The sequence below is a fragment of the Phragmites australis genome, chromosome 7 (genome assembly GCF_958298935.1).
Source record: "Phragmites australis chromosome 7, lpPhrAust1.1, whole genome shotgun sequence".
NCBI classification, from domain to species: Eukaryota; Viridiplantae; Streptophyta; class Magnoliopsida; order Poales; family Poaceae; genus Phragmites; species Phragmites australis.
The window spans coordinates 25971017-26039744 of NC_084927.1; the positions used below are offsets into that span (position 1 = coordinate 25971017).

Below are 68728 nucleotides of genomic sequence, written 5' to 3' on the forward strand. Positions count from 1 at the left end.
TATTGCTCTCATTTATTATCATTAATTGCAAGAAGAAATAAGATTGGTATTGAGAATAAAATTACTTAATGGTGCGGTAATATTAGAAAACTTAAACTAAAGTTAACTCGAAATTATTAAACATTATATATTTTAAATATTATAAAAAAAATATTAAAACACCACCTATTTTAAGACGGAAAGAGTAATTGCGTACCGCTCTGCTCGGAGACTTAGGCTGTGTTTGTTTCTGCTTCTGAAACTGCTTCTGCTACTGGCAGAAGCCAGAAGCCAGAAGCCAGAACAAACGAGGTTCTGGAGAAGTGGCTTCTGGAGAAGTGGCTTCTGGAGAAGCCAGAAGCCTGTTTCTGAGGAAAATGAACTAAAGCTGAGAAGCTCGCTGAGATGTGCTTCTCTGAGAAGCTATGTGCTGAGAAGCCAAAAATTTATTGCAGAAGCCAACAACCTATTTCCAAAAGCAGCTTTTCAGAAAAGCTAAAAGCACTGCTTTTTAGAGAAGCTCAAAAGCAGAAGCTCAAACAAACACGGCCTTAAGCCCGATAGCAGCCTAAGGCATGAAAGGGGAAGTCGAATCCTAAAAATATTATCCACATTTTCTCATCAATTATTTAACTTTTTAGGTACACATATATAACTCAGTTCTCATCAGCCTCAAGATTCAGCCAAGCACAAAGCAACACGTGGAACACCTGCATCACAGTCAGCAAGGACGACGTACCGTCCGCGTGCGGACCTACTTTGCTAGGTGTCCGGCCGGCCGCCAGCTAAATTTCTCCGCGTGAGGAAAAGTTACTCCCTCTGTGACGCATGGTCATTCACAGTGTCTGCTCCCCACTCCCTCTGCGATGATGATTTGCTACCCTCGCCACAGTCAGGTCAAACTACACTAGACGTACCCGTACGGCCGGACCCAAAAGTTAGCGGCGCGCGCGTGCCCGCACACTGAATCAGGGGAACGGAATTCTATAAGAATCAGATTTTTCGAAAGATTTATTTCTTAGGATGATACTATTCTTTTATTCTCTTTTCTTTACAGATCGATCGTTAGACTAGAAGAAACATAATATAGATAAGGATTTAAAGAAAATCTATGTATAAAAAGTCATATAAAATTTCTTTCCAAATTCAAGCCACGTGGTCGAGGCCAGTGACCATAGATGGCAGCAAAACACCATGATCTCAAGCTCTCTGCGTGCAATTTCAGCAATGTTAGGATGCATTGACTAATCGCTATGCATGATTCCAGCATCACGGGAAATATTTGTGACTAGTGATTGCTAGGAACCAATCACTAGTCAAAAATAATTAACATCGATAACTGCTCATGTCTCTTTAAAGTAGTCACCAATGATGAACATCGATAATTGCTCATGTCTCCTTGAGTAGTCACCAATGACGAACATCGATAACTGCTCATGTCTATTTGGAGGAGATTTTTTAAGAAGAGATGTCTATACATTCAAAAAGATATCTTTTAAATAGGTATTATCATATTTATCTATTTTATACAAATACATGATTCAATGAAATATAACCTAACGAATTCAATCTCGAGATAGTATGTCTACAATTTCTATTACTTTGAACATGTTATTAGCACGAAATCCATCAATGGGTTATCTTCATAATAATGGCTGATTAGTTTGCTAAGAGTATTTCCAAGAGTCACGCTATCACACCTTCTATCGTTAAAATAGCATATGCAGCGTAAAAAAACTTCCTCTAGCAAAAACGTTATCTCACACGCCATTTCTAAAGGCCCTTCAAATCATCTTCCTCACACGCCAAATATGGCATGTCCTCACGCACCGCCATCTGTCGGTGTATCAGGAACCGGGGGTCTCTGAATCCCGAGGCCAGGTCAGCAATCCGCCACATGGCGTCATCCCGCGGAGTCTCTCCCGCAAGGTGAAAAAGATCGAGTCCCGAGAGAGGGTGCTCGGAGCCACAGTCAGTGGCCCCCGAAGTACCCCAGTTCCCCGATGATCCACGAAATCTAAGTACCGGGAAGAAAATGCTCGGGAAGGTGTACGGTGATCTCCGAGCACCTAAGTCCCCCGACGACCAAAAAAGCTAAGTATCGGGAGAAACGTGCTCGGGGTCGCTAGCGGTGGCCCCCTGGGCACCCAAGTATCCCGAGAACCCACCGAAGGAAGTTCCGGGAGAGAGTGCTCGAGGCTGCGCGCAGCAACCCCGAGCACTCGGTTCCCCGAGGATCCGTACAAGTGTGCCCGGGAGAGAGCGCTCGGGGAGGTGAACAGTGGCCCCGAGCACTCGGTAACCCGACAACAAGAAAGAGCATTCTCGGGAGAGTGCTCGGGGAGGCGAACAGCGACCCCCGAGCACTCGGTACCCCGACGACCCAGGGAGCCCCCTGGCAGTGACCCCCAAGGGGCCCACCGATGAGGTGTCAGCCAGTCAAAGGCCCAAGGCCGCATTTAAAGAGCGTGCGTGGTCTGTCACCTCAAACTGCTCCCACCGCGCTCAGCGTCAGTTCCTACCACGTTCTGACAGAGGGGCGTGGGGTTATTAATTGCACGGGTCCCATCCCGTGCCATTCGGCCCATCTCGGGATAACGTCGTAAGGGCCGAGGCGTTCCGTCTGTCGCGCTACTGTGACAGGGGAACAAGACAGGGTGGGCACGCCAGGCCGCTCTGCGGCTGCCCGGTGGGCCCTTTCCACGGCGCCCGTTGCCAGTGCATTTATGGTGACGGATGACCGGGCGTGCGACGTATTTTTCACCCCCGGTCACTTCGCCCAGAGGAAATGATGACGCCCCTTCCATTTATGGTGTCTCGGAACTCGTGCTCCCCCTCCCGTTCGGGGCACGCTGCTGCCGACGGGTATTTAAAGCCGCCGGCGGCACAAAAGAAAGGAGAGCGTAGTAGTGTGGGAAAACACAGCACAAGAGAAACAACGGCTGAGAAGTGAACAACACGAGACAAGCCGAAGAACAAAGAGCCTCAGGCTCTAAGATAGACCAACATTCTTGTAACCAGCAACAACCTTGTGGGACTTCCTCGGGGCATTTATAGTATCCATACAGAAGTAGGGTGTTACGCCCCCGTGCGGTCCGAACCTGTCTAAACACCAGTGCATTTACTCCTTTCCGCATTAGATCATTCCGCACCGCCGGCCATCGCATTCATACCCATTTATTTCTCAGGCGAACATATTCAGAATCATCCCCCGGTCGAATCTCTAAAAAAGGGATCCCCCAGGATCCCTGCGACATGAGTTCACCCTCCAACACCATCGAACAACCGCCAGCTTCCCTCCCACCTTCCTCCACTTCACTATCGATCAGCTGCCCGCGGGGTCCCGATTTAACGCCGGGGACGAGCTCCATGAGGACAACTTCCTCTTCTCGTCACTGGACGCGCCGCCGCATCCCGACAGGCCACCAATCCATCTACCAATCGGTCCTCTCTTCTCCTACATCTAGCTGAGCCTCATCCTCATCCACCTGCCTCTGCTGATCTTCTTGAAGCCGTGCTCTGCCTCTCTGTCTATAAGTCTAAGCCTATCCACCCCCAAGTCGGATGGATCTTCAACGGATTCTCGTGTATCTCTTCGAGAAAAGATGATAAGATTTGGATTTCATTTGGATCCGTGAGGGATTAGGTCTCTATCTCTTTGATTCATCTCTATCTCAGGATAGCGCCGGCTCGCTGGGACGCGAACGAGCTCTGCCTCGCGTCGTTCCACCACTCGCTGCAGTAGGGGAGGAGCAGGAGGCAGCGGTAGGGTGCTGGTGCGAACAAGCTGTCGGAGAAGGTGGCTGTGTGGGCGACGCTGATAGTGTGGAGGAGGCAGAAGCAAGACCTCACGGAGGCGGTGGCAGGCCACCTCGACGTGCTCTGGGACATGGTCGGCCGAAGCATCGCACTCGAGCTCATCAGCACCAAGATCCACCCCAATAAGCAGAGCAGCCTTGCCCCTTGATCCTCTTCTGGTTCGCTGTGATGCCCTCCCTTTTCCTGGGACCAGTACTCCTCGTTGACTTGCTGACAAGCATCAACCTTTTGAGCTGTTAGATTTTTGTCTTTCTTTCGATCGTAGCTAGAGCTATTGGGAGCTGGATATGCAAAGTTCTTGCCTTTTGGGGCTACTCCGCTTGTTTTTGACCGTTGAGATGTGTATGCTCCGGTGTGCACCTTTGCTTCCCGCCGCCGTTGAGATTTGTGTGCTCCGGTTGAATATATGTTCATCGCCGTTTAGATTTGTGTGCTCCGGCTGAGTATGTGTTCATCGCCATTGAGGTGTTTATGTCTTGCAGTCTCTCTTTGTTCGCCGTTGTACGTTCCGAGATACAACCAACAATACATATCACACAAATATATAGTTAGTTAAAAAAGTAGTAAAACATAGGAGAATAGAATATAGATATAAAATACGGATGATCTATTAGAGTGGAAAGAGAAATAGTAAGAGAATTTTTTAGATGATCTTCTATACGGAGATATGAAATGTGTAATTTGGCTAGGGAGATGCTTAAGAGCTAGCTAGCGATTGCCCGGTCGTGCATGCTGGCAGGGTGGAGAAGCTTTGCTGATACTATGATTGAGCAGCAGCGCTTTTTGAGTTTTGACCAAGCTAGTGTAGCCGGTGAGATCGAGGCGCGCGCACCAACCTCGAGCCGCGCACGCGCTGCGCGCATCGCCGACGGCCACGGCTTTTACGGTGCAAGACTACCCCAGCTAGCCTAGGCAGGCGGCGATGCCGATGCATACCAGGATTCATGCACGCGTGCATGCATCGCTTTTTGATCGATCCGCTGTTCCAGCGGCGCGCGTCGCTGTGGCGCACGTAGCTGCTGCCTGCGCGGCGCGATTGATTTGATCGGCGATCCTTCGTGCGACGATGAGTTACTGCAGGCAGGCGCCGGTGAACAGCAACGATGCACGTGTTAGCAACCCTTCCTAGGAAACGGAGCTAGAGAAGGTTCTAAAAGGAGGAAGAGAAGATCTAGAGGTAGAAGAAGGTGAACAGTAGAAGGGGATACACAGAAAGAAGAAGCTAGAAGAAGAAGGCCAGTTCTGTATTTTCTTCCTTGATGCCCTTCTCGGCTTGTGTCGTTGCCTTTTGTATCTCTTTGGCCAGCCCAGTCCAGGAGCGCCAGCCACGCGTCAGCCCAACACCTAATATTTACCTCTCCTTGAATTGCGGCTTGCCTCCAAGCCATTGTCGTCGTGCCTCCCGGATCCCAGGGCATTTGGATTTTCTGCTCGCCCAAGCTACGACCCATGACCTTGTTGTAGCAGTGCACGCTGGAGAGGGTGCTGGCCGGCGCGGTGACCATGATCTCGGTCTCCACGGAGAAGATGATCCTGCTCATCCTTGTACAGAGTTCGTCGTAGTACGGGGGCACTACCGGGGCAGGAAGGCATTGCGTAGGGAGTTGAGCACGACTAGTCCGCCCCCAAGCTTGCCGCACGGTTTGAGAAGCGCGGCGATGTCAGCGTCGGCACATTTCATCGAGCGGCTGGTGGGCGCCTTCGTGTTCACCGCCCTCAATTCATCTGTTGCGTCCTTGCATGCATCGCTCCTCTCGATGACGCGAAACTTGCCGTTGCTGGTGTGCACACTGCCGACCGCCGGAAACACGTTGAGATGCCGCGCGAAGATGGTCGCGTCCATTGTCGCCTGACGCGTTTCACCCTCTTCCTGCTGCTCGAACAACACCGCCTCCACCTGTAGCTCGGCCTCCATGGTCGCCACCGTCGTGGCGGTGCACTGCCACCAGCTGGTGAGGAAGAGGAACACGACTAGTAGACCGACGTTCGGCTCCTCGGTGAACCACTTCGGGAAGGCTATGGACAGGTTGCCGAGGGCCATGGCCTCCTGCCCTTCCTTTGCCTCGGAATCTCATCGGCAGAGAAGAGCACGTAGACGGTGCGACGGATGTAGTCCGCTGCGAAGGAATCATTGCTGAGGCTGACCTTGATGACGTCGAGGAGGAAGACAGGCACGTGCGGGTTCGCCGCGTACACTGCCTCCGCGCCGCGCTGCATGTACTCGATGAAGAGAAATTTGCCGATGAGCTTGTACACTTTCCCCTATCGCTCAGCAGCTCCAGCTCCTTGAGGATGAGCTTGTACACGTTCGCCCGATGAGCTTGTACACGTTCGTCGCGGTGCGTCCACGGATCCACGCCTAGGCCTTCATGACGTTGCACTGCATGTAGGTGAGCACGGCAAACACTCCAGCGAGGAGCCCCGTTCGATAGGCGCCCGTCAGCTCCAGCGCCGTGAAGACGAAGCTGTGCACGCCGAGCATGGTGTCGACGCTGGGATCCCTGTTCATAATCCACGGGTACTACTCCATGGCTCGCCTGACGTAGAGCCTTCCCATGTCGGGCACTCGGCAGTCGAGGATGACGAAGCCAAAGTGATAATTATGCTTCATGACTATTGAGTATTGTCAGTATTCAACCCACTTTTCTCTTAATACGTACACTCGTCAAGGATAATCAGGTACAAACACTTCACGTCGTACTCTCTTTTACTCGACTTCATAACCTTCAACTGCATTCGAAAAGACAGCGATCAGAATTTAACTGTATTAATAACAGACTCCTTAAGTAGGGTACATAACACCCTGAAACATCTCGTTCTCATAATACTCCAACGGTGTCCGATTAACTTCACTGACCACTAGCTTCGAAAATTCTTGATTCCTCAACTCTACAGGAACATGAGTATTTTCCTCCTCGTCGGATGAATCCTCATCAGCAACGGCTTCCTCCAGCTATTGATCCTTTATCTACATCTCTTCAATTATGCTAGAGATGTGCTCTTGTTCATCGGCTACACCTCTCAGTTGCATCTCACGAATATCTCCAACATCTTGCTTGTCCCCGACATTTATCGGGTCTGATTCATCTACCATTGTCTGACTTGTTCCCGCTACTGCTTCCGCAGAGTTTATCTCTATTAGATCCTTCTAATACGCCTCATCTAACAAAACCAGAGGAGCTCATGGTCATATGATATATCTACATACTGCCTCCAAGTACATGTTGTATTGATCAGGACGAGCTCGCAAAAGTAGCCCTGATTAGCATAGCTTAGCACAGCTCTCAGCTTAAGATCATGTTGCTTGGGATCCAGTTGAAAATGACGCATTAGCCACCTGCACACGCCCACTATGGTCCTCTAGTCTACTCTACTAAGTTCACAACGACACGTTGAAACCCAGAGAAATCTACACCGTTATGACCATAACTAATTTGACTTTCACCATAATATATCCGAAAATATAATTTATCTGACATCCCTAAAAACATCCGAAAATATAATCAATGTTAAGACCGAAAAACTATATTTCTAATTATCAAAATTATAACCAAATTACCGACACCGATTATCACCTAACAATAGGTTTCTTTAATATTGCCCCTAAGCAAACTAACATAATTAAACTAATTAAACATACGTCTACTTAATAAAATTTCTAATTAACTATAATTATTACCTACATCATTATTCTGTACAATTAGATATTCGAAACTACCATACTATAAATACTACTATACATCTAATGACTATCCTACCATATCGTAATTAATATTTATAATATACTACAAAATATAATATTTTCTACATTTATAAACCCTAGGTTATATCTAATATAACTATTATTATACCACTAAACCCTAGATCTAGTGGTACTTACTAATAAAAACATGAGTATAAAAAAATTACCAAAAAAAGTGCTTCAAAATCAGCAGATCGAAAACAGTACGGCTTTACCGCGTTGTCTCCCTCTCCTCTCCTCTTCTTTTCTCTTTTTTTAGAATAAAATAAGTATTTTTCCTTATTTTTTAGGTTTATATAGAGGAGTGGGGTGGGGCCGACTCCCTAACCGCCTCATAAGAGGGCAGCAAGGGACTTAACCGTCCTCTCAGAGAGCGGTAAGGGTGGCGGACGCGGAGATCCTCACTACCCGCCCTCTGAGAGAGCGGTTAACCGCACACGACCTGTCAGAGAGCGGTAAGGGGTGGTCCTACCGTTGTGATCATCCTTACAGCCCTCTGAAAGGGACATTGCCCTTTCAGAGAGCGATAGATGTTTATTTTTTAAATCTTATCACCGAAAGTCTATTTATTTAAATATTTAATAATTTTTTTTTTAAAAAAAACTCATAGAAGAAGGCTGGTTCTGTATTTTGTTCGTCGATGCCCTTCTCGGCTTGTGTCGTTGCCTTGTGCATCCGGTGGTCTATTTATTTATGAATACTTGACAACTTAAAATTTTACTATTCACATTTTGACTAATTCTAATTTTTTAAATATTTAGTAGATTGATATAACATAAGTATCAATTGATATGCTATCAAAAATATTTTATAATATCATACACTTATAAATGTGTACTCATATATTTATAAAAAATTTGATGATGAAATTTTAAATAATAAAATTAAAGTTATCAATTATTTGTAAACGGAGGGAGGAGTAAACAAAACAATCGAGCTTGATTATCTAACGCGGGCCACGAACGACTAGCTGAGCTGTAACGTAGTTTTTCATCTCCGCTAATTCAACGCCGTGTCACGGGGTCGGGTAAGGCCGGGCCGACGGCGAACGGCGTGGTGGTGCGCAGCGGCAGAACGCGGGCGGCGCGGGGCCGTGCGCAACCAGGTGTCAGCCGTGAAAAGGGGCGGGGAGACCCAGCGACCGAACGGAGGCAGGCCTGCACGGCTCATCCGCGTGCCAGCCCCTGCTCAGGCCTTGCGGGCAAGGGCCGAGAGGCCGAATGGAGCCAGGCCTGCACGGCGATCGGCGTAGTAGCCCATGAGATTTCTCTCCACGAGGCCGCACGAGTCGTGTCTTCTTGCGGACCGGAAGGCAACACGAGGTTGTTGCCGGCCCATTCTGTTTGGGCTAAATGTTCTGCGGATAATGAGGACAACGATGGTCCATTTGTCTTTCGAGTGACTATTTTCCATCGATCAAATTTGTGACCACCGGGTTTGTTTTGAGATTTAGGCCCCTTTGTAACACTCTAAATGCAACAACCAAACATATGTAGTATTTAGGGACATAATATAATAAGTTTATACATATTAGTGCGAAGAGGTGAATTTTTTTTTTAGTGAGTTGTTTAGTGAGTTTGACACACTTGCTAACCTACATCCTAAGCATTTTCAGGCTACTTCGTTAAGCTAAGCTCTGAAGTCATGCCGTAAGAAAACATTGAAATAATATTCTAATTAATCATTAAATCGATCATTTACTTAACCACGATTTCAATTATTAATTAGAATACCACTCCAATAGTCCCGACACGTGTTTTATGTCTAAGATTAGAACATATGACTTTCCAACATATAACATCACAAAAAACCTTAACAAAGAGCGAGTGATTTAATTATATTACAAGTTCTTAAGCATCCAAAATTTCTTATAATTTATAGCAAAAGAGATCTACGAGGAGACTAAAAGTAACCAACTTCTAAACAAAAGAGAACTATCCAGCGGAAGCTAAAACTATAAACAAAAAAGGAGGATGGAGCCATATGCCCTTAAGCTCTATCAAAAAACACAACCTCCGAATAGTTACTTACTCATGCCCGTTACCACTTCTAGCGGGCGTGAAGTAGCCAAAGACCAGCTCCTCCTGGGCGGTAGCACCTGAAAAAGTAGCGTGTGTAGGAATTTACTCGTAGGACTTAATTTATATTAGGTATTTATAGATAACCCGACTTCAAGGATTATGAATTGGGATGTTAGCAAGAATACGATCACATGGTTAAGTAAATTTATATGCGAAAGCATCCTTTCTTCACGCTCACCATCTCTGCAGAGCTTAACAAGATAATCCACGCCAACAACCAAAGCCAACAAGCCTTCGGATTCTTGAACCTCTTTCACGCTCATGTCACGTCGAGGTACTGCAGAAAAAAGAACTGCAAAATCCGATCCAATTTTTCGTAATCGATTAGTTAACATGGTGGTTAACCGTATTATGAAAGACAGAAAAAAAAATCATTGGCTTATCAAATACATAATCTCGAATGTTATCAGTTCCGGTACGTAGACCAAATAATACAATACAAGAATTTGACAAAAAATATATGTGAGCATCTAGACTTAACCAATACAACTATCTAACCAATAACCATCAACTGAACATATATGTAGAAGGAATCATAGTAATAACATCTGTAAAGAATCATCTTAACCTAACAATCACCTCAAACCAAACTCGTAACTCTATGACTGTTGCAAATGGATAAAAGCATGCTCATGATCGAGAGCGCAACATTCCAAAATAATTTTACACCATGCATGAGGATACAACTTTACCCACAATACTCGAGGACCATACGGCTTAAGTGATCACACAGGTCCACCCAAGGGTACTCGTATCAACCTTTTTCAATAACCCTCAACTATTTAAATCAGATATCGCTCGGTGCGAAGCCTACTTAGATTAACTCCCGGAGCAATCTTAAGTGTCTCTTACAAGCCCGTCTACTCACACCGTCGATATGCGAGCTTAAATAATCATAGCTACAGAGGTATTCATCTTATCTTACCATTAGATCGATATGTGGTAAATACGGTAAGTGCTAGAGTTAACTGCAATAATGATCGATACTTAAGCGACACAAGTGGTTTACGGTGTCCGAGTTCCTCTCCTGACCTACCCTAGAGAACTCCACATCAGGGCAGGAGAAACACCCCTAACACAGCCCATATCTTGCCTCATCCTCACTACTCAACCAACCAACACCATCAACCTAACATTGTTATCAATGTGACAATAATTAAAGCCTATAGCTCGCAAACGGGGTTGAACCACCGCTCGACTTCTACCGAAGAATCAATGCATGGCTAAACATTCCGGTTAACTTTTAAACTAGACCATCATCAAGTTAAACTCCGGTTATAAGGAGATGGATCACCGATAACTTAAGATGGGGTGTAATGCATCAACATAGGTCCTACCTATACAAGACCCAACGTCGACTCAATAATATGCATAACGTACATAAAGCATATTTTATCACATTAGACACATATGATCCAAATTAATGGGAGAAACATGTGTTAGCTGCTTAGATGGCTACCTGATGCTACCCACATAGAATTTACAGAATCCGTGTGGCTCGGTGTCACCTTCAATCACACCCGCATCACGCTCTGGTTCCTCATTCACTAAAGAAGAATTCATGCAATGATGAGCATTAATAATATGCAACAATGTATGCTATAATATGCATAACAATAAGCTAAAAGTGTAAGATATGCGAAATAATAATAAACTTCGCGATCTAAATGACTTCGAAAAGCTAACAAGAGGTCGAAGACTCCGGGAGAACTCGAAACATCTGGGTTTCGGAGCCTCCAGGTTGTACTCTGGACAGGGTTTCTCGGTTAGCTATTTTTAAATTAACTCGAAAGGTCCGAGCTGAGTCTGGAACCCCTGGGTTAGGCTAGAATATCCGGGTGAGGCTCTGAGCGAGAGTGTTCGGTTAGCACCATGAATTACCTGGATCCTCTGGGTTTGACCTAGACTATCTGGGTTAGGCAGACTTGCATTCCTCGATGATCTTCCTCGGCCGATTCGACTTGCATGTTAAATCTATCCTACATAAACATACATATACACTATACAAAGGGTTCTAGACTCAACTTGCACCCTAAACCCTAACGATTTTTTAGCATAAATCATCGGGGTTTTCACTGGGCTACCCGGACTATTCAGATCCACCTAGACTATCCAGGTTGTCCAGAGAAGTTGCTTTGAGGGGGAAAACTCAGCCAATTTGATTTACGAGTCTGTCCAAACCAAAGGAAAACATGTTTGAGATAGTTCATAGAGTCTAGAACTCACTCACCAACCTAGCAGCATGATTCCTAGCACTAATCTCATCTGAATCATCTCTTTTTGCTCCGAAGCTCAAGAACTCAAGAATCCCGCAAACTTAGTTTCAAACTCGAAATCGACCCACCAATTCACGCATTCTTGCTGAGGGAAGCCTAAGGGACTTATCCACGGTACTTGTGGAGGTTGGTGACCACCGGGTGATGAAGGAAATGAAAAAATTGTTCGGGAAAAGGAATCGAGAGAGAGAGAGAGAGAGAGAGAGAGAGAGAGAGAGAGAGAGAGAGAGAGAGAGAGAGAGAGAGAGAGAGATGGTGGGGGCTGCTGTCCCAAGAGGAGATAGGGTGGTTGGTCACCCATGTGGGCCCCACATGCTAGAGAAAGAAGCTCGTTTCAATTGCAAATTCATTTATTTTTCTCATCCAATTGACTTAAACCAAGTGATCTAATGCTCTAAACAAAATTACTCAAAATTAAACCTAATACTTATGAAGCATGATTAGACTTAATTACAACTTCGGGACATGACATAAGGATTCAAAAATCTAGGCAAGTTCAATCTTGCGTTTTTCTTATTTTTATATTTTGGAAATCCTTTGTTCCAAAGGAGGCCTTAGGTTTGTTGGGTCTACAAGAACCACCAACACAAACTTATAAAACGACACACATATGTATGCGGTGGAAATTTGTCATGATGTGAACATATTCTGCGACCACCTATATGCCCGCCACTAAAAAACAACATATGATTTGCAAGGTACGCAAACATACCAAACGGGAGATGAGTTGTGTTCGGATGTTCACGCCTCCATGATATCTATCTATAGGGTGATGCTATACTTTAAGTAATAACAACTTTGATCAGGCAATATCCTCGTCCATTCGATGACGATATTCATCGAATGGCTAGTATTATTTCTTCAACCTACTGTTTTATCTTCTATTTAGGCGCTTGCCCCCATGCTCGCTCTCGACATCAACTCACTCCCTTGCCTCCCGCCCTCCTCCACCCATCTCCAGCAACGCTCAAGCCTTCGCCGTGCTAACCTGGACTCCTGGCTTTGTTGGGCCGTCTCCGTTCGCCCTTGCCCCGGCACTACCCATTGGTTGTCCTCCATCGCATGTGGCCAACGACGTCCCCGTAGCCTCGACGCTCCACGCCCGCCTCCTCTATCGGGTCGGTCTCCCTCCCCAGGAGCTCCCTCTAAGCCTGCAGCAGACAAATCAACCTGTCAAGAAGCCACCGCCACCAACCTCGGAGCCCTAACCACGACGGTTGTTGGGCATTCACACATGCTCACATGGTCATTTGAGAGATCAATGTTGTTTTCAAACGCCTGACAATTAGGAAGTGTGCTATCTATATGATGATAAAGGTCTCTCCTATAGTATACCCCAAGCCGAGCATGCCTCACAACTAATTGGGCTGGGCCTACCCCTTCCCGAATCCTCTTGAAGGGCCAACCTAGAGCCGATCACCGTAAGCAGCATTTCCTGCCGCGTTTTGAATTGAGCCCACCTACGCGCCCTATTTGAGTAGCAATAAATTCGACACAATAGAGAGGAGACAATATGCAATCGGTTGAATAATTTCATTGATCATAGGGTGTTTATATACATGTTGAATAGGTGCCTATTGGGGATACACCTTTTCCCCAACAGACAATATTGGTTTGCGTAGGAATGCCCGTTTTAGTTTTACAATCGTCATTGACAGTAACGTAGATTCGATCAATTCTTAACACTCCCCTTTTATCAATTCGTCATATGTATATAGCATGATGAAAACTCCTCTAAAACTATATGTGGAAAATATAAGGAGAAAAAAATGATTTTAATATGCTATTGAAAAACTCCTTGAAACTCAGTGGGAAAATCTTAGGAGAAAATGATGTGGCATGTATGAATGCTTGTATTAATATTGCCTCATTAAAAACCTTACATGAGAAACCTTGATAGGAAAAACTCATAAAGCAAAAGAGTACAATATTTGTGATATGAGGATCATAACATGTTATGTATTAGGGATTTACTCCTCCTGAACTTTGCATATCTAAAGTCGTCTCATACCAGTTCCATAAGTGGAATAAATATATTGGTAAAGACTTTATGAATAAATATGTAAAATTATCATATGCTATTGTTTGGAAAGTATATATCCTCCATTTCCGTAATTCATGAGGATAAAATAATTTTGGGCAATATGTTATGTGATATTAGACTATATATAATATGTATGCACTTGAGCAATACAAGAAATATTATTTTTATAGATAATGGTAGATGATTCTGATGAACCAATAACACACGAATTCTATGTGTGGTTAATCATTCTGTAAAGCATACATATTCATGTGATACTTTATATAATTGTAATTATCACAGAATGATTAGTAGAAGCAATCATGAGAGCCTGTTTTGATGACTTCATTGAGAAGGTTGTTCCACTATTTATAAGAATATAAAAATTTGTCAGATAAATATCCAATATATGTATATCTAACTATAGTCATATCTTGAGTTTTCTGATAGAATAAATCAAGATCCTTTTTACCTTATAAATATATGAGGATATTATTTACTCCTTCCCAATGGTGTTTGTTGAAGTTGCGCTATTTTTAGCTAGCAAGTTATCTGCAAATGCAATATTAGATCCGATGCAATCTGCAAGATATATTAGCGCTACAAAGGTAATGAGATATGAAACTTTGAGTCCTAATACCTCTTCATCATCCTGAGATTTGAATGGATCTTTATCCATTTAAAGGGATTAAATGACCACATGTGCTTTAATGGAGATAATATATCCATATTGAATTTTTTCAATATCTTCTAGATATATACAGACTAGTATACAAGTATTTCAGAGGGAATATGCTCAAGTTGTTGATCTAAGTAAAATTTTGATTTTACCTAATTTATTCATCTCAAATTATGTCTTAAAATGATTGAATGTCTTGTGTATTTTCGATGATATTGAGATCATCTACATACACTGAGATGATACAAAATTCTTTTGAGGATTTTTTTAGACACATATGAGTAATCATCATTTGAGTAACCCTTTTACTGAAAGAATTCATTCAGTCGGTTGTACCATATTTTATTCGACTTTTTTAAACTATGAAGTGACTTTGCACAATATATGTTGTGATTTATTTTGGAATTTGGAATTTTAAGTCCTTCGTGGACTTTTGTATAGATTTTCGAATCAAGTGACCAGATTATGCCAATAATATTAAATATTAGAATGTTACTTTACTCATAACTAGATGTTATGTTACATCAAAATTGATACCGGGTCTCGACGTGAACCTTTGTACTACAAGCCTTGCTTTGTATCTCACCACCTTATTGTTTTCATTCTGATTGCGAACGAAAACTTATTTAGATCTCACTGGGAAGGTATATTGGGGAGGAAGTATTACTGATGTAAATATCTCTCTTTTCTTAATTGAGCATAATTCTGCCTGAATTGCATCCTTCCATTTGATCCAGTCCGAGTGCTTCAGGTACTTTGCCATTGTCTTTGTTTCTAGATCTACCTTGAGGGTTTTGACTATTTTAAGGACAAATAAATGTCAAAAATTGTAGTTTTTTTTCTTTTGAATCAAATAAATTTATGGATATTTCATTTACTCCCTTTCAATTCATTGTGATTTCCCACAACAATAGAGTTAGGTTATTCTGATGTCCCAGCACCTAAAGTAGTGTGCAAATTTGTGCATGATCTTGGATGTAAAGCATCCATATGCCTTGAATATTGAGTATCCATAATGTGTTTGTCAACTTCAGGTTGATTTATATCTACTGTTTTGGAAGTTAAACTTTATATCTTTATGACCACGAATGATTTTAACAAGCATTATCCCGTGTGACCATACCTCACCCCCTCTTATTTTCATTTGATTGTTGAGTGGTTTAATTAGGTACATCCACTCCTTCTGGCGTATTGAGTGTGGTGATATGATTTAGTGACATTTTGTTGTCAGTAAATGCATACGGTAGATATTTACAAATTGTTGCAAATTTATGAATCCTTAAGCTTCTTATTCAGATTCTTTAGTACATGAATCTAAGGACTGAATGCATGTGATATTCAAATATATTTCCTGATATTCTTTGTGGTACTTGTAATCTCCTCCTAATGCCTAAAAATTATCCTTATTAGCGCACTAGGTTGTGAATAAGTCCCATGTTAGGGCTCGAGGTATTTTATGATTGACGTATAATTATACCTCATATAGATCCATAATTTCATATGAATGCCCATTGATGTACACTGCGGTGGTGATATCATTACATATATAGTGTAACCAATTTTTCGCAGATGAAAAATACTTATTTGATTTCCACGTACTAGTTGCAACAGGGAAGCCGCATGATATGCAGTTGGTCTTATTTAAATAAAATCTGTGTTGTGTAAAGCCGCATAATATCCAATATGAGGTTGGTAGATTGCAATTCTAGAATAATGGCTATGAAAATAATTTCAACTCTGTTTGATGAGTGATTTAGCTAGAGTATATTTAACGTGTACACATAAGTTACTTAATGCCTAAGATCATACAATAATTATTTAATGCCCGTGAAATGAGTTTAACAGCATTATCCATTTCAATAGATTTTATCCTGTGTTCATTATAATTTGCTCATAATTTAATAATTTAAGCAATAAATTTGCAGATGCATCTATGATCATCATAAAGTATCTTAATAATACATATAATAGCTGAATATGACTATATATATCTTTTTAAATGCATTTAAGAAAAATGAGTGGCTCATATTAAATTTTAAGGTAAGATGACCTTAAAATTATTTTTCTTGTAGCACATACGGTGCACATAAAATCTGAGGATTTTAAAAAATTTGTAACATATATGTTACAACCAATATAATTGCTAATATTTTTTTATCATCCATAAACCAGGATGACCAATGCGATCATGCTAAATCTTGTATTTATCAAATTTCTAAAAAAATATCTTGTATGTAATATGTGATACGGGATTGATATTTGTATGATGCAATCCAGATAATAAGGAAGAAACTTTCTCAAGCATTTGCTTGTGATATCCATTGGATTTGGTGAGAAATAAATATTCATCACCGTTCTCAATTTGGTATATGAAAATCATTTGGACTGATATCTTTATAACTGAGTAAGATACGAGTTGAATCAGGGTACAAGAGTGCATCCATGATCACTAAGTATGTAACCATAGGGAGAATAATTATGGCTCAATCTAAATCCACAATTAACGTATCACGTTGAACAATAGTTATATCATTTCCATGTTTCAGAGTATGAAAATATATTTGCTCTCAGAAAATTGTATTAGTGATACAACTTTTGACTAAACAAATTTTGTCTTACATCTAATTGCTTTCCGCAAAAAATTTATATATAAGAAAAACTTACATAGAAATTTAACTCATATATAGAATATATACCATGTTGATTTTTATGAATATCATGTCTATTGTATATAGTGATATAAAATATGCAACATCATATTAGGAGACTAATTAAGTTCTTCCGATGTATCACGAGAAATAAATTTTATAAGCATATCATATACATAAGGATATTATTCTTCTGCCGGATCAAATCACTATTCTCTATAGTTTAAGAACAATCTACCAGTAGAATGCTCACGCGATCGTTTGAGAGATCAATATAGTTTTCAGACGTGTGACAATTAAAAAGTGTGCTGTCATAGGATGATAAAGACCTCTCCCATAGTATACCCTAAGGCGAGCATGCCTCCAAGCTGACTGGGCTGGGCCCGCCCCTTCCCGAATCCTCTAGACGGGCCAACGCGGAGCCGATCGCCGCAAGCAGCACTTCCTGCCGCGTCCTGAATTGAACCCACCCGTGCGCCCATCTTTGGATGCCTCGGGAGTCTGGAGACCACCCGTGCGCCAGGTCAGCTCGGTCTGGTCTGGCACAAGACGGCACGGCAGCCCGCCCCCATCCCACAAGGGTCCGCACGCCACCGCCGCTGCTGCAGAAGGAGCCGTCCCCGAACCAGCTCGTCTCCCTCCCCCGCACGCGTGCTCTTCTGTCCTCTCGGAGGAAGGCGAGATGTCGTACGCCTACCTCTTCAAGTACATCATCATCGGCGACACAGGTCCGTCCCCCGCCCACCGATCCCTCCCTCCGTCCCCTCCCGTTCCGCGATTGGATCGGCGCAGCTCTTGCCTACAACTGCGGCTGGGGAGATCTATCCGGTTGTCCGCCTGCGATGATACTCACGGCTTTGTTTGGCTGCCGGTGATGTGCAGGTGTCGGCAAGTCGTGCCTGTTGCTGCAGTTCACCGACAAGCGCTTCCAGCCCGTCCACGACCTCACCATCGGCGTCGAGTTCGGGGCACGGATGATCACCATCGACAACAAGCCCATCAAGCTCCAGATTTGGGACACGGTATATCCTCCCTCCCCGACTTTCCTTCTTCCCTATGCGTCCTGCGATGCTTTAGATCGTTGGGTGGCTATAGGGTCTAGTACTACCAATTAGGGCAACCCTAGCCAGAATTGCTTGCTTGATTATTCATGGAACTTAAGCTACTCAATTGCGGTTGCTAATTGGATGTGCAAATTGCTGTAGCATAATGCCCTTTTGGTGTTTGGAGCTCAGAACGATAGCCTTGTAGCTTGCTGAGTTCCAAAGCTGCGATATAATGGATAGATAGTCACTGTTCTTTATGAGTTCGCCCCCAGTGAAATTAGCGAATTGTTATCTTTGCATTGCGTTGGAACCATTGGACCATTTTTTGATTTGAGATATGCTTGGTCCCCCATCTTTTGCTAAATGTTAATATGGAATACCCATGTGGTCACATGCATCATTCATCTGATCTGATGTGGTTATCTTTTAACATTATAGGCAGGCCAAGAGTCATTCAGGTCTATAACTAGATCATACTACAGAGGTGCTGCTGGCGCTCTTTTGGTTTATGATATCACCAGGTAATTGGCTAATTGCCAAATAAATTGGAAGTTGCTTGGGTTGTCTTTTTATGTGCATGTTGTCTTAAATCGTGCTTGCGCTGCCTTTCAAATCCTTGTTCAACTGACTTCAGGAGGGAGACTTTCAACCATCTTGTGAGCTGGCTGGAAGATGCGAGGCAACACGCCAATGCTAACATGACGATAATGCTGGTTGGGAACAAATGTGATCTGTCTCACAGACGTGCAGTGAGCTATGAGGAAGGAGAGCAGTTCGCAAAGGAGCATGGTCTGATCTTTATGGAGGCATCTGCAAAAACCGCACAGAACGTTGAGGAGGTGATGCTTGATTCTTGGAGTGTCTATTTGCTGTTAAGAATATTTCAAATTTTGATCATGCCATTTGAAATGCAGGCATTTGTCAAGACTGCTGGAGCAATCTACAAGAAAATCCAAGATGGTGTCTTTGATGTATCTAATGAGGTAACTTTTGAATGTCAAGTCATTATATTTGCTCTGCTTACTGAAAAGAACAAGTGAACATCTTGGATGTTACTTTGAGCAATTTCAGTACATTCTTAGTCATTGTATTGCAGCTCACAAACTCCCCTGAGATAAAGCAAGATACTCATGTACTTTTTTGTTCCACTTTACTATGTATGGATCCTTGCCTCGTGTTCATATAAGCCTACGTCCGTCCTTCCCCATCTTGTGGAAAGTCCATCTCTTTTGCTGAGAACCGTTATATACTGAAATCTTGCACTGAGGATAGCCAAACATGGAAAGGACAATATTGACAGGCTGAGTGCCGAGTTGTCCTTGTGATCTTTTGCATTTTGTTGTAACTAAGACTTAAAGACCTTGCTCCTTCTTTAAAGAATGGCAGCGCTCCTGCATTTTCCTTCTAAAAGAAAGGGTGGTTTTGAATTTTTTAATATATTTTTGTGGAGCAAGGTTTTTTTTCCCTTGGTACTGAAAGTGGTACAGAAAAGCATCCTAGGATTAGCAGGGAAATCATTTAGTAGTTGGAAACACTTGTGCTTGGTTACATTGCAGTATTGTGTTACTATCCCACGAGCATGATCTCATACTCTTTTGTTAAATTTGCAGTCTTATGGAATCAAAGTTGGATACGCAGTCCCTGGCCAATCTGGAGGTGCTGGTGCCTCGTCTTCTCAAGGTGGTGGCTGCTGCAGCTAATGCGATGTGGTTCCGAGTGGAAAATAGTTGCTCCAGAGTGCTTTGTTATTTCACGCACCTATGGATTCTGTTCCTGAACGACTAAAAAGATTCAGTTGATTTATGTCAAGCGTTCATACAGTTCAGTCTCTGTAATTTACTAGACTCTTGCTTTTTCCAATCGTTTAGCATCCACTCATATGTGTAAATTAAATAACACGATGCATGGTTTAGTCTGATGCTCATGTCGGTCCTTGTATCCTTGGCTCGTTGCCATGTAAGTTGTTAAGATACCATATTCGGCAAATAAGCATCAGGTATATTGGCTATGCTCATCAGAAATTGGGCTAATCACTGAATATTCTTCTTCCACAGGAAAATGAACTTCACATTTGGAATTCTGGTAGATTTTCAAAACCATGTATTATTTCTAGTTTTGGTTTGTTGTAAATACCTTTTTTTTTTATGAGTCTTCGAGTAATACATCTTTCTGGCCCTGTAAGTAAAAATTTCCCAGTGGCATGCGTAAGTTCAAGGGTTCCAGGCACGCCAAACTTCTACGATTGAGTGAAGAACAAGATGTGCCTGTTCTTGTCTTATCATACTAATTTTACTCACCAGACGCAAAGTTTGAATTCCAGCAATCCAACGCGCCCTTCCGAATTGGATTATTTGATGTTTCCTCTTAGGGGCAGTATAAGAGGAAGAAGAAAAGACAGGCTAAACCATAAAACAGCAGTTCAATAGAATCCGCAAGATACAAACCCAACCAACCAAACAAAAATAAAAATGAAGGCTACGAGACAAAAGCATATATATCATGAACTTCGTCGGAAGAAAGGGGCCAAAAGAGAAGAACGAACTTGTTGTCTACACTCCACACCAACCAGCCTCTTTCGTCAATGTTTCAGTAACTACCACCAAAATAAGCAACAGAAACCTGCACCGACCAAATTACTTTACAACATCTGCTGCATGCAGCGGTAGCCGTAGCTCCAACGAAGAACGCTAACGTTACGTACATGTACATACACAGACACAACTGCACGCGATCTGGGGTCAAGTACAGAGTGACCAAGAACCCGCGCCGTGCCTGCGCTGCTGCGGCCGCGGCCTGCGGCTACCCCTTGCTGCAGTCGTAGCAGGTGTGGTTGCGGCCGAGGTCCTTGAACCTCTCGTAGCCGTGCCTGAAGACGCCGAGCCCGAAGAGGACGCCGACGAGGAGCATGATCACCAGGATCACGAGCAGGCAGCACCCCACCCTCTCCTTGTTGAACTTGAGCTTGCACATCGCTCCCGCCTCCTGGTTCGACCGCCTCTCTCTCTCTCTCTCTCTCTCTCTCTCTCTCTCTCTCTCTCTCTCTATCTATCTATTCGGGCGATGATTCTGCAGGTTGTGCACTGGCAAAACCGCATTCGGCTTCTTATCGGAGGAAGACTGCGACTGCACAAGTGTCGTCCTGTCTCTTGGGCGGTATGGCAGCAGGTATTGCTAGCTAGCGAAGCTATAGCCGCAGCTATGCGAGTGAGTGATGATGTGCCTTTTTCCTTTTCGCTATGCTCGGAATCTGATCGCAGGGGTACTGTATGGACTAATCCATTACACATGGCCGGTCTCTCTCTCCCCCCCCACAACTGTATGAATGATTGCCGTACAAAACTACTCCATAATGTGGCCAGGAAAAAGGAGAGATGGCTGATGGAACGAGCATAACGGGAGGGCATGTGGGGGAAATTTAATTCGGAGAGAGCAACGGGTGGATGATATGATCGACTCAGCTATAGACTAGTTGTATTTTACACTTGGGACCGGATGATGCAGTACGTTGAATTGGCGATGTGATCACGGTAGAAATGGATGAACGGACGACGAGATTGCAAGCGGCAATGAATACTGACTGCGATGCGTACTTGCTTTGATTTATGAGAACTAGATAGGTTCGTCGTAGCATCAAACTTTTCTCACTCTCCTCTCTTGGGATAAGATGCTCGATTATATTTTCTTTTGTCTTTTGAGATGCTCGATTGTACTTTCTAAAAGACCACGTTTACAAAAGGGGCTCTTTACAAGACTTCTCGAACTCACGGAGAAACCAATAGACATCCCAACACGTTTCAAGCATCCCAACAGATTCAGATAATCCAAGCATCCCGTTTTAACAAGCGTTTAGCCAATACATCAGAAAAATCAATAGAAGTCAATAATACGTTGTACGAGAGGAAATTGTAGATACAAGTGATTCAGCTGAAGCAATATCTGAGATGTGCAATGTCAGTATTGCCCAACAGCCCAACGGCCATTTAGTTCCAAGCAGAGCAACAGAGCAAATAAGGGCAGGTCGAATACAAAACAATTGCAAGGCGTAGCCCATGGGCAAATAATTCCAGGGTAACAACTAAAAACACAAGCATAATACTTAGATATCCCAAGATCTACAGTCCTATATGTATTCCAGGGGGAAGACATGACGAATTAATTACGATGTAACCTAAGATAGACAGGAACAATGGGTCAAATAGACAGGATGATTCCACAAAAGAACTACTGAGATTTGTGATACTTGGTTCACGTTCAACGGAAGGGCAACAATGCAACATTCTTTCAAATAGCTTGCAGGGAAAGCAGGTTACATTGTACGGGGAACTTGTCATGCAAGAGAGCCCAAAGAAGGGAGTGATAGAGCTCAGCGCGGTCCCCTGCCCCGACCACGTCCACGACCACGCCCGCGACCACGCCCCAAAGGCTTTCCTGATTTGAAACAAAGTTTGGCCAGTCAGTTGATATTATCAGTAATAATTAGACTCAAATAGACGACAAAGATCAGGCAATCAAACCTGCACTTGGCTTCTTAGGCTTGACCCTAGGAGTCTCCTCTACCAGCAACGTTTCCAGGTTTAAGCTGTCAGGAAGGATATAATAGCGAATATTGTTTCCTCGCACACTGAGGTGGTCAAGGGTTACAGGATTCTTCCCTTTCAATGTAAGCTTCACTGTCTTCAGATGAGTATTCATGCTTATGTCAACACCTACAAAAATGTGCATGAATCAGTGGATCTGTAATACAAACCAAATCATGATCCCAGTCTCACCAATATTAGTAAAATAAGTGCGACAACATAATATCGTGAGAGCACGTCATTGAAGAACCAAAACTGCGGTCAAACAATGATTTTCTTGAATGTAGCAAAAAAAAGATTTCAAATAAGCTTGTCATGATGCATTTTATGGTTTCTCCCATTTTCATGAACAATGAAGCCTTGCATGCCCCAGCATCAAAATGTAATTCAAGAATATTATCCACCCAAAACATCCTATTTAACATTTAGAAACCTGAAAAGCTGAAAGATATCCTTCCAATATTAATTTCCTATTTTCCGTGAAATTCTTATGAAAAAAATCAATATTCTAGCAACTAAATGTAAAAAATGATCTTACATTATTTGTATCTTTCAGTTATGAAGTAGCGTACGATATCATCTAAGTCTCAGAAGTACAAAACCCTCAAAGAAATCATAAAAGCAAGTTCAAGGGAGGCTAAAACCATTGCACATTTGACACCCTGGCTCAAACGCACTCTTCAATTATCAACAACCGGTGCACTTCACAATACTTTCACAAAGACATATACCACCATTCCCTAGCATTAATAGATCTCAGATTGAAGACTTTAACATAGAAAACTACGATAGATAATTTCAACTATCTCCACCTACTGGTCATCACCCGTCAGGAATGAATCCCCTTGATCAAAGAAAGAGAAGATTTACCAAATGCATACAACCTTAAAGCAACACACAATTAATCATATCATCTATGAACCAAACAGGACAAAAGACTAAAACCCAAGCCTAACCCAAGTCTAACCCAAGCCTAACCCAAGTCTAACCCAAGTCAAACTGAACATAACTATATAGCATATCTCAGCGAAACGGTGGAATGACCACATATGGCTCCATCTGCAATAATTTGTAGTGCACCACAAGCACAAGAACTGAGCACAACAGGCATGATCAATTCTACAGTCTCTAAAACTAAGTACGACGGCAGTTAACTACCAGACAAACAACACCGCAGCGCTCAAGCAAATCCCACTAACTCCTAGATCGAGCTGAGCAGTGAGCACAAAGCTAACAAATCCTACGAATGCACGCACCGGGAACAAAGCCCTAAAATTTAAAGTTTTCCCCACCGGAGGTGAGGACGAAGCATACCGGTGATGGTGCCGTGGACCACCGTGCCATTCTTGAGCTCGATGGTGACCGTCTCGTTGTTCAGCTTCATCAAGAACCTGCGACCAAACACCGGGCCCAAATCCGCATCAAATCAGCCGAGGTTTCGCACCAAATGGATCAGCGAGGAACGGCGAGGAGGGTCCTATCGGAATGAAGGGGAGGCGAAAACGGGCGAGGGTTACCTGACGAGCTTCATCGTGGCGGAAGACGGCGGGGAGGAGCGGAGGCGGAGGCAGAGCTGGGGCACGGAGGGGGCACGGCTTTCTCGGAGCGGGAGGAGTAAACCCTAGTTTGAAGGCTGATCCGGCCGACGGGAGGAAGGCGGCTCGGAGCGGCTTAGTTGGGCCTTTAGTGGGCCATTTGGATTGGGCTTGGTGGGAGCTACCTTTTCGGGAAATTTGGTTTTATGTGAAAAAGTAAATCAATATTTGATAATATATCTGAAACCGATCCTCATTCGATCCTCATTCGATCCTATATCCGAACTAATTTGTTACAAAGTTTATTCTTCACCTCTCTTATCAAATACGATTTTTTTTTTACAAACTAGCCTATGTAGACCTATATATGATCAAAGAATAATCAACTTCAAACACATTATCAAAACTTGATTAAGACATATAATCTATTTTCCCAACTTCTCGTGCTGTTGCAAACCATTAAGAGACGCTATTCTGTCTCTTTTTTGTTCTAGGGCTAAAAATGTGTTCTTACCTGCCAAAAAAAAAACGTGTTCTTAAAAAAACACGTTTTTGTTTTTGCACAAGATACGAATGCATAGCAAGAGAAAGTTTAACTAATGAGGTGCCAAGGTATCAGTGTGTGTGTGTGTGTGTGAAACTCTGTTCATTCGTTTGAATTGAAGCAACACGCTCATCTGGACTTCAAAATATTTCAAGTTAAAGTGGAATACAAGTGTCTCTAGTAGAAGCTGAGCAAGCCAAATGGAGTATCTTTTATCACGTTCATGTGGAAGAAAATAGCATGTTCACTGAAGGTAGGGATACTATCCTCTGAAGCTTTATTTGCTCAAAGTTTAAGGCTATCAGAGCCAAAAACCAAAAGCCCGCAGTGAACCAAAGATTCGGGAACATACAATGGGGATAATCGAAGTTGTATTATACTCGCTGTACTGAATCCATCTTTCTAGGGCGCCGCGATCTTCTTAGGTGGGGGATTCCCTCCGGCAAGCAGTACATATGCGTAGAAACAAGACATTGCAGTGCTGTAACATTTTTAAGCGGGAGAGAATGTCAGAACTTATTCCGAAAAGAAAAACGGCTTTGGATGGAAAATGTAGAGTAAAGTACCTCAGTGAAGCATAGAAGCCCCAAGGAAGGAGTCTGTTTGTCTGCACAAAGAAGTAAAGATTACTGTGATATTAAGACCGTAATAGCGTCCCATATTCCATAAGAATGAGAGTAGCAACAGTTACCAAGAAGTAAGCATGAGAATACTTCCATGTCAGGAAAGCAGAAATTGCTGCAAAAACACAAGTAGAGCAGGTCCATAAGCGATGTGTACACCAAGGTTGAATGCAATTACATTGTGACTCAGATACAATGTAACACAAAGTTTAGTATGATAGTATTCATCCCACCTGCTTGGGTCAAGATGAGTAGGAAGTTGGATCTTCCACTCCACCAAAACTTTAGACTGAGAGTACCAAGTAGAAGAGTGGCGAGCCCTGGTGCGACGCCCAAGACAAGACTTAGGGTGCTTCTGGAGAAAATGTATCCTAGAAGCCCCATAGAGAATAAAAGACCACCTGCATTACCAAATGAATTATCATTATTTGACTTATTTGTATGTGGATACTTGCAAGACACCAGAGTTGATATTTCCAGTGCTACTGTCAACATGATTTAGAGTACAAAACTAAAAATATCAAACCACTCAGAAATACGGGCTACCATTCACGTGTGAAGAACGTGTCAATGAAATAATTTGTCTGTCAATCATGTTTTAAGTATGGATACAAAAAAAAGAGAAGGAATGATGTTGTTACTTTCCACTAATATAGGCTTTACCATGTTACATATCAGATCTATAGGACATAACATATTAACATGTTATGTAATGGAATTCGTAGAGCTATGGTACCACGGAATAAAACTATTTTCTGAAACTTGCATTAGCAATCAACACATTTTTAACAACTGTGGACAATTACGCAACGAGAAGCTCATAGTTCCTTGAAAGTAGTAACTGGTAAACATCTGTGCAAACAAGAACAAGGAAGAAACAACACTTAACAAGATAGTAGTACTCCTTGTACAAATTATATCCATCTAAGTGCACAGCAAAGTTTTACAGTCATGAAATTCAAACTTACCAAACGGGATCCCAAGGCAAAAATCATGGATTTTAGCACTCCTCTTCTGGGAAATAACATGCTCATCTACTTGTACAAATTCCTTCATCTGATCTGATCATAAGTTTAAATCTTCAACTCGATCATTCTCATTTGCACATTTTGTTGAAAGTTTAGCACCAAAACCAAAAGGCTTCATACCCACCCCACTGGTAGAAATCAAAAGCTGCTGGGACAGCAAAATATGTTAACCCTTCTTCTAAAAGTTATAGCCAAACTAACCTTGTAGAAAGAGCATGGGTTCCTACAGAGATTTGACATCAAACCCTTATCATAATTTCTTGAGAGAGAAAAATACAAATATCAACACAGGCACAAAAATGTATAGGATTCCCTATATCCAGCAAATATTTATCTCTTTCGGATTATGATCACTGATCTATTTTGTTCACTTGAGAATAGAACACTCAAAAGACAGTCCTTTTAATAAACACATAATTGCAGAAAATATCCTAGACACCTCAAGGACAAAAGATTAATTCAGTGAAATTGGATATTTGCTGTCACAAATAAGGCCAGGAGAACATAAGCGCACCGGTTCTGCCTTCAATTCATCATTTTACACATAAATCGACCTCTAATACAAGAACAATTACACCTCAAACTACGAAAGACGAACTCCTTTTATTATTTCCACAAATAAGAAAAATGCAGTGAGCAGCCTTATCAGACAAAGTGCTCATCCACACCAAGTCACCAAATAACCTCCTTTGCCACCTCCTCGTGATTCGATCCGATCTCATTTTCCTACGGTCATGACCAATGGTCAGCTAACTCCTAGACCAGGTCCTTCACATAGAACAATCGTGATACAAACGCAGGCAAGGGCTTCAGCAATACCGGAGTTAGGGTTTAAGCGTTCGGATCGGAGGTATACCTTCGGGGAAGCGGAGGGAGCGTTTTGCAGCCACCGGCATGAGGACGGAACTGTGGTGGCTCGAGTTCGCCGGAAGGCCGCCGTGGCCGCGGCCGATCCGTGGAGCTGCGCCGCCGCCATGGGGACCTCAAATGGTGAAACGGAACTCTTAGGAGGATTTCCAAGAAGAGGTAAACTCGTGTTAGGCCATCTCCAGCAGAGAAAGCAAATTGCAAATTTGCAGATTCGGTGCAACAGTATTTTGCGGGTCACTGTTCATGTACCGTAGCATCAATACTGTTCACAGAGGCTGATCAGAGGCAGGGTTCAAAAACCGTCGGTAACCGCTCAAAAATCGCGGTTACCGACCTTCCCGGTCCGGTCCGATTTCAAAAACCGCTCGGTAACCGAATTTTGAATTCGAAAAATTCGAAAAAAATAAAAAAATTTAAAAAAAATTCAAAAAAAATCTTAAAAAAAACTAGACATAATTCTAAGAACTTCTGTGAATTTTTTTTTCAAAAATAATGTCGTTTGCATCATATTCTATAGGGAGAAAGTTTGAAAAAAATGAAAAAAATTGAAGCGCGCGGCTCAATTATTAACTCATGTTAAGGAAAAGTGTAACATGCAAACACATATTTTTCTTGTATAAAACGTATTTTAAGAGAATCTTTAAAATTGATTTCACTTTATTTAGAGTTTTATTAAATTCTCTATGATTTTTACAAAGTTCACAAGCATAAAGTGAATATGTTAAGAAACATCACTGTAATTAATTTTTTCATGTCTACTATTATTTTTTCTACGTAAATCATAATATAAATAAGCTAATAAAAGTGGTTTCACTAATTTTTAAGGTGTGATGGGTCAGTTATGAATTAATCTAGTCGCAACACATTTACACAATCATGCATGTTACAATAACTAATTCATGAGTTCATATATTTTTAAAAGATATAGGATCATGTAAGAAGACTAAAAAAATTAGTTTCATGATTTTTGGATTAGCAAAGAGTAAACTATGCATTTACCTTGGTTTAACAAATAAAATTTCTCACAGAAAATTTTGAACTTTTTTATGAGTATAAATACTTTTATCATGTAGATCATGTTACAAGGAAGCCAACAAAATTTGTTTCACTTGATTTGAAGCTCGGATGAATTAGTTATTGATTTTACAAGATTGAACTCTTTTTTAGGTTTTTTGTTGAACTGCGCTGAAATTCGATAAAACCGCTCGATAAATCGAGAAAACCGAGCGGTTACCGACCCAAACCGCTCGGTAACCGACCGAATCAAAAATGCGAGAAAATCGCTCGGTAACCGACCCAAACCGCTCGGTAACCGACCCAAACCGCTCGGTTACCGAGAGGGCAAAAACATGATTTTTTTCGCAAAAATTTAAAATTTGCCGAATGAATTTTCTCCGAATTTTTTTGAATTTTTGACCGGTAACCGCGGTTATCGCGCATGCTCCGGTCGGTAAATGAAACCTTGATCAGAGGTAGAAAACGTCGTCTGTACTGTAGCAACACTGTAGCTGTACTGTTCACAGAGGCTGACAGTGGGACCGAAGAGTGAAAAATAGGAGTAGAAGGTAGAAAATAGGGTAACTGCTGAAGATGAAAAAATAAGGGATACTGTAATAGTGATAATGAATGCTGTAATAGTATTTTTGAGGATGAAAATTTGAGGTAGCTGCTGGAGATAGCCTTAGGCTCTCTGTAGCTGTCGGATGCAATCAAACCCACGTGGCGCATTGCAGACTGTCCGATCATAGAGAAAAAAAATACTCCTACGGTTACAATCCTCCTGAAGGAATTTTTTTTAGAGGTTCCGTTTTTCACGCTTTCTAATTTGTAGGTGTCTCATGTAGTACGTTTGATTTTAGATAACTGTGTATGCTTGGTTTTAGATGACTATATAAACACTAGCGAGTTTAGAGGAGGGGTTAGGGTTTAGGGTTTTAGAGTTTATCGGAGACTTAAGAGTTAGAGGGTGGCTGGGGTGGCAGATAGATAGTGGTAGGCTATGGTGAGACCGGTAGTGGGCAGGGTTGGCGGATGGAGAGTGTGAAAATAGATTGGTTAGTGCGACGGGAAAGTTGTCGAAGACGGGAGGAGATGGGCGGCTGGGGCAAAGCAAAAAGAATAATAATATGTTGAAGACTGGAGGTAGAAGAAAAGATGTGAACCGTTATATTGAGATGTTATATTAGATTGGATGACTTGGATTAATTGTCTGAAAAAAAAGACAAAACAGGCGTCCGACAAATAGCATCTGTCTTTTTCTTAAACGGGACAAATAATTCAAAACAAGTTCAGGACAAAGAACTTCGAAATACAGCCAGAAAACTCCAATTAAATCAGCAGGACTCACTAAACAATCTGTATGAACTGGAACTGCCAATTACTCTGCGCGCCACTCCTGCAACGGGAGGTTCACTGCAAAGTGCAAACAGCATGGTCTTTCATGTCTTCATTTTCCTTTTCACATGACAAAATACATGATTTCATGGCTTCCATATTCCTTATTCTAAGTTTATGAATCTTCTTTTTCTCAATCTTTCGTTCTTTGATCCTGGTAACTTCGCTGTTTAGATATTTCGCACGTATTAGTTACACCAAATGATTCGTCAGCTCATCTGGCAAGTCCCAGAGTACACAGTCGGCGCCGAACAGCCCCGACATGTCAGAGGCGCCCTTCCCCCCGTCCTTGACGTCATCCGACTCCTCGTCGCCGCCGCTGCTGCCGACGCTGTCGTTACCTTTCTCCGGCAACGCCGCTGCCGGCCTGGCCGCCTCGGTGCCCGAGCTCCCGCTGTACATGCTCTGGTGGCTCCACATCGACGTGCCCTGGTCCACGTCGCCGCTGCCGAGGATGTACTCCGACACCGTCCCCTCGTACCGGAACTCCTGCCCCTGCGCGGGGTTGTGCGCAACGTACATCCCGGCCAGGCCCTCGGGCATGTCGGCCGGCTCCCAAGGCTGCTGCTTGTCGGGGGCCGCGGCGCCGGTCTCGCTCATGATGGCGCGGGACAGGCCCAGCTTGATGCGCTCGATGGTGTCGTCCTGCGGCGGCGTGGGGAAGCAGGACGCAGAGAGAGCGCCCGCGCCCACCGCCATGTCGGGCACGGCGGGCGAGGGGAAGTCGGTGGGGCGCTTCTTGGTGAGGAGGTGGAGCATCTCGTCCTTGAAGCACCCCAGGGCGGCCTCGGCGAGGTGCGCCACCTGCGGCGGCGCCAGAGTGGTGGCGATCTCGGCCATGAGGTGCGAGAAGGACTTGTGCGTGACGGGGTCGATGCCCATCCCGGAGAGCTTCTTCTTGAGCTTCGTGTTCCAGTGGTTCTTGACGTCGTTGTCCGTCCGCCCCGGCAGCTGCGCCGCTATCACCGACCACCTGCGCGCGTCGCAGCACATTGCTCAGCGCATCGCTCTCACGACGTATGCATTAGTGTCAGAGGAAGCCCGAGGGCCCGGGAGAGGAAGATGATCCCCACCTGTTGCCGACGACGGAGTGCAGCTTGATGATGGTCTGCTCCTCGGGGTCGGTGAACTCGCCGTGCTTGAGGTCGGGCCGCAGGTAGTTGGTCCACCGGAGTCGGCAGCTCTTCCCGCACCGCTGCAGTCCTGCCATCACGCACGTACAGCGACCCCGGTCAGTCAGATACACACGCTGCACTTGAGAATTCAGAGAAAACGCGAGCGAGCGCGCAGGTGCATTGGCCGTGGCCCGTGGCCGTACCGGCATTCTTGGGGATGAGGCGCCAGTTCCGCGTGCCGTACTGCGTGATGTAGGAGAGCAGCTTGTTGTCCTCCTCGGGCGTCCACTGCCCGCGCTTCACGTTGTCTTTCTCGCAGCACGGGATCCGCCCCATCTCACCTCCGCTTCAGGACGGCCCTTCTGTTTCTCGCACGTACGAACTAGGAGCTGTAAGATCCTGCTATCTCCGGCTGTGACGGCACGGCTCGCGGGTGAGTGCCGATGTGCGGCGCTCACATCGGGCGCCGGGCGCATAAATAGGCGCGCGGCCGCGCGTGCTAGCTGCTGCTGTTGCCGGCGGCATGCACGCACGGGAAGGGCGGGGCGCACGGGCGAAGGAGGCATGAGCGGCGTAAAGAATTCAACGCCCGCGCAACGCGTGATCGCTCCCCGAGAGCCGGGACAGGTTGCCCACCCGCACAGCGCCGGGTCAACCCCCGGTCCAAGCAGGCACTCGCGGGCGCCCGTCGCGTTCTCTTCTCCTCTGTGGCTCTCTGTCTCTCTCGCTCGGCGTCTGGTCGGTCTTCTCGCTCCCGGCGCTAATCGACGCCAAGCGTGGCATCGACGGGATGATGGACATGTACTTTCTGAGAGTGCAAAGCGCCGTGCCGAATGCGTGCATGGATCTTCAGTCCTTCACCTCCGTCAGTCAGAGCAGACGGTCAATTCAGCCAAAAAAACTGGAAAAGAACGAGCCGCTGCGACGGCATGGTATCATCGGTTCCGATGGTCTAATTGGCAATGCCAAGCGCCATGGATGGTTTTCAGTGAACTTCACAGGATTAATGGTACTACTAATTTATTTCCGCAAGATTAATACCACTGTCAGTATCCTAAATCTGCGACCCAAGAGGTCAGATAAGCTATTCTGGGAACAATTATCTTAATATAATCCTCACAGCAGAGGATAGTATATTAAGGGATATTTCTATGCTCTGCACTTCGATTACACTCTTGAGATGAGGCTGCTATTTTATCCTCCTCTCCTTCTCATCAAGAACACGGAGGCCAGGGGACTGCGATTTCAAGAACACCCGTATCATGTTCTTTTTCCCACTATTTCCGTAAAAATCAACCAAGCAGGTACACAGCTTATGCATGCTCAAAGGATCATACAGACCGAATCAGCTGCTACGAAATGCAAATTGATGGCTAGAAAGTTACAAGGAGAACATAATGAGCAGCCCACAACATCCTGAAACTCTGAACCTACATAGACGGCAACATAGGATCCTCACATTCTTCTGAAATCTGAAGCAACATACTTCACTCCAATTCTGGAGTAAGGCACTGAAAAACAGTGTGCCACTGTAACTCCTCAGGTTTCAACAAACTTAGGTGCTACCAACCATCATTAAAAAAACCTATCAAGACAGATAATATTCAAAATTTTGGTAGAGTTTCCCCTAAAACTATAGTTTCCCTGCACATGGTAACTATCCAATCATCACATGCAGAATATTCATAAATGGAAGATAACCATAACCGTCTAAAACTAGTATTCGAAACAACTCATGGATCGGATACATTACACCAAAAGAACCACAAGTTGCTTAACTAACCAACTAGCCAAAACACGACGCTAAGGTATGATTTAAGTGGGATCCTTGCCACTACGTGATGTTGTGTCCCTCTTCCAAACATGTCGCGATCAGAGGTACTAAAAACCAAATAAAACATAAGAGTAAGTAAAAATATTCAGCAAGTACAATATAGAATCGGAAGAAAAGACACATCGATAACATCAATGAAGAAGGAGAAATACTGAGTCTTCTGTTTTCTTGAAAAAACAACAACAAGACATAGTTTCTGTCGACATGAACCGCCCTGAATATTCTTTTGTGTCGAATATCTAACTATAGATTATATACGTATAAAGAGTATACCATATATGGATAAGATATGTTATTTGCATGCTTAATAACTCTGGATATTACGAACCGAATCTGCGGTACTTGATATTCTCGGAGATCTAGAAAGCACATACTATGAAGGTCTCGATTGGTTACCCAACTCAAGAACAACTAGTATCCCAATTAGATTTATCTGATCTTTCTTGGTGACAAGATGAAGGACTCTCCATTGACTACGGTGAGATAAAAGATGGTACAAGACCCCTATATAAGGTGGGGACCCAGACCCTCGAAAAGGGTCTCTTTTTTCGGAGGAACACAACTCATCTGCAACTCGATGCAAGCACTAGAGCCACAGGAGATACTAGGTGACTTCGTCATTAGTCTAGTTTAGATCCAATCTACTCCTTGTAATAGATCTAGATACATTATTTGTATTCAAGTGAATACAGATACATCATCAACCACACAGGAAGTAGGGTATTACTTCGATCGTGGGTCCGAACCTGTATACATCGCGTGTGCCTCATCCCTTGTTCGATTCCTGGATCACAAAGACAACCCAGTTATTCTTACGAACATATTGTCAGAGAAAAACACTCGACAGTTGGTGCGTCAGGAAGGGGTCTTCTGATTTTCAGGATCGATTATGTCTCGAGGGCACATTCGCACTGGATTCTTTGACACCGGCTTCTATGACCACTTTGAGTCACCAGTGATCGCTTTCAAATCGTCCCTAGCTGGATTGGAGATCACATTTGAAACTATGGTTTTCTACTGGGACGATCAGGGTGGACTAATCTACACATGTATTCTCGAGCCCAGCCCATTAGACGCGTACCGTGAGGTGGGACACCTTGAATGGGATCCCAAAGAACCCAATGTTTTGCAGTTCATGGACATCGATAGCAATGCTAGTGGCGACAATGTCTCCGTTGACAAGCAAGAGCAGCTGAACAGATCGATTCATGTTTATGGCTGGAGGAACCGGGGTCACACCTACCGATCTGATGGCGGTAGATCCAAACGCTATGGTGAATAACGACACAAAAATTCTCGAGGATCCAGCGACAGCGGCCGCCAACGCCGGCAATGCTGGAGATATACCGTTGGGGACATCTGCAGCTCCTAATACCATCGATCATCAACGAACTGTAGGAGGATCGTCACCTCTTGTTCTTCAATGACGGCTTCCAGTTGGCACGTCTGCACCAGCACCGGTGTTGAGATCGAGGGACGAACTCCCACAGGGCGGCCATCACGAGGCTTTATCAGTGCAACCGCAGTCGAGCCAATGAAGCCTTGTGATCGTAGCCGATCCTCAGTAGTGGCGTTTTTAGCACTCTAGATGCTAATGTCCAGGGAACCATATGATTCTGAGATCCCTTTCGAAGTTGGATCCGACAAATCCTTTAACTCCTATGGTTAATCAGGTCAGGACCCTCTTCGATGCGACTCAGATCCAAGTTGCTCGAGTAAACAATCCTAGCGCCTCTAGGCCCCCCAGCTAGTAAGGTGCTGGTTTGAGGGGCCATGGATGCTGACGCTCTTGAGTAGAAAGGTCATGTTGGTTCGAGGAGCCACGGACGCGGACGCTCTCAAGTAGAAGGGTCGCAAGTAGGCAGCCCGAGAGGTCGACCTCGAGTACAACCCTGCAGGTCGAACTGCAACTGCCCCATCCACGAGCTTAGGAACCAGAGAGATCTAAGGAACATCATCCCTCGCAAAAGACGTGACTTGTGGGAGGTTATCAACAACAACTGTGAGGATGATCGACGTTACAACGATTGTAGATCTCCAGGACGGAATGATCGACGTGACTTCCTGATCGAAGGAACAGGCGTGACAGTCCTTTTCCTCCACCTCCTCAGGAATTCGACAGAGGTTGAGAAGCCTCCGTCCCAGAGCTCCGCTCGAATGCGGTGGCGTGATAATTTCAAGATGGGCCCAAGACACAAGTACGACAGGAAGATCAATCCCAATGAGTGGTTACAGATCTATACCATAGTTATCCAAGCAGTGGGTGAATATAATAAGGTAATGGCCAATTACCTACTAACCACGCTTGATGGACCGGCAAGGTCCTAGTTGTTGAACATGCCTCCTAACTCGATCCGATCATAGGCCATGTTGAAGGCTCAATTCATAGCTAACTTCTAGGGTACTTTCGAGCATCCAGGAACAGAGAACGATCTTCATCAATTGAACCAAGAAAAGGATGAGTCCCTTTGAGACTTCATCTGATAATTCAGTGACTAACGAAACACGATCCCGATGAATCGATTATCATCGCCGTCAAGAGAGGCGTCAAGAACATAGATCTGGTCGGGAAGCTTGCTACCCGAAATATCCAGACGGTTAAGGAGCTCTTCGAGTTGGCTGATAAATCTGCAAAGGAAGCCGAAGCTCAGGCACGTGCCAAAAACCCTTAGTTTAGTGAGGACAATCCTAGGTCCTCAAAGAACAAGGGGAAGAAGGGCAAGCCTGGTGACAAGCGCAGGGGTCCGAATACACCCGTAGCCACGGTTGATAGGAGTAGGTCACACAACACTGGGGACAGTAAAGGCCTGAGTCGAGGTGACAAGAAGTGGTGCCCCGTTTATTGGACCAATCAGCATGACTTTGACGAATGCTATTCTAAAAAAGAAGGTCAAAGAGAAGCTGAAAGCCGCTACTGTAGATCACCATGACAAACAGGCTGAGATAGACGCTAAAGGAGATGAGCCTGAGTTCCAAGAGCTTGACCAAAGTTTGGCACATATCTTTGGAGGATCCACCATGTACGAGTCAAAAAGACAATACAAGACAGCCGAACTAGAGGTCAACCTGGCTCTCACGGGCCTACTCGGTACCTCAGGTGGTCGGAAGTTTTGAGTACCTTCAACCAAGTCAACCATCCTCCCACGGTCCCACATCCTGATCGATATCCAGTTGTGGTACAGCTAACTATTCTCAACATCAAAGTTTTTTGAACGCTGGTTGATGGGGGTAGTTCACTTAACTTCATCTTTGCCAAGACTTTAACTAAGATGGGGATCGAGAGGTCGGAGCTCAAGAAGGGAGTCGAGCCTTTCCATGGCATAACTCCCAATTCATCGACGATGCCCCTTGGCCAGCTCGAGTTGTCAGTCACGTTTGGCACGTCCGATTACTTTCGCACAAAGAAGCTTACCTTTGATGTCGCGGATTTGAGACGACATACAATGTGATTCTACGCCACCCAATGCTGGGTAAGTTCATAGTTGTCGTGCACTACACTCACCTGACACTCAAGATCTTGGGCCCTAAAGGGGTAATAACTGTCAAAGGAGATCAACGAGCAGCAGTCAATTGCGACAATCAAAGCTTAGATATGGTCAAACACTTCATTTGATTGTCAATTACTTCAAAATATGTGGAGTCCAAGCGCCAGAAGCATCAAGCCACCAATGAATCCAAGCTCGTAAGCCTTGCTAACACATCCCAGTCCAACGATGCCATAAAGGAAGAGACCAACAACGGCACCAAGGACAATAGAACTGATGGTGGTGTCAAGGTAGTGCCCCTCGACCCATCTGAACAGCCAAGACAGTCAAGGTTGGGGCTGGTCTCGACTTTAAATAGGAACTCAAGCTCGTTGTTTTCCTCCGGATGAACCAAGATGTGTTTGCATGGCAACCGTCTGATATGTTTGGGGTTCCTAGGAAGTAATTGAGCATCGACTAGCTGTTAAATCCGATGCCAAACCTATGGTGCAGAAGCAGCAAAGATACACTGAGGATAGAAAGCTAGCCATCTAGGAGGAGGTTGACAAACTCCTAAATGCATGCTTTATTCGAGAAGTTCATCATCCTACGTGGCTCATGAATCTTGTCCTCGTCAAGAAGACTAGTGGCAGGTGGATAATGTGTGTCGACTTCACCGACCTCAACAAAGCCTGCCCCAAGGATCCTTTTCCTCTCCTGTGCATTGACCAGATAGTTGACTCCACGACTGGTTGTGCGTTGTTGTGTTTTCTAGATACATATTCGGGGTATCACCAAATTGGCATGGGAATTTAGGATGAGGAGAAAACTCCTTTTACTACTCCTTTCGGTGTATTTTGTTATGTAAAGATGCCTTTTAGTTTGAAGAAAGCTTGTGCTACGTATCAAAGATGTATTCAGAATTGTCTATAACCCCAGATTGGGCGCAATGTAGAAGCTCATATCGACGATATTGTTGTCAAGTATAGGACCAAAGATGCATTGATTATGGACCTCAATGAAACCTTCAACAACCTCAAGAAATATCGCATGATGCTCAACCCTGAAAAGTGCACATTCGGTGTGCTGTCTGGAAAGCTTCTTAGTTTCATGGTGTCAAGTTGAGGGATTGAGGTTAATCCATGCAAAATTGAGGCTCTCGATCAGATGCGGTCACCTCGAACACTGAAGGAGGTTCAAAAATTGATAGGATGCATAACAACCCCTAGTCGATTCATTTCTAGGATGGGCGAACGAGGGAACTCAGCCGCCTATCACCGAGCCGCCCCTGCAGGTGCTCGCCATCGCCGGAGCCGCCGAGTCCCTGTGCTGCTACGCTAGTCCAGATAAACAAGCAGAGGAAGGGAAGGAAAGAAGAGGAAAAGAGAAAGAGAGAAGGAAAAGAAAGAAGGGGAAGGAAGAAGAAATTTGGGATTTTTCCAGGATCTCAACAGATTCATTTCAAAATCGCGATTCATGCTACAAGGTTAATCTCTAATTAGTCCCTAGAGTATTGTAGATTCATTTGGATGGAGTATTTCCCCGCCAAAGTGTGCCTGATAGTTTGATAGTAATGCAACAACGTTAGTTTCTTAATCCGGTATTAATCCGTATGGAATCAACTACTGTGGTATAAAGAAAAGTTGTAAGACTCGTCAATATATTTCTTTTGGCCCTGGTTCCATTCAATTTGGATAACTGGTTTGAATGTTATCGTGGTGATGGCGTGCGGATGGCGCCAGCTGGCGGAAGGGGTGGCACAGGTGATGCGACAGCAGCCGGAGGCTGTGTGACGGCGGCGGCGCTCTCCGGTGAGGTCGGTGGCGTAGGATGACTGTGCTAGGGTTAGGGTGTCCGGGCTCAGGCGTTGGACGAGCCAAGCTGAGAGCTCGAGACCCTTTTATACGGTGGTGATTGACTGAGTCAATCGGTTGCCGCTTCTCTGTTTTTTCCTTTTATCCAACAGTCTAAATTTATTGAGCTCGCCACGGTTATGGAGTATCCAAAACGGATGTTTAAATAGCAAAACGGATTCGTTTCGACAAGAGCTACACAATCACGGTCTCCGATCGTTCATCTGAACTACGAATCGGAAAACCCACTTTTTCCCATTCGAAGACTCGGGCGCTGACATCATTTCTTTCATAATTTTCTTATTACATCACTCACAGTACAAATCCCAAAACTCGGGTATTACAGCCACGCTCTGATCCTCTTCTCCAGATGACCTGCTAGGATGCTGCTGTTCATCACCAGGGAGAGACACGCCATCTCCCCATTTGCTATAACAAGAAAAGCAATCGGACACAGAAGATGGACTAGCCTAGCCTAGCCTAGCTTCTGGCTGATGAGCCCCTCGATGGATCCGACGAGCGCGAAGGCGCTAACGAGCAGGCAGACGACGCTGAACGTCTGCAGGACGAGCCACCTGGTGGACCACCTGGGGACCTTCCGCTGGATGAAGTACATCTCCACGGGGAAGTAGATGGCCAGCGGCCAGAAGTTGAGCGCGCCCAGCAGGGCCAGCATCTCGTTGAAGTAGGGGAACACGACGGCCACCGCCGTCGTGCTCGCCACGTACAACGTCCGGAAGCACAGGCGCAGGAGGTTCACCCGGCACGGCGGCAGGCACACGAACTTGACGGTGTGGAAGTCGTTCACGAACCCGCTGTCGGGAAACTTCTCCGCGAAGAACCTGTCCGCGAACTGGAAGATCGGCTGGCTGTACACCTGCAGGGTATCAGACATGTAACAGTATTACATCGAGCGCTATACTGCTGCGAGCGAGTCACTACTCACTAGCTGTTTTTCAGCATTCAGTCTGTGATTATGATGTTGCGGACTGTTGGTGTACCTGATACCCGCCCAGAAGGTGCAGGATGATGCAGGCGTTGGCGAAGTCGATGAGCCAGTACGGCTCGTAGAAGCCGAAGCCGGTGAGGAGGTTGCCCGGCGCGTCACTCCCGAAGGCCGCATAGCCGAAGCAGCCGCAGCAGAGGTAGAAGAAGGTTGTCACGAGGATTGAAATGATCGACGCCTTCTTCATCGTCTTGTTCTCGGCTGGTGGCGACTTCAGGGTGTCCTACATTGTCAGAAGTGAAAACAAAAAGAAATTTGAAAATGCCCTTAGCTGTTACTGATACTACATGAGTGCTAGTCGATTTCTGTTGAGTTGTAATTCTATAAGGATGAGCTCCATTTACCTGTATTTCCAGGAGGATTAAGGAGTACGGGTATGCGAACGCAATGTCACCGATGGCTTGCGAGACGCGCCATATCTTCTGCGTAGGGCTCCTCATCGGAACACCCGTTATGCTTCCTTTGATTGTTCCATTAGCTGAAGAACAGAAAGAAGCCTGTAAGCTTATCTGTCTATTTGATCTCAACAAACATACAGCCCTCTAAGATGTTAATTTCAGTACATCATTATTGTGGTCCGATGATACAGCGAAAGTAGTACAGTTTTGGTTTTATGTGCACATACTACTGTACTACTAGACTACTAGTATTGAACTCAGATAATCTCAAAAAATATTATTGAGTTCAGATGATGAACATATTGGATTTATTGAAATAAGAAAGGCATACCAATGGTGTTGGCGAGGCCAAGGCCGAGGCCGATGAAGGCGTAGGAGAACGACATGACCGCGGCGACGATGGAGAGCCACGCCATGTCGTGGAAATCCGGTATGAAGGAGAGGAAGAGCTGCGCCCCGCCGAAGAGGAACATGTAGTAGCTGCCGCCGTAGCTGCAGGGCGCGTCGTGGCCGTGCTCGTGGTAGCAGTTCGCCTTGAGAATCGCCCTGCAACATCCAGCAACAGAGCAATCCAACACAACACACACGAACACGCAGCAACCATATGAAACTAATCAGCGAAATGGAGCGGAAGCAGCACAAGAACTAACACGTCTTGATCCATACCATCAGGCTCGTGCTCGATATATAGACAGGCAGGCAGCACGATTATAGGTTCAGCTAGCTGTAAGAAAGTTGTGCGGGAAAAAAATTGTTACCGGCGACGACTACCTTATGCTAGTGGCGGTGGTGATGGTATAGGCGACGCCGCAGCCGTACAGGCTCACGAACTGCAGCGAGCCGCAAGCCCAGGTCTGCTTCTTGCCTGAGCACGTCGGCACAGAGCAGCACAGCACGGATTAAGTCATAAAACCACACCACAAAGCTTAGCTTAATCGATCAATTTTCTCGCATATATATATATATAGAGATTATAGTTGCTGCAACTGATGATCAGAAATTAGGTAGCAAGCAGTACGTGCTAGCTTGTTCGGAGGCTATATATTGTATACCGAGGTAGACGCGGATGGCGTCCAAGTAGGAGCGGTTCCGGGGCCCCTTATCGGGGTCGCTGCGCCGGTAGCAGTCGGCGAGCAGGGCCGCGGAGACGTAGGTGACGAGCGCGAAGCAGAGCATGCAGGCCGGCCCGGCCAACCAGCCCAGCTGCGCCACGCTCCACGCCAGCGACAGCACGCCGGAGCCGATCACCGCCGTGATGATGTGCGCCGCGCACGTCCACGCGGTCCCTGCAGGGAGAGCGACCGATAGGGAAACGCTAGGACCGGGGATCGAGTGCGCGCATGCAAAAAAGTAAAAGGTTGGGCGGGCACTTTACCGGTCCGGCGCGGGTGACCGTCGTCGTCGCACCGGCCGTCGAGCGCCTCGAGGGAGTGGTGCACCGCCATTGCATGCGCGCGCTTCTCTCGGGCGGGGGCCTCCGGGATCTCCGCGCCGTTCGCCGGCTAGCTGGGATTGGGCCGAGAGGCTGGCTGGCTGCTCGGGGCGACGAGCGCGGGCTGCGCTATACGGTGTCGCAGTATCGGTCGGTGCGGATGGAGGTTAGCTATCACGCAGGATGGAACCAGTCTACGGAGACAGCGGTCGGGGCCGCGGATCCACGGCGACCTTGGTGAGGTGGTCACATCGACCTTGGGGCCGTATGCGTGACGAGGTGATCGATCCTCCGACAGCTGCTTGAGCTTGGAATCACTGGGCCATTATTGCTACCGCGCGCGCGCGCGATTTTGACCGCTTGTTCTCCGGACGCGCACGCAGTCGGCGGGGCATGCCCACTGGGCGGGAGTAGACCCGATGGTCCCGCGTCTATGAGGACTACAGGAGCACAAATGAAATGACCCACGTTTCCGACCAACATCCATGTCCCGGATGACATGCGGATGCGGTGGCTTGTCCCACCACTCATTTTATACTGTTATGCTAGCTATGGCCTTTTCACAAGGTTTGCACAAACTAGTGTCATAGCTCTATTTAGTTCCTTCTTGATGGCAATTTTTCAAGTTTTCTTCGTTTTAAACAATCAAGTTTTCCACAGTTCCAATATAGCAACGCCCCACCACCCCCCCCCCCCCACACACAAAGGTTTCGAGCCCCAGCAACCGATCATATCTCCTTTTTTTTTCTTTGCACAGTTGTTGTCATGGAGGTTTTTCTCATCCTAACTTTTGTGGACAATGTGGACCATTTTGATTCCTTTTCATGTCGAGGGAACTAGCATCGAGCCAAATCCATATTGTTCTTTCGATGCCACTCAGCTCCATATCGATGGCAACGGTGGATTCATCAGCAGCATCTTAAATCTATTGACCGAAAGTTCGCACCTGGGTAACTTAACAGCTACTATTACTGTAGGAGAGTAGAATCGTTGCAGCAGATCAAAGAAAAAAACTCGACGTCGTGCTCTTCGAGCTGCTCTATTGACTTCCTAGTCCTTTCGCGCAGCTCAAGAAAGCCACTCTCCGTGACATTCCTTAGCTCGTTACCCATCAAACAGATGATGGCAACACAGAGACAAGTTGGTCTCTTTTTGTTCTTAGCTTGGCCATGGTACGCAGGGAAAGCTACCAGGATCTGAATCGAGCCGGAAAGCAGTGACGTATACATTGATTTTTTATGGAAGTAGCGAATCATATATAGTTTAGCAAAATCTTTGGAGCTAAATGAGTTAGGACATATTTGACAGAACTTTAGTTCTAAAAATTCTTAAATTCTTAGAGTTGAATTTGGGAAAAGTTGAAGATATTTGAGTAAGACATCTTATTTGTATTTTATGTTAAAAATAAAGATATAAACTATTTTATATTAACTTACGTACTTTAGATTCAGTATGAATCCTGGAGTTGAAATCATGCCAAATAGTCCCTTATTCTCTTCCTAGATGGCACGAGTGGCCCAAGACGGAGAGTTCGAGCTTGGTGGTACGGTTGGGGAATCGGGAATGGGAGAGAAGGAGAGAGATGGAAAAGGGAGGTTGAACATTTTCACTCTCGTTCGCATAATCAGGAAGGAAATGAGTGACAAGTCACAAGCATCTTTTTGTAAAGGAATGGCACTTTCTTTCGTTAAAGCATCTTCTCGTTGTCACGAACTTTCTTCATGGACTTGAAGGTGGGCCGTTGACCACTAGACATAAGCTTGCTACAGCTTGGGCTCTCGCCAGCGAACGTCGCGCGGGCAGTCTCGCGAGTTTTTTTTTTATATATATATTTTAGTTTAAATTTAAATAAATAGATTCTCGACGAAAAGATTTGCAAAAGTAGGCGCCCACCGCCCTCTCAGAAGGCTGAGAGGGCGGGTACGGGTGCTAACCGCCCCCTGAGAGGGCGGTACTGAGAGGGCGGGTACGGGTGCTAACCGCCCCCTGAGAGGGCGGTAGGCCTTCCCGCCCGGGCCCCACAGCTTACCGCCCCCTGAGGGGGCGGGTAGAGGTCCTTACCGCCCTCTCAGGGAGCGGTAAGGGCTCCTCCCGTCCGCCGCCCCGCGCCGGCCCTCTGCGCCCTGGAGTCTATAAAAACCCCGAAAAATGGAGAAAAAATCATAAAATTCGGAAAAAAAGAAATGTTGAGAAGAGAGAGGAGAAGAGAGGAGAGGAGAGGGGAGGAAGAGAGATCGGCGAAGCCCTGCTGTATTTGGGCTGCGGATTTGGAAAAAAATTTCAGATCAATCTTTTTATCCTTTTTATTGTTGTTAATTAGTGCAGTAGTAGTATATGACATAGATTTTAGATATTTAGATCTAGGGTTTAGAAAATTGTAAAATTTAGTTAGAAAATTGCACGATAATAGTTGAATATAGAATATTATTTTTAGTATATTATTTTCAATTTGTTACCTGTAGTATATTATTTTCAGTATGTTTTTTGTAGTATATAGTTTATAGTATATTACTTGTACATGCGGACGTATGAGTCAACAGTAGATGATAATTTGCGAACCCAGGGTAGCATTTAAAAACTATTTTATCTGATAATCAGAAATATAGTTTGTTGTCTTAACATGTGTTATGTTTGCGGGTGTTTCCAGGAATGGGAGATAAATTAATTTTTCAGATATATTATGGTGAGGATGAAATTATGTACGGTCCCAACGGTGTAGATCTCTCTGGATTTTGCCATGTTATGAAGGGGCTTAGTAAGGCTAATGAGAAGACTATTATGGGGGTGTGCAAATGACTCATGCGATTTTTCCAACTGGATCCGCAGCAATATGAGCTGAAGTTGAAAGGTGTTCCGAGTCGTGCTAGTCATGGATACTTTGGTGAGCTTGTTCCCATCGAAGCCACATCAACTTGGAGGCAGTATGTAGATATATGCTGTGAACGTGGTATGCCGCTTGTTTTATTAGCTGCGGCGTACCTGAAAGATCAAAATGAGGTGAACTCTGCAGAAGCAGCAGCAGGACCAAGTGAGGCAATGGAAGATGAGTCAGAGGCGGCTAATGTAGGGTCTAGAGAGGAGGTTGGTGATGTTCCAGACCTGCAGCCGATGGGTGTAGCTGATGAAGGGGAGTACATCCCTAGCATCATTGAAGATATGGATTTGGAGGATGAAGAGTTGGAGGAAGGCCTTGCCGATGGGGATTCTTCTGATGAGGAGGGTAATGCTGCAGTTCCTGCAGAGTGGCGGGATCAAGAATTTTTGAAGTTGGTGGTTAGCGAGGCTGACCAGACACCGTGGCCATACCATGAGAATGAGGTGTCACAGGGTGCTATGTACCCTACAAAAGAGGCAGTTATTGATGCTGTAAAATTCTGGTCATTGTCTCTTCGTAGGCAATTCAAGGTTGTTAAATCAAGTAAAAGAGAGTACGATGTGAAGTGCTTGGTTCCTGAGTGCCCTTGGTGGGTGCACGCATTTAGAGGAAAATGGGCAGACTACTGGCAATGCTCAATAGTTAAGGAACATAATTGTCATATTGAGGAAATAAAGTTCGCCCATCGGAACCTGTCTTCTGCTTTCATTGCAAATGTTATGTACGGAGAGATTGTGGACAACCTAAGGTATGAGCTACGATCAATAATCCGTGCTATTGAGCAAAGGTTCCAGTACACAATAAATTATGCGAAGGTATGGAGGACGAAACAAAAGACTATTGAGATTAGGTTCGGTACATATGAAGATTCGTATCACAATCTACCTCGTTAATTAGCCACAATTTGTGCAAGAAATCCAGGCAGCGTGTTATCAAGTATTACCCCTCTACTGATATGGAGTACAGCGAAAAAAGAGTGTTGCAGCGTGCTTTCTTTGCATTCCCGCTCGTCCCCATCCGTACAGTCCCCCTGCACATCCACAGGTACATTTGATAAATTTTAGTTTGAGCAACCTTTGTTTAAGTTTGACTTACATTTACCGTGATTTCAATGCAGGTACACGCGGAAAGGCCAGCCAGCTGGCCACCTCTGGGCGGACCGCTTGGCCCCTTACGTGGCAACATGGGCCTAAGCGCTACAGGACGTCGTTGATGAGGCGCGTCCCCACACCGAGGGAAACTTCAGGGAGTACCTACGGTGGTACGTACCTCGTACGCGGACTCGTGTCACCTACACTCCTGATGATGTCCGGGGCCATGTCGCATCGACAACGGAGACATACCCGGTGCATTGGGACGAGGACGCCGCTTTAGCAGTAAGTCATTTTTTGAAGTCCGTACTCCATATTGAATGAACATAACCGTATACTTTAATTGTTCACTATTGTTCGTATCCGCAGACAGATATCATTTATGATGTAAATAGGGATGCAGCTGCTGCCATGGACCGCGTCCGGCAAGGGCATCACCTAAGTGCGTCGGATGTTGCGAGCTTCATTAGACGGGTTTTCGACAAGACGACGCGCGCCCTGAAGCTCACCTCCTGCCGATCTACCATAGATTTAGTAGGGCCGCCTCCCAGGACGAGTGGTGTACACGCCGAGTCGTCTCGGCCGTCAGACGTGCACCGATGTTCTTCAGTGTCGGCACCCACACGACCCCTTCTATCACGTCTTGGAGGGTCCGAGCAACATGGTACGAATTATACTTTTGAATAATATTGATCAATATCCTTTACTTATTGTTATTAAACATTCATTAGGTCCGTCTGCACAAGTCTCGACGCAGCCTCGCAGATTGAGCCCTGTACGTCCACAGTCAGGTACTCCGGGAACCCTTCTTCCTAATTTCTAGTACTTTCAGCAAAATAAGTTACAACTGTGCTCAGGTTACTTCGGTGACGAAGCCGGTCCGTCTTCGGCGGCCCCACACCCTACCCCCCCCCCCCGCAACGTACTACGGTACGTCAGCGTGGCCTTCTTCCGCTGCACCGTCGTACCACGCAGGTACAATTATACATTTTTTACTACTACTTTCAATACCATATTGTTCGTATCTAACGTGATCATTTGTTCACAGGCCCCTCCATCCAGTACACATGGACGCCTGCCGAGCCTTCACAGTCCTCCTACCCTAGTCAGGAGGATGAGGCTGGCCCCGACACCGCATACGACATCGTCCGTGACTTCTTCGGGGGCACACCTGACTACGACGTCCTTCAGCGGTCCCAGGTTTCCAGTGCACCGCTTCGGACCCAGCCCACGCACGATGAGCCCTCGACACCGGTGGTCCCTACTAGACCTACCAGACACGTCGGCCCACCTGACCCCCTCACCTACTCTAGGGGTCACGTGAGGGTTAACCAGCGGCATCGGGACCACGATGGGGCGCACAGACGACGGCAACGAGGGAGGCATGAGTAGCATTTTACATTTTTTGTAACTAACATATGCGTATTCGCTTCGTGATGTGCTCATATGTATTAAGATACGTTCACTTTGTATGGTCGACTTAGCATTTCGTAAATGCATTTCATATTCAGACACGTTCAATGAACAAGTGACCACAACACTAAACTTTAACCATGACTTGACAACACATGCCTCCTGCCGCAGGCTTTAAACAAGATGTGACAACACTACCCAGCTTTTTTAAATCAGTAAATGACAACACGGGTGCTAATAAACGTGGAATCTCTGACCATGGGCAACGACAAAACTATCACATTCTTCAAGATGGAATCCGATGCTCCTTCCGCAAGCTACGCCCATGCCCTAATTCCTTTCTTTAAGAGCGAATCCAATGCTCCTGCCTCCCCCAACTATAAGTAGCCAAACCTCCTTACGGAGAAGCATCGCTCATTTCTCATATCTCTCAAGTGCAATGTTTTCCTCAGCTCCATCGAGCCCACCAAAGAAACATTGGGGGACTACCGTACCTGAAGGTCTCGAACCACCAATGTGCTTCTGTGGTGACCTTTGTAAGCTCCGCGAGTCGCAGGACATCTCATACACCTATGGACTACGCTTCTTCATGTGTGCCAACTACGAGTATGACAAGCCTCGCAATGCAACAACTGGTTATCGACCGGTACGGTAACAGATGTCCGCCTTATCTCTTCCGATTACGCACCCTCTTTTACTAACCGCTCATCTTGTTCCATTTGTTCAGTCCCCTCCACCGCTCTGTGATTTTATTCAGTGGCTCGACAATGAGCAAAATGACTCACAGAAGCTGTGGGTCGACATGAACATGAGGTGGAGAAGGGAAGCGTACGCACGTCGGGAGTACGAGCAATAGCAAGAGGAACTTCGTCTCAAGCGGGAGGAAGAAGAGCGCATGAGGAAGGCGGCGCACGACCGTACTGTGGCTCAGGCTCGAGAGGCTGAGAGGGAAAGGAAGCGGGAGAGAGCCCGCCGTGCTAAGGCGGCAGGCCCCGATGCCCTCCGAAAGGGAAAGTATCCTAGATGCACGCAGTAGAGAGTACCTAATGTAACCCGACATACTTTCCTTCCCTAAGGCATGTTATGATTAGGATCGGCGCACTAATAAGGTCTTAGTGCGAATCGTACATGCCACCTTTGTTTCCTCATCGTGTCGTCGCGGTTACAGTGTATTGTAATATTTTCATCATGTGTTCAATACTATGTTTGTCCTCGTTCGCACCCCATACCCACGTAAAATGCTGCAACTACTAATTACTGATTTTTTCCTCCCGTTATTACATAACCTACTCCAAATTTAATTTCTTAATTTCCTTACACCCCTTTTTTTTTCTTCAATTACAAAAATAATACATTTTTATAGGATAAAATGAAAAAAAAATTAATTTTACATGAAAAAAGCCCCTAGAGGGCGGCTAGGGGCTAACCGCCCCCTGAGAGGGCGGTTAGCCCCTCTTGCCACCCTCTGAGGGGGCGATTAGGCCTACTGCCCTCTCAGGGGCGGTTAGCACCCGTACCCGCCCTCTCAAAGGGCTGCAGCCCTCTGAGAGGGCGGTGGGCGCCTACTTTTACAAATCTTTTCGTCGGGAATCTATTTATTTAAATTTAAACTCAAAAAAATATAAAAATAAAAAAAACTCCAGTCTCGCAACATCCGGGCTGTTTGGTTCACGGCCCGAGGAGAGGAGAGGCCCACGGCATTCCGTCCATACCATGCCATTGCCAACGGCACGGAATCGACACGTGTTTGCATACAAGATTGTAGCCGCAGTTGTGCATCCGTACGGTTGCCTGCGTTACCCTTAGCCAGACCTAAGGCTACGGCCAACGGTTATTTTTCAGGGATGAAAATTCCATCGTGAAGGGTAGATCTAAGGCTATGGCCAATGGTTATTTTTAGAAATGAAAATCCCGTCGTGAAGAGATTTTTATTTTTTCAGCGTTCTAACGATTTTACTCTATGATTTTTATCACAAATGGATTTTCAAGATCATTCTTTTTAAGACAGAATTCTCTCTGTTTTCTTTACGATTCTTCTCGAAAAAAATTATTAGAGATAAGAAAAAATAAAGATAAGAAAAAATAAAGAAAATGAGCAGAAAAAAATAATCGGAAAGAAAATAAAACGAAGAAAATATGATTGAATGATCTAATGGAAGCAACCGCGTGCGTTTGGTAGCCTGCACGCGCTCTTAGGCCAGGCTTGCTCATGCAACGGTACCGCTAGAGCTAGGTCTGAGGAAACGTAGAGAAGCTCGTTCGCTCTCAGCTTGGCTGGTTGGGGTGATCAGTCAACTAAACAGACGGGTGTAGCGAGCTGGACGCGTGCAGGCTGAGCCCAACCTGGTTGGGGTGATCAGTCAACTAAACAGACGGGTGTAGCGAGCTGGACGCGTGCAGGCTGAGCCCAACCTGGTTGGGGTGATCAATCAACTAAACAGAACATGGGTGTAGCGAGTCTGGGAAGAGGACGCAGCGTACCTGAAGCTGATGGAGGCCGTGATGGTGTAGGCGACGCCGTAGCCGAACATGGCCGTTTGCTGCAACAGCAGGCACAACCACGCGCTCGTGCTACCTGCCAAGCATTCGATGCACGTTCATGAATCGCCAGCCACGGAGCAAGAGCTAATTAAAGAAAACTTGTGCCCTGGATGCGCAGTAAAATGTTCAGCGTCGAAAAATGAATGAAAGAAAATGAAATAAAAATCCTGAATGTGGAAAATGATGAGAGGCGGCGAATTGAATCTGCCACATTTGCCAGGCCAAGAACAGACGCATCGCTGGATACAACTAAACCATTGGTCCCAGTTGCTTACTTAAGGTTAAGGTGAACGACCACAGCACTTCGTCGGCCGCACCTCCTCTATGTGTGTACGTACATTGTTTACACAAACTGATTGATCGCAACAACTAAACAAAATAAGACGTGTCGGACTTTTTTTGGGGGGGGGGGGGGGGAATCAGTCGTGCCGGACTCGAATAGATTAATCGTTCATGCCACTTGTCACTCTGCTAGGCCATATGTTACTTTGGCACATGTGCTTTTTGCAGTGCCGAATGCCGGGGCACACCGCCACGTCCCCTGAGGCCGCATCGTAAGATCACGCTAGTATTTTAGCTGACGTGTTCTCTGCGAGCCGCTCCACTACCCACCACCAAGTGTTCGGTCGAGCCGTGCCACACTTTGCCACGGGCTTTCTCGTGCTCCAGACTTCTGGTGGTGCTGGACTCAACTACTCGTGTTCGTTTTTGTATCTTTCAGTTAGACATTTTCCCCACAATAATAATCCATCAAATCAAATTGGACAAAGACAGAGAGAAACAGAGGCCTCCTAGTGACTTTATTTTCCCTTTCCTCTACTTGCGAGTACTAGGTTACTATAGCTGCATATGGTTGAGAGAATGAGTTAAGATAATTTAGTTTAGCTCACCTTAAGGCGCATGTAGTTTGGTTTGACCCAATTTTTTTTACTGGACAACTAACCTAGTAATATGAAATGTTGTTTGGCTAGATTAAGTTAGCTGGGTCGTCATTAATGGAAACTAACAACGTTGAAGAGTCTCGCTTAATCCATTGTTATTGCTAGCTTAATCCTGCATCAGACGATCAGAGTTATTAAAAGGCTTTGGCACATGCTAGATTAACTATGTTAAACGTGGCGATGCCGGGTGGTTTTCCTGTCTAATAAGGATAACTTAATGGGTAGTTCTTGGTTATTGTTTAGTTCATCTTCTCCTTAGCTTAGGTGAGGATCAATATTTAGTTTATTTGTCTAAATTTTGAGTCAACCTAATGACTAAAAAAGTACAAAACTTATATCCATAGTCTCTAATTCTATCCTATAATGCACCCCTTAAACCCAAGAAAAGAACACATGTCAGCTGCTGCTGGTACTAATAAAAAGATCCAGACTGTCTACCACTCGCCGATCCTTAATTCGTGCCGAAGATACACAGGCAGTTAAACACCCATTTCTTAATTAAGATTCTCCCAGACAAAAATAATTCTTAAAAAGAGGACAAAAGGTGAGTGGGCGGAGAAGGCCGACGGTGTCAGTCACCGTACGCACGCACGTACCTAGGTTGCGGTCGACGGCGTTGGCGTAGGTGCGGTTGCGGTGCGGGCCGTGCTCGGGGTCCGGCGACCGGTAGCAGTCGGCGAAGAGCGTGGACTGCAGCGCCGTCACGGCCGCGAAGACGAGCATCATGGCCGGCCCGGCCACCCACCCCAGCTGCGCGATGCTCCACGCCAGCGACAGCGCGCCGGACCCGATCACCGCCGTGATCACGTGCGCCACCGCCGTCCACATGCTCCCTTCACCGGTTATATTTTTGCAGCACAAGGTGATTAGCCGAACCCGATGGCGCCCGCGCCTTCTGACGACGGTCGATCCGGATGCAAGAGCAGAGGACTCACCGCTTCGCACGATGCCGCCATGTTTCGGGCGATCCGAGATGAGGGGAGCGGCGGCCCCGCGATCTCCCCCCTCGCCAAGCGCCATCGCTGGACGGGCCGAGCGAAACAAGCCGATCGATCTCTGCCTGCTCCAATCCTTTTCTGCGTCGGAGGAACGAACGAGTGGTGCAGGGGGCAGTTGGGGACTATTTGAAGCGCCTAGCGAATGGTAATGGCGTGTGTTGGGAGGACAACTGGAGAAGGTTGAGGCTTTTAAGCTACCTTTTTTTCTTTTATTTATTTGAAAGGGACGGTGTAGGTATGTATGTATCCGTTGGTGAATTTGGAAAACTAGTAAGCGTGAACCGTGAACGTGTAACACGTGTAATTAATAATATTGTGATAAGAATATGTACATAAAATCAGTAATATTGTAACAGAGTCAAAATTTTAAACAAACTATGTTATAGAAGTATACGGTCACCTATTATATTATTTAAGCAAATTACGATATAGAAGATTACAATCACCTATCACAATTGTGCATAACTAAAGTCAAATAACCGATATATCGATATGATTATGTATTTTTTTTAAGCTAACTTATGCTTAGATGTTTTTAAATATGTAAAGTAAAAAAAAAAATAAGCGGTACAATAGTCATGAGCAAAAATAACTACACAATTAATCTCTTAGTCCGAAACCATGCACTATCTGATGCATTTAACAAATTTTCGTTCAACTACAGGGATGTTGTCTTCAGGTTCATTCCTATTGTATTTTCAGCAGGTCAACTAAGAATTTCTTTCTTAGTTCGTGCTCATCTTGTAAGTGTATTATATATTATTGTAATTGTAAAAAAAAATGCATAACCAAATGACCAATTGATTAAAGTAAACCACAATACCGTTAAGAACACTCACAGTGCAAATCAATGGTTGTAGGTGTTGATCGTTCCATGAAGTTAATAACAAAAAACCCTAATGCGAACCATCATAATAACAAATTGTTATATCTACGTGGATAATCTAATTGATTGAACCGATATTCTAAGAAATTTACCAATCTTTTATCTTTGTAACACAAATTGGTAATATACGACGCCGGTCACATATATCGTCAATCCACGGGGGGTTTGCTACTTGTAGAGCTATATTCAGTTTATTGGAAATTTTGAGGTTTTTAACAGATAGTGCACTTTAGGTTCATTTCCTTTAAACCAATCAAGTATGGGTAGTTGGTTCAATACCGGTACACTTCTAGCCAACATGTTCAATGCAAATCTCATGAAATAAAATGTCTGAGGGAACATATTGACAATAGAATCTACGAACAATAGTCGACAATAAAACTGATATGCTTTGACATTTGAAGTAACCTAGACCTTTAGATCAAACAATGGTGGATATCCACAAATTTAGGATGTGACATATATGTTGCTTATTGAACAAGCCATATGCTTTTAAGATCTGTTATTGATACATAACGTGGGCTAAACTTTGTAATCTTGAGCAAATACATCATTACATCCTTCAAATAGAGGCACAACAAACAATCACATATGTAGAAAACTCAATACATCAATTATATTAATTAACCAAATGATTATGTACACTGAGAAAAATTAACACAAAAAACTGAATGTATACAATGAATACAATTACAATGTCTCAGATCAAAATAAAATGTAAAATAGAATCTAAAACAGTAAAGTCCTTGCGTGATAATCCTTGTAGTGCATCATTTGATCAACTAAATCTGCAAAGTAACATTCCATATGGGACAATCCTTGTACTTCATTGCTTGGTCAATTGAATTTGCACAGTGTATTCCTCTTGCACAAAAATATATGATGACATGATAAGTGCAGAATTTAGAGGATAAGCTATTTTTTCTGTGGATAAAAAAAGTAATATATGCATCTCTACAAATTAAAATTACACTAATAGTGAAAAGTGACACATAGATTGTAGCTTACACATATATCAGTCACTTAAAAGTGGCAATAGCTTGTTTTAGTATTACAACCAAGATTGATAGTCAAATAGCATTGGCAATCACCAAACCATTCACATTTATCATCAAGTCCTAGAAAACCTTCCAGAGAATCAGCAGGAGATGAGGATACTGAAAGCAGGAACCTAAGTTACCCAAAAAAAAAACATGACTTAATCTATAAAAATTGGAAGCAGACTATGAAGAACTCTATGATCTGTGCTACTCCATTCAGTTTGGCATGTGCTAACCCATGTCAATAGAAAGTGATCATGATGAATCACCAAATACTTGCAATGCAATGAAGTGTCAAAGCACTGGTAAAGACAAGAAACTTCCAGATAAGTTTCTAATATATTTAAGCATAATGACTAGTATATGGATATTATTAGAACATGAACTATATTGATTGATGTATACAGTGGCTGGCTGATTTATTTTGCAGATATGAACAAGCAAAGTTTACTGGTCCCTACGAAGACATAAACATTCAGATATAATTATTGACCGGCCAAACAAGTTTTCCAACAAGGAGGAGTCCTACTTATTGATCCAATATATTCAAACCAAACTCAACACTCTGATAATTTCCATAGAAAATTGACCATAACCATGTTTCCATAAGAGATATATACCAAGTCAAAATTACCTCAACAATTAAGTTCACCATCAAAAATATTTCTTGAGTGAGAAAACTTCCAAGCTCTAGTAACAACCAAGCAAGAGAAGAATTGCAGCAGTAGCCTAAAAATGAAGCGACATCTAGTGGTGTAAATTCATCAGAAACAGATAGATACTTTCAAAGTTATATTAGTCACTAACATAGAACTACCTGAATCATGCACTAATATTTACCAATCAACTTGTATAACTATGCCATGCAGTCTGAAAATAAAAACTCTAGATAGAAAGTAACTGCAACCACACCACTTAGGCAGTCAAACAAAATGCAAGAGGAATACATATATTAATCGACAATGCAGCATATGAATCGTGGAGCACATGTCCTCAGAGCATTTCAGCCCCAAACATTTAATCACTGATTATAATATGTTTAAGCTAAACACACTATTCTACCATCGAAGGTACAACACAAAACAGAAATACGGCATATAAAGCAACCATTTTTGGAAGACAATAACTAACATTCGACATACAAAGCATCGAACCTTGGAGAAAGATGTCCTATGGATGCGAGTATGGCATAGAGAGGATTCAAACATGATGTTTAGAGAATTAGAAATTAACCTGCATCACCTTCAAGCCATTTCTCTATAGCGCCAAGAAGAGAATGACTAGTGTCATAGGTTCTTTCTTAGCAATTTTTATGTACTTCTCCACCTCAAATTGGTAACCATGTGTATTCCATAAAGCTTATATTTCTTGGCATATGTCGCCACCTTATCTACATAAATGAGCAATTGCTCAGGCCCAAAATTATATGAGGGTTCTATCACAAGAGTATGCATAAAAAGTCTTATATTTTGTTCACATGAACAAAGAATTAAGACAGTAGCTGCAAGAATAGAAACGTGCACACATGACATTAGAGAGATTGCACACAAACATAATTGTAGGTCATATTGGTAGACCAATTACCAATTCATGCCGTTAAAAAAAGAAAATGAACCTCAGCATGCATTTTTACACCTAGAAACATATGAATAATTGTATAGCTAATTTTTCCCCTGTAGACTGTTAAATGAAATTGAAGGGTCAGGCTTTTGACCAGCAAAAATGTTGTGGTATTCGGTCATTGCAATGATTAAAAAACTAAATGTTGACATATTGGTAAGCATCTAAAGGCCATTGTCTCTAAATTTATATTGGAAGTATGAAACAACCTGCAATATTAGCAAACTATGAAAAATTGCTGCCAAGTGGAAAACAAAAGAACGAAATCACATACTACCTCAAGGGAAAAGTCCTATTCAATTAAACCTAAAAAAGGTCATCCAGAAGCATATGAGATAATGAGAAATACCCCAAAAGCATTGAAATTAAGTCCACTATTGCTGAACAGCTGAAATAGAACTGAATATGGTCTATGAAAATAAATACAAACACTTGCTCATATCATCACTTTCATATCGTCACTTGAGATTGTGAATATAGAAACTCGTGTGGATCCTAGACTATTAGTGCATCAACCTTTACTCAGACCTATAACCTAGCAACTTCAGAGCAGAAACACTACCACATCACATGTAGCACGCTATCTTGAGGTTCAATAATACTATAATAGCCACAACATAAAAAAATACTCATAGACAGGTGAATAAGAAATAGCTATGGATTAACGAATCCACCTTAATTCTTTTAAAATTTGTTAATCCAATCACACACTAATGGGGAAGCAGGGTGATTTAGCCAATAAAGAGGGCATCAAATTGGTAAATAACTCATAAATCTTCAACCAAACCAAGCAACAACAAAATCCCTACGCTTCCAGCAGCTCATCCATAGCTAAATCATCTGAACAGAGTCAACGTCGAGAACCCTCTACAAACTCAAAGTTCTTCAAAATAGAAAAGGGGAAAAACACATGAAGTTCTGATGCATACCTGTGGTCACGCTGGTTGAGGGTGGCTGACCCAGGACGCATGGTGGTGGCTGCCCATGTCTCGGTGCTGGCCAGAGGCAAGTGGTGGTGGCTGTCGGCAAGGCCTATCATGGATGCAATTTAGGAAGGGTTCTGGCTTAGTTTGAGAGAGAGAGAGAGAGAGAGAGAGAGAGAGAGAGAGAGAGAGAGAGAGAGAGATCATGTACCCAGGTTTGGGGATGCCAGATCGGCCGGATCAAAGGGGATAGAGGAGATGACAGGTCAGAGTGGTTGGGGACGGCGTGCCTGATGGAGAGGGCGGCGCGGGAACCATTGTAGACGCCATTGAGGTTGGCTTCAGTGGGCTTAAGCGCAGGGATGCCGGACCGAGCAATCGACGGGCCGGAGGTGATGGAGGCGCGGATAGGGTGTCAAGAAAACAGAGTGGACTCACCGCCATTTTCGTTGGATTCCATGTACATTACCTTTCAGTGAGGAACTGTTGTGATCCGGACATCAGCTAGGGCCGTGCACACCCGCCTACCGCAACCACAACGAGGAGGCGTGCGAAGGGGGAGTGCACGCCGTCCTGGCTACGGCATCAGACGATGGAGGAGGAACCGTGTAGGCGGACCAGGGGTTAGCGTGGTGGTTGCGGTCCATGGTGGCGGCGTTCGTTGATGCGGCAACTGGAGATGGAGGCCAGGGCGCACCGGAGGACCGGGTGACGGCGTCGTGGTTGCGGACCTAGGTTGTGGCAGTCCTTGTTGCGGTGTTAGGAGATGAAGACGGGAGCGTGTAGGCGGACTAGGGAGGCGGCGCGGTGGTGGCTAAGTAGGCGGTGTGTTCGTGCAGAGCAGGGTGGTTCCGTTTTGTGCGCATCATGAAGAGATGTAAATTAAAGGATGCACATCGTGATTAACAGGGAGGAGATTAAGGAAAGGGGCGTGATTAACAGGTAGGAGAGCAACCGCGATTCCGGAAATAATGGAAGGAACAGGGAGAATCTTTACACAATGACTGTTTGATCAATTTGGATGGACGGTGAAGATCGTCCGATTCTGTTACAACTCATGCATTTTATAGGAGTATAGAAGTATATATATAGATACAATTGCAAAGATCACGGAAGTTGAAAAATATCATCGTTGTTTTTATGACATGTAGTCTCAAGACGCATATATTATTCTTATAATTGATAGTATTTTTCAATATAATCATCTTTGCAACGGTATTTACCTAATTTTTTCGTATCCAAACGGTGTGCAGATGTCCTTATTATCAAATCACATTCAGCCTCACCAACCAAATACATCGGATGTTCGAATAGTAGAAATCGAAGGTAAACCCATCTGGCATACGGTACACAGCTAGTGAGAAATGAACGGGCAGCTAAAAATGCGCCAGCTGGCTAGTCCTTGGTTGGACCTTGTACATATTTAATTTTTTTTTCCTATTTTCTCAATAGATATTTAATGAGATTATGGCTCCAGGTCCAGGATCCCGGGCCGTACCTGAGAAATTGGGGACCGTGTGCTTCATCTAGTTTGCTGATTGAAACAATTATTTATTTATCATTTGAAGATAAGGTAGTTCTCTATTTGCTATTCTATAAAATGAACTTCTTTATTTGTTATTATTTTTAATTTTTAATTTTTACTTGTCACTATCATCCATTTAATTTATAGGAAAGATACATTTATTTTTGGAGGAGCAGGACGGCCTTAGGCGCTGCAGTAGATAGCTAATCGATGTTTATGGTTCTTCAGAAGCTGAATATTAGAATATAATATACTAGAGAGTTATAGAAAATTTCTCTATACCTATATAAGATTTTTGAACACTAAATATGGATAAATAGATTAAAAAATATGAATTTATGAAGTCATGTTATTTACCGATCATTAGAGGAGTTGTATGGTTACATTTGCAACTATGATTAAGCATAGTAAAAACTAGAATTAGTTTCTATAGTGAATACCAAAGTTGTAGAACATTTTGTGTAGATATATTTAGTGTACTTATTTATTGTCATTCCTATTGTAGAAAAATAGATATGAAAGTAACAAGGTGATTGATACTTCCTCCTAATGGCAAATACATCTTTTTCATGGGTCGAATGGATGATAGTGAAAAAAAGAATGAAAATTAGAAACAATGATAAATAAAGAAGTTTATTTTATGAAATAATAAATAGTGAATCATCTTATTTCCAATGAAAAATAAGGAATTTTCTATTGATGATCAGACTACTAAGTATATTACTTTAAAAATTTGGGCTGCAGAATTTTTAGGACATGGAGCCAGGAGGCCGCCAGCCAATCAGCATCAGGAGAGTGTGAAGGTAAAAGGCTACAGGCCCAAGACCAACGTCAGCAGGCCCCAACTAGGCTTTTGTCCAACACAGTCGGCACTGTCTTCTTGAGATCATTTTATTCTCTTCTTTATTTTTCCCAAAAAAAGAGAACAAAATGAACTTTGCTCAATATGCGTGTAACGTAGCAATTAGCAAAATGAACAAACAACCACCTGCAGCAAAGTCGGGTCCTTGATGGGGCCGGGACCGAATCTTATTTTACATCCGTTAATTATTTTGGGTATGTTAGGTTTGAGCTTTCGAGTTTCAGGTCAGATATATTCTCGTTCTACCCAGTTTTAATCTGATCCGTTGTAACCTCCATTGTTGACTTGCATTATGACTTTCTCATGTTACAGGCATATTTGATATTTTTCAGCAATTTTACGATTACAACGATGTATGTTTTTGTTATATCAGCTAATAAAACCATAGAGTATAATCATCATACATGTAAGAGCGTGTTTGCGTAACCGAGCTCTCCCAAAGGCTTGATACGCAAGGAGAGGGTGCGTTTGGACTTCCCTCTAGAAAGAATGAAAATCTCTCTCTCTAAAAAAGCATAACAAACCAACCAATCCGCCACACCGTGATCAACAAACCACCGCATGTCGGAAAGTGCGGACTACGTACGGAGTGGTCGAGTAAAAAAAAACCTCAATAGTAAAAATAAAACAGTGTGAAGCAGGGTCAATATATATATATATTATGTGTCTAGATATAATGCAGTTTACTGTTACATCACCTAATTATGACGTCAAAAACAGTGTAGTTACGATTCACAAGATACGTCAGTTACTACTAATATATATATATATATGGTCACAACTATACTACTTATTCACCTCTGCGCACAAGCAGTCACTTATTCATCTCTACGTACACCCCCAATTACAATCTATAAAGTAGTATAATTACAATTCACAAGATAGATCAGTTACCATCTATATAGTTATGATCGTAATTCAATTATATGTATCATCGTAACTGATAGATAGGGTAATATAATTGTGATTGTAACTATCTATAAGATATATCAGTGTAGTTATGATTGTAACTGACTATTTTCTTAATCGTAACTGATAGTGTTTTAAATTATAGCTAGAGATAGCGTAACAAAGTTTACTGTTACGTCTGGACGCAATTAGCAATGTGTTATTATGTTTGCATGTGAATTCATTTCAATTTTCAATGCGTGTAAGGAAAAGCACAAACGCCTGTTCATCGAGTACCGACTCAAGATTGATCGCAGCCCGAACGACGATGCCTTTTTACTCACTGCGTATCTCTTACGTACCATACAACAAGTGAACAAGGTAGCTAGCATGCTAGGCAGCAAGCTGATAAGTGTGTTGACTGGGCTAGGCCCTATTCTGGCTTCCGAAATGCAGGACCGGAATGTTTAAAAAACGCCACGCAGCTCAAAGTCACTAACATGATTTCTATAAAAATTCAAAAGCATTATACAGCTATGTCCATCACATCAAGCAGTCAACAGCGGCAAAACACAACACATAGATTGCAGACTTTATAAGTCATTACCTCCGGGAGCAACAAAGGGACATCAAAGGACGGGGGATATTATCAGATCGGTGAAGGAGGTTATGGACGTCGTTATATCAGATCGTTATATCAGGGTTGGATAACGCAACTCAAGATCGTGATGTCAAGTATGAGATGGGTAAGACGTAGCTCGCAGTATGCAGATGGTGTAACCATGATCTTTAATAATGGCTAAAGGATATTGATAAAGCCGTGTATCGATGGTGCAGGGTGAGCATGTAAGCTGACCACGTATTTCGCAGTCGCGGCAGTAGGCGGGCGATGAGTTTTATTTTTGACTAAATTTATTGGAAAATTTAAAAATCATACAGTATATTTGTTTCCGCGTAGCATAAGATCATGGTGTATAGAAAACATGACTTTAGGGAGATTATAGCATTTATTTTAAAGCATGTATGTGATTTTTATGATTAATAACAACATAGTCAATGTGATTAATATATTTGTTAAGTATATACTTTAGTAGATCTCATGATTGCAATACATAAAGAAGTCACCGAAGCCGAGATAAAGTTTGATTGCATTGAAGAAGTCATACAGAAGTTGACTACACCAAAAGGTCCGGCACAGAGGCATTTGCACACGCTAGAATGTTTCAACCAATGAAAATAGTACATGCCAGATGGTTCGGAGCATAAAAGTGATGAACGTCAGAGTGTTCTGACAGAAGAAGGAGAAGAAGGTCTACATGCCGAATAGTCCGACGATCTGAGTTGTACACGCCAGATGATACGCCGGAGGATTTCTTGTAGAGAAGTTTGCAGAGGCTAGAAGATTGAAGTTCTACTTGCCGGATAGTCCGGCGAATGAAGAGAGTGCACGTTGGAGTGTTTTTGCTTAGAAGAGAAGATCAAACAACACGCCGGATAGTCCGGCGCTATGGATTGAATACACCGGACAATACGTCGGAGTATTTTATACAGAGAAGATATCTGTGGCTCAGATTGGCTCAAGTACACACGCTGAGAGAAACCGTCCAAATAGAATTCTAATTAATCATCAGGAGGATCATTATTCATAATAGCAATTTCGATGATTAACCAGAATACTATCCCGATAGTCCCAGCATATATTTTGTGCCCAAGATCGGAACGCATGCATTTTCAACATAACACATCACAACATAGCTTAATAAAGAGCGAGTAATTAACATTTATATTACAAGTCTTTAGCCATGCAACCATTTATATCAATTTACAACCAAAAGACAACAACATCTACGCAGCGAAAACATAAACCTATACAACAAATAGAGTGGAGCCACATGCCCTTACACTCCACCCTAAAAGCATGACCTCCGAGAGTAGAATGAACCACTCTTGCTCGCCACCCTGATCGGCAGGCACGAAGTAGCCAAACACCAGTTCTTCCTCACCGGTAGCACTGAAAACGTAGGCATGGGTACGAAGGTATTCGCAAGATTTAAACCATATAGAGCACATATACATAGCTCGACTCTAAGGATTATGCTTTGAGCCATTAGCAAGGAAAAGCCACATGATTAAGTTAAACATAAGCGGTAAGCAAACTAGACACATAGATGTGTGCAACTAACTTAACCAACACCAACATAATTCTACCCAGCCATAACCAACTGAACATAAATAACTAGAACCATTGAACATATATGTAACAAAGACCAACTTAACCATCTCCCACATATCCAACTATCAACCACAAGTGAAGACTCTACGACCGATGCAGATGGATAAAAGCATGCTCATGACCAAGAACGTGGTATTTTGAAATATTTTTATACCCTGCAGGGGGATACTCCTAGACCCACACGACTTGAGGATCATACAGCTTGTATGAACACATAGGTCTATACAAGAGGATACTCATGTCAACCTTTTTCATTAAACCCTAACCATTTGGATCATGCATTGCTTGACGTAGAGGTACCAGAACTACTCCCAGAGCAAACTAGCACCTCTTACAAATTCGTCCGTTCACACCGTCGATGTTCACACCCAAATGATCACCGCTATAGAGGTGTTTAGCTCGTCTTACCATTAGATCAGCATGTGGTGAGTAAGGTAATTGCTAAAGTCGAGTACATCTACGATCGGTGCTTAAACGACGCAAGCGGTCTACGGTGTCCGGATTTCTCTCCCGACCTGCCCCCAGGACTTTCCTCCGGAACAGATAACACCCCTAGCATCGCTCATATCTCGTCTCATACTCACCACTCATCCAACCATCATCAACTCATATCCAACATTGTGATCATTATGAAAGTAAATATCGCATATGCTCATAAACGATGAAACAATTCACCGCTCGACTTCTACCGAATGACCTATGTATTGCTAAGCATTTCAATTTGACTTGTAATCTAGACATCAACAACATACTCAAGGTGACAAGGAAAGGATGAACAATAATTCAAGGTAGAAGTAATGCATTCAATATAGAATCTACCCATTTGTACCTGATCTCTACTCGACACATGCAAACACACATAAGCATAGTTCATCAATTTTAGACTTCATTCAATTGAACAAAGGTGCAATATGCTTAGTTGCTTGCCTTGCTACACTTGGGTTTGCCTGACACTCCCCGCACAGAATTCACAGAAATGCGGGAGCTCGTTGCCGCGTTCTCTCACACCCGCGTCACGTTCCGGTTCTTCGTTCACTAAAAGGGAGAGTGCGTGCAATGATGAGTATGAATGAAGTGCAAATATATATGCTACAACATACATATGAGAAAATATCATATAATGCATGAAAATATTTTTTCTAGATAGAACAAGTCATAAGAAGACTAGCAAAATTGATTTCACCCATTTTGGACTTGCAAAGAATTAACAGTGAATTAATGAAGGCTTAACCTAATTAATTCATCCCAAAATGTTAATTAATTATTTAATGTCTAGGGACATTTTTAATAGGTATAGGAGGTTATTATGAAAAAAAATTAGTTTCATAATTTTTGGAGCTACAGAGAATTTATTATGAATTTTACAAGTCTAAGATCGTGTGATGAACAGTGATTACAGAGCCTCCGCGAATTTATGCAGAGACTCCACATTTTTGCAAAGTATCTGTGAATTTTTGCGGAGTCTCCGAAAAAATTTCTAGAGTCTTCGGACTTTCCAGAACAACTGTTCTATGTGGGGAAAAATTAAAGGATGCACACTGTGATTAACAGGGAGGAGATTTAGGAAAGGGTGTGATTAATAGGTAGGAGAGCAATCGCGATTCCGGAAATAATGGGAGGAACAGGGAGAATCTTTACAATTGTATTAACAGGTGGGAGGATTGGGGAGAATCTTTATAATTGTTCTTCACAGGGAAAATGACCAATTTGATTTACGAGCTTCTCCAATTCAAAGGGAGACATGTTTGAGATAGTTTAGAGAGTCTAAAATTCACTCATCAACCTAGCAACACGATTCCTAACTCAAATCTTCCCAAATCCTTTAATTTGGTCCAAAACCTCAAGAACTCATGAACTTCACTCCATCACGAAATCGACCAACCAAATCATGAATTCATGCTGAGGGAAGCCTAAGGGACTTACCCACGGTGCTTGTGGAGGTTGAGGACCATCGGGTGATGAAGGAAACGGAGTGAAATGCTCGGGAGACGAAGAAATCCAGTATTCCTCACGTTTCAACCCTAAACATCAAAAGACACCAAAATCGGCTCGAATCGTTCGAAAAACGAAAATGAATTGGAGGGGTGGTTAGCTTACGAGCTAAGGATCGTGAAGGTACCGCATACTCACCTCGAATCCTTCTATTGAGGCTGGATTTTGGGAGAAAGGGAGAGAGAGTTTGAGAGGGGAGTGAGAGGGAGCTCCTCTTTGCCTTGGCTGGTTGGGGAGCTCGGGAGTGAGGTGTGGAGAGAGAGAGAGAGAGAGAGAGAGAGAGAGAGAGAGAGAGAGAGAGAGAGAGAGAGAGAGAGAGAGAGAGGTGGGGGAGTGGTTGACCCACATGTGGGCCCTATTTGCTAGAGAAAGAAGTCTATTTTAACTGCGAATTCAATTCTTTTCTTTCCCGAATTCACTTCTCTCATCCGATTGACTTTAAATGAATTGCACTAGTACGCCAAAACAAATTGCCTCGAGTTTAATCATGGTGCTAATGACACATAATTAAGCTTAATCGTGCGATTATGGAATTTAGGACGTGACACACGCCGGATGGTCTGGCGATGGAGATGAAGATCACATTGGATAGTCCGATGTTCACAGAAGCTTTGAGTAGAGTTCCAACAGCTAGTTTTGGAAGATTTACATGCTGGATAGTCCGGTGAGTATTATGCTGTCTACACTGGATCATCCAGCGTATACAGTGAATTTGAGCTGTTGGGGAAACGGTTAGTCCGTGGGGTTGAGGTTATAAATACCTCTCCACTCGGTCATTTGAGGGTGCTGGAGTCCAGATAAAGCTCATACACACTTGAGAAGACATCCAAGCCACCAAAGTGCTTAAAGTGATCATCTAAGGTAATTAAGCACAAGATTAGTGAGTGATTAGTGCTTGTAGGCCTAGAGAGAAGAGTTGCTAGATGTTCCTGCCTAGAGAGTGGATCAAAGAGTGATCCTACCTTGTACCTAGTGGTACGTCGGCACCTTGGAGTCTTAATGACTCACTGACACCTTAAGCCGAAATTGCTAAAGCTTGTTGACCCTCCGACTTGGTGTGGAGCAGCAGCAAGATGCTTGTAAGGGACACTATGACCATTGTATTGGTGGCTCAATCTCCGAAGTAGAGACGGCGATAAGTGACCGGGAGAGAGGCTAGTGGTGAGACCTTATCTTTGTGGCTTAGTGACTCATCTAGATTGAGGCCTTGTCTTTATAACTTGATGGCTCAAGAGCCGTGACCGGAAGAGTCTTGGCAACCAGGAGTATATCCTTGGTGGAGGTCCAACGTAGACTAGGGGTAACATTCATGCCATCAAAACCACGAGATAAAAATCTCTCATGCCGAGTTTACTCTCTCTACCTTGTTTATGTTTCTACATTTATATACTTGCAATTTACCTTCCTAGATAGGTTACGAGCTCTTTTGATCGGTAGAGTAGACACATTAGATAAACCTAGAGCACATTTAAATAGAATTGATATAGATTTATCTTGTGAAGTTTTTGGATCAATTAGTTTCTAAGTGTCCTAATTCACCCCCTTCTTAGGATGCCACTGATCCCTACAATTGGTATAAGAGTTAGGGCTCACATCTAGCTCTACAATTGGTGTTAGAGCCTCACACATTTCACAAGGTTTCACCAATTCAAGTGGCATTTGAGCCTTAGTCTCATTGTGATCAGTTAGGCATCACCACCTAGTAAGTTGTGGTATCCGGGGTTGTGATGGATACCTATAGTGCTTCATTTTTTGATGAAAAATATTTTCCCCGTTGGAAAATTCTAACGACCTATTTTTGCAAGCCAAAGGTTTAGATATTTGTAGAGTCACCGAGGTGGGGATGAGGCCACGCATCACCAACAAAGAGAGACAATCTGATGTAATGACGAAGAGTATTCTTTTATCATCTCTATACCCCGATGCATTCAATAGAGTTTATTTTCTCACCAATACACATAATATTTGAAATAGTCTCATTGAAATACATAAAGGCACAAAGGATGTGCGCAATAAAAAATATCATGTGATAGTTACTAAGCTCAATGGTATCAAATAACTACCCCATGATACTAATGATATGCATTCTCATTTGAATATTCCTGTTAATGAGATCAATGAGCTAGGTTTGACACAATTGAAGATGATCAAGTGGTGAGAATAATACTTCAAGCTATTCTTCCAAAGTAAAAGTTGATCGTCTCCATCATCTACGACAAGGACGACGTCAAGAAGATGACTTCAAGCCGAATAATCGGTAAGATCACTGCACATAAGATGACCATAAACATAGGGGTGGAACCTTCTTACTCATCCAACACCAAGAATCTTGCTCTCACAAGCAAGCAAGCTCAAGACCAACACATGAAGGCAAGGATGAGGAGACAAGAGCAAGAGTCATGCTCAAGCGAAGATGATGGTGATCAAGATGAAGAGAGCAATAGAGAGGATGATTAAAGCGCATCAAGTGATGAAGAAATTGATCCTAAGATCGCCCAGTTTTTCTCAAAATTAAAGAAGAATATGAAGAGGATCAATACCAAGATTGATCATCCAATCTCCATTGAAGACTTGATCAACACAATTAATCATATCAAGAAGGAAAAAAAGATCAAGAACAAGAGGGAGACAAGGGGAAGAGCCAAAGCATTTACAAGCATAGAAAAATAGGTGAGCAAAGATGAAGAGTCAAGCTTAAGTGATGAAAGTCTCACCATCTACTCCTCCAAGAAAAGCTCTTACTTAAGGTCATCATCACACAAGTTGTCACACAAGTAATCTCACAAGTGCCTTATTGCCAACGGTATAGATAGCGATTTAAGTGATGATGAATCTGATGAGGATTTCCCCCTCTCATGAAGAACTTCTTGAATTGATCTATGAGCAACATAGGGTCTTAAAGAAACAATCAAAAGAGCTTAAAAAATTCAATGCACTTAATGACATTCACGCTACCTTTATTTCTAATTATGAACAATTATTGAGCAAATTCAATTTACTAAATAAGGAGCATAAATATCTTAATGCTAAATTTGAGTGCATTGAATCTCAAACTAAGGTCCATTTGAAACAATTTACCTCTCTATTTAATTTCAATCCTAAGGTAGATACTTCCACTTCTTGTGATGGTTTTATTGATTTATCTCACCTCTTTGCAATGAGATTTGTGTTGAGAATGTTGTTGTAGAACCATATAATAACCTCATTGCATAAGAGAATAATGAGCTCAAGCAAGAAGTGAAGAAACTCAAGAAATACTTGGCGAGATTAAAGGGCAAAAAACATATCTAACCTCCTCAAGACAACCATGCTATCATGGTGAATAAGCTTGTGGGTGGGTCAACCGTGACATGCTTCAAATGCCATCAAGAAAGTCACAAATCCTTCCAATACAAGAAAGTCAAGAAGGGAGACCAAAGAGAATAAGAAGATGATGAATCTCTCCAACAAGACCTTCAACCTCTACACAAATCCCAACTACAAGATCAAGACAAAGAGCAACCACTACAAGCTCAAGAAGAAAGACAATGGCAAGGTGGTTGCACACATGGTCAGGAGAAAGGACCGGAGGTAGAACTAACCCATTTGGGTGCCCAAGGAAATCATCATTAACATGAAGGTACCCTAATCGGTTTGGGTTCCAAAGAAGACTTGAAGCCCGAGGCGACTATGGGGATTTGGAGACTCGACTCACAAGATGGAGTGAAAGCTTAAGCAAAGAAGCTAAGTGTACATGATTGGGCGTGTTGATGAATATCATGATCATCATATACCTAAATCCCCATCTAAAGATAAAAGAGGTAATGGTAGCTAGATTTTTTTTTTCATGCATTTTGTTTTACATCTAGCACCTTACCTTGTCTAGGATTGCATGTGCATATTTCAATTTATTACAATACCTATTGTAGGTTTTCATATGGTAGATTGCTCGTGTTTCTATCTATCCCATGAGCAACCTATATGGTTTATTAATTGTAGGTCATTTACATGGCATATTTCTTCAATTGATATATTTTATGTGGCATGAGTCCAATCTGTAAGATAAATCCTCATTGTTATCAATAATAAGTACATATATCTCACAAGTATTCAACATTTGTATACACACATTTAGGACGAGTATATCCTATAGGTTGTGATTTTGAGACTAACATGTGTGTCAAGTGATATCTTTTATGGTCTCATAGAGTAATCTACAAGTCTCCGGAGGTATGCAATGCTTAAAGGTTTTAATTGATATCTTTGTCAAATATTTTGTTCATTTAAGCTACCTCCATGCATAATATGGCCTAAACTTCCTATCTTGACATATTATCTAATTATGCATATGTTTCTTTCTCATCATATGTATGCACACATATAGATGGAATTTAGATTATATTATGTGAGTTTCATGAATGTGATCTATGTGCTTTCATTTCAATTGATATTCACATATATTTTAAATTGAATCCCTACAAGTGTTATTACTTTATTGGATCATGGTTTATGAAGCTCTCTTCCATGTGCTTTAATATTTTTACTTTGAGTTCAACATGCATTTATAGTCTCTTTGGGAGATTGTTAACAAATGGGGAAATTGTGATGACCAAAGCAAGTGCAAGATACATGAAGGTTGACAAAGGGGAAGAAGCTCTTACATAGGTCGATCAAGAGAGATAGTGGCGTTGGAGAAAGGGGAAACCATAACAAAAAGGGACTGAGTGGTAAGAACATGCATCCAAGTAATGTGGTAAGACTTTGTGCTTTTTATAATTGGTATCATTTATTACTTACCACTTGCTTTGGTTGTGTTGTCATCAATCACCAAAAAGGGGGAGATTGTAGGAAATATGCCTTTAGGGAGATTATAGCATTTACTTTAGGGCATGCATGTGATTTTCGTGATTAATGATAACATAGTCAATGAGACTAACATGTTTGTCAAGTATATACTTTAGTAGGTCTTATGAATGCAATACATGAAGAAGCTACTGAAGCCGGGATAAAGTTTGATTGCATTGAAGAAGTCCTACAGAAGTTGACTACACCGAAAGGTCCGGTGCAGAGGCATTTGCACACGCCAGAATGTTTTAGCTAATGGAAACAGTACACGGCGCATGGTTCGGCGTATGAAAGTGATGAACGCTATAGTGTTCTGACAGAATAAGGAGAATAAGTTGTACATATTGGATAGTTCGGCGATCTGAGTTGTACACGCCGGATGATGCACCAGAGGATTTCTTGCAGAGAAGGTTGCAGTGGCTGGAAGATTGAAGTTCTACTCTCCGGATAGTCCAGCGAATGAAGAGAGTGCACGCTGGAGTGTTTTTGCTCATAAGAGAATATCAAACAACACACCGGATACTCTGGCACTATGGATTGAATACACTGGACAATACACCGTGTACTTTTTCCATTGGCTGAAACATTCCGGCGTGTGAAAATGCCTCTGCTCCAGACCTTCCGGTGTAGTCAACTTCCGTAGAACATTTTCAATGCAATCAAACTTTGTCCCGCTTTCGATGACTTCTTCATATATTGCATCCATGAGACCTAATAAAGTATATATTTGATAAATATGTTAGTCTCATTAACTATGTTATCATTAATCACCAAAATCACATACATGCCCGAAAGTAAATGTTACAATCTCCCTTTTTTGTGATTGATGACAACACAACAAAAGCGAGTGACAAGTAATAAATGATACAAATTGTAAAGAGCACAAAGTCTTACCATATTGCCTGGATATATGTTCTTACCACTTAGTCCTATTTTGTTGTGGCTCCTCTTTCTCCAACGCCACTATCTTCCTTGATCGACCTATATAACAGTTTCTCCTCCTTTGTTAACCTTCATGTATCTTGCATTTTCTTTGGTCATCACAATAGTGTCAAGTATGCGACAATGTAAGCCACAACTCGTAGGCTGCAGATGGTTGAGCAACGACTT

At 43.5% G+C, this 68728-nt stretch overlaps 5 protein-coding genes across 9 annotated transcripts; 1 reads left to right on the forward strand and 4 right to left on the reverse strand.

The window, feature by feature from the left end:
* The first annotated feature begins 17723 nt into the window (after positions 1–17723).
* LOC133924397 (ras-related protein Rab-2-B) lies at positions 17724–20301 on the forward strand. 2 transcript variants are annotated; one of them, XM_062369903.1, is made up of 6 exons: positions 17729–17975; positions 18130–18269; positions 18732–18814; positions 18928–19132; positions 19208–19276; positions 19904–20301. In XM_062369903.1, exons 1-6 carry the CDS (start codon positions 17930–17932, stop codon positions 19991–19993), a joined length of 633 nt encoding a protein of 210 aa, XP_062225887.1. In that variant the 5' UTR covers positions 17729–17929; the 3' UTR covers positions 19994–20301. The 2 variants fall into 2 exon arrangements, with proteins under 2 accessions (XP_062225886.1, XP_062225887.1); XM_062369902.1 differs by having other exon boundaries at positions 17724–17975; positions 18928–19276.
* A 1992-nt stretch (positions 20302–22293) lies between these two features.
* LOC133924399 (small nuclear ribonucleoprotein SmD1a-like) lies at positions 22294–24650 on the reverse strand. Its single transcript, XM_062369908.1, has 4 exons — positions 24388–24650; positions 24185–24261; positions 22808–22999; positions 22294–22721 (listed from the first exon to the last, which is right to left on the reverse strand). Exons 1-4 carry the CDS (start codon positions 24399–24401, stop codon positions 22657–22659), a joined length of 348 nt encoding a protein of 115 aa, XP_062225892.1. The 5' UTR covers positions 24402–24650; the 3' UTR covers positions 22294–22656.
* A 428-nt stretch (positions 24651–25078) lies between these two features.
* On the reverse strand, positions 25079–27642 carry LOC133924398 (protein FATTY ACID EXPORT 1, chloroplastic-like). Of its 3 annotated transcripts, none has more exons than XM_062369904.1 (6): positions 27457–27642; positions 26541–26745; positions 25806–25973; positions 25641–25687; positions 25516–25556; positions 25079–25430 (listed from the first exon to the last, which is right to left on the reverse strand). In XM_062369904.1, exons 2-6 carry the CDS (start codon positions 26626–26628, stop codon positions 25352–25354), a joined length of 423 nt encoding a protein of 140 aa, XP_062225888.1. In that variant the 5' UTR covers positions 26629–26745; positions 27457–27642; the 3' UTR covers positions 25079–25351. The 3 variants fall into 3 exon arrangements, with proteins under 3 accessions (XP_062225888.1, XP_062225891.1, XP_062225890.1); XM_062369907.1 differs by having other exon boundaries at positions 26541–26748; XM_062369906.1 differs by having other exon boundaries at positions 26541–26823.
* A 2370-nt stretch (positions 27643–30012) lies between these two features.
* On the reverse strand, positions 30013–31405 carry LOC133923542 (transcription factor MYB80). The gene is made up of 3 exons (XM_062368825.1): positions 31183–31405; positions 30938–31067; positions 30013–30837 (listed from the first exon to the last, which is right to left on the reverse strand). The coding sequence occupies exons 1-3, from the start codon at positions 31313–31315 to the stop codon at positions 30057–30059; spliced, it is 1044 nt and encodes a 347-aa protein (XP_062224809.1). The 5' UTR covers positions 31316–31405; the 3' UTR covers positions 30013–30056.
* A 7000-nt stretch (positions 31406–38405) lies between these two features.
* LOC133924400 (probable amino acid permease 7) lies at positions 38406–50982 on the reverse strand. 2 transcript variants are annotated; one of them, XM_062369909.1, is made up of 7 exons: positions 50763–50982; positions 50424–50660; positions 48827–48920; positions 39866–40080; positions 39481–39614; positions 39132–39359; positions 38406–39007 (listed from the first exon to the last, which is right to left on the reverse strand). In XM_062369909.1, the coding sequence occupies exons 1-7, from the start codon at positions 50845–50847 to the stop codon at positions 38606–38608; spliced, it is 1395 nt and encodes a 464-aa protein (XP_062225893.1). In that variant the 5' UTR covers positions 50848–50982; the 3' UTR covers positions 38406–38605. The 2 variants fall into 2 exon arrangements, with proteins under 2 accessions (XP_062225893.1, XP_062225894.1); XM_062369910.1 differs by lacking the exons at positions 48827–48920; positions 50424–50660; positions 50763–50982 and adding exons at positions 40306–40399; positions 40587–40820; positions 40910–41652.
* Between the last annotated feature and the right edge of the window lie 17746 nt (positions 50983–68728).

Bases quoted from the DNA above. Each gene is read 5' to 3' on its own strand.
- LOC133923542 (XM_062368825.1), bottom strand. From the start codon at position 31,315: ATGGGGCGGATCCCGTGCTGCGAGAAAGACAACGTGAAGCGCGGGCAG. The intron at 31,068-31,182 runs GTACGGCCACGG...GCGTGATGGCAG, and splicing joins CCTCATCCCCAAGAATGCCG to GACTGCAGCGGTGCGGGAAG. The intron at 30,838-30,937 runs GTGGGGATCATC...CGACGCGCGCAG, and splicing joins CACTCCGTCGTCGGCAACAG to GTGGTCGGTGATAGCGGCGC.
- LOC133924399 (XM_062369908.1), bottom strand. The intron at 23,000-24,184 runs GTATGCTTCGTC...ACATTTTTGTAG, and splicing joins GGTCCACGGCACCATCACCG to GTGTTGACATAAGCATGAAT. The intron at 22,722-22,807 runs GTTTGATTGCCT...GTTTCAAATCAG, and splicing joins GCCTAAGAAGCCAAGTGCAG to GAAAGCCTTTGGGGCGTGGT.
- LOC133924397 (XM_062369902.1), top strand. From the start codon at position 17,930: ATGTCGTACGCCTACCTCTTCAAGTACATCATCATCGGCGACACAG. The intron at 18,270-18,731 runs GTATATCCTCCC...TTAACATTATAG, and splicing joins AGCTCCAGATTTGGGACACG to GCAGGCCAAGAGTCATTCAG. The intron at 18,815-18,927 runs GTAATTGGCTAA...AACTGACTTCAG, and splicing joins TTGGTTTATGATATCACCAG to GAGGGAGACTTTCAACCATC.
- LOC133924398 (XM_062369904.1), bottom strand. From the start codon at position 26,628: ATGAAGGAATTTGTACAAGTAGATGAGCATGTTATTTCCCAGAAGAGG. The intron at 25,688-25,805 runs GTGGGATGAATA...GTGTTTTTGCAG, and splicing joins ACTCATCTTGACCCAAGCAG to CAATTTCTGCTTTCCTGACA. The intron at 25,431-25,515 runs GTACTTTACTCT...AAAATGTTACAG, and splicing joins GGCTTCTATGCTTCACTGAG to CACTGCAATGTCTTGTTTCT.
- LOC133924400 (XM_062369909.1), bottom strand. From the start codon at position 50,847: ATGGCGCTTGGCGAGGGGGGAGATCGCGGGGCCGCCGCTCCCCTCATC. The intron at 48,921-50,423 runs GTACGTGCGTGC...AATGCTTGGCAG, and splicing joins CGCCGTCGACCGCAACCTAG to GTAGCACGAGCGCGTGGTTG. The intron at 39,360-39,480 runs GTAAATGGAGCT...CTGACAATGTAG, and splicing joins TAATCCTCCTGGAAATACAG to GACACCCTGAAGTCGCCACC.